The following is a 70,203-nucleotide window of genomic DNA, read 5'->3' as shown; positions in this document are numbered from 1 at the left end:
TTTAGTATAGAATAGAGTTTATTCAGGGCATGGGGAGGGGAGTTAAGAGGGTAGCAGAGGCAAAGAAAGGCAGAAAGTAGAGAAATAGAGGCCTGGCATGACCACATGGGGGGTGGGGAAGGGAATGGGAAGGGAGCAACTCAGTAGACTAGACCAGGCTGGGACTGTAGATTTCTGTTTTTTTTTTTTTTTCTTTTAGACTTTTTATTTATTTATGTAAGTACAATGTAGCTGTCTTCAGACACTCCAGAAGAGGGCGTCAGATCTCATTTCAGATGGTAGTGAGCCACCATGTGGTTGCTGGGATTTGAACTCAGGAACTTCGGAAGAGCAGTCAGCGCTCTTAACTGCTGAGCCATCTCCAGCTGTAGATTTCTTAAAGGCAGTCTCGTATCCCAGGTTGCTCTCTAGCTTACTAAGTAGCCAAGGACTACCTTGATTAATGATCCTTCTTCCTGAGTGCTGGGATTACAAGCATGTAGCATCACATCTGGTTTTGTGACTTGCAGGGAATGGAGCTCAGTGCTTATAATTGGGCAAGCATTCTTCCAGTTTAGCTACATCCTTAACCCTGTCACTTAAGTAGTTCATGGCTATCTTAGACATTACCACAGTTCCCAAAGGCCTGTAAGGTAAGAGTTTAGTTTTCACAGACATAGCAGAGGTGACAGAACTGAGACACCAAATGAGATTTAGGAAGAATGACATGGTTGATGGTGTTCAGTTATCTGCTTGTTTCTATTACAATATGCTCAAGAGGGTTTGGCCCTGTTTATACTACCAAAGAGCTCCATCTGTACAGTTTACCCATCTTACCCATCCTGGCCAGCTTATAGGTAAGCTTGTCAGTGCTGCGGTAGGAAGCATTGAAAGGGGCTCAGTGGTGAAGAGTGTACTTCAGAGGACCCAAGTTTGGTTACCAGTAGTACTCGTCAGGTGGCTTATGGCTTCTCACACCTCTGGACTGCTCAAGCTACCTGCCCTGTTATGTACACACATATACATAATTAAAAGTAAAAATCAAACTTTGTTTGAAACAGCAGGTTCAAAACCCACCATTGGGTTTGGAGAGGTATCTTGGTTAGGAGCAAGTACTGTTCTACCAGAGGATGCAAGTTTGGTTCCTAGCACCCATGCAGGGCAGCTCACAACTCTAACTAGTTCCAGAGGACCCAGGGTTTGCTTTTGTCCACTAACAAACCCTTCTCCCTAGTACACATGAAAAAAATAAATAGAATCTTTACGGATAGGAGAGATGGCTCCGCAGTTAAGAGCTCTCTCTGGCTGCGGGCCTGGGATTGTTTCCAAGCACCCAGGTGGTGGCTCATGAATTGTAATTCCTGTTTCATAGGCTCCAAAATGTACACACAAGGCACACAGACAGACAGACATACACATAGGCAAAACACCCATATATGCAAAATATTAAAAACCTGGGCTGTTTCTAGGACCTATAATTTCAGCTACTTGGGAGGCGTGGGTAGAGGGTCAGAAGTAAAGCCCATGCCCATGGAGTGAGGCTTTGTCTCAAAATTATTAATTTTTAAGTAGAGTTCTGGGGATACCACTGAAATGTAGATGCCTCTATGCATGATGCCCTAAATTAAAACTTTGCAATCACTACTATTCAATATTCTGATAGAAAAATCAATGCAATAGGGGAACGCTGAGAAGATTAGATTGCTCAGTGTTTTAGAACACTGCTCTTACAGAAGATCTGGGCTTCGGTCCCAGCACTCACAAGATGGCACAGAGCCATCCGTAACTCCAGCTCTAGAGTATCAAACATCCTCTGGTCTTAGGTACCAGGCACCCATGAAGTGCACTTACATGCATGTAGGCAAAACATTTATACACAAAAAGGTTTTAAAAAGAAAAATGAAAAGTGTGTGGGTGAGTTGAGGTGGATACATTGTATTCATGTGATGGTTTTTATGTGCTCCTGTCAAAGGAATAGCACTATTAGAAGGTGTGGCCCTGGTCGAGTAGGTGTGGCCTTTTTGGAGTAATGGCACTGTGGGTATGGGCTTTATCCTTGCTTCCACTAGCCAGTCTTCCACTAACAGCCTTCAGATGAAGATGTAGAACTCTCAGCTCCTCCTGCACCATGCCTGCCTGGATGCTGCCATGTTCCCGCTTTGGTGATAATAGACTGAACCTCTGAACCCGTGAGCCAGCCCAATTAAGTGTTGTCCTTATAAGTTGCCTTGGTCATGGTGTCTGTTCACAGCAGTAAAACCCTACTAAGACACGTGTGAAACTGAAAGTAAATGGAAAAAAAGGTAAATAAATGAAATAAAAAAGAAAAAAAAACCCACCAAAACTCCCAGCACTCAAGCTGAGGCTGGAGAAGTGCTGTAAGTTGAAGCCAGCTTGATCTACAGAGAGACGGTGAAGAGTGCTTGGCTGCTCTTTCAGAGTTCCTGAGTAACCACATGCAACCACATGGATGCTCACAAACATCTGTAATGGAATCTGATGGCTTCTGGTGTGCATGAAGACAGAGCACTCAGATACATCCAATACACAAATAAGTCTTGGAAAAAAGGGAAAAACTGAATAGGAAAAAGGAAGCTGGTAAATGGGACTAAAGAGCTAATGCAGAGCTTGCTTCAGCAGGCCACGCAATAAAGCCAGAAAAACAGCTCACCACATCCGCGCTAGGAAGGCTGGGAAGCATTCCTCCCTCACTTAATAGAATAAATGACAAGAAAGCAATCCTACGTAAAGAACAAACCTTAACTGCATACCTGCTTTTTTAATATTTCAAATATCGAGAAGTTATGAAAATTGGGACCTCGTGGAATCTGGCTCCTGTGTGTGGTTCTGGGAGCAAAGCCCGGCCTCAGCCTCACTTCCTAGCCCTCTGCCATGGGCAACCCCAGCCCCGTTACAGATTCTGATGTTCTTATGTGCCAGTTATAGCCAGCTAGAAGACAGAATAGAGCAAAGTCTAGAAACATTTAGAAGTAAATGTAACACAGACTCCCAAGACATTCAGGGAGAAAAGAAGCACATTATTGCCAGGAGGTATAAGCAGACCTGGACTAAAGGATACATCATACCTATATCTGAGTATTGTAAAGATGCACGCCACATCCAGACATGAGTCATGAATGCCACCTCAATAAAAGTCCCTAAAAAGGACAAGAGCAAGAAATGTAGGAAAATTAGCAGTAATTGAGAACTGTAATCCAGCACTTCAAGCCTGAGACGGGTATTCCTGGCTCTTGAGGACAAAACAACCCAAGGATGTTTGTGTGATACAGAGTGGCACACGAGAAATTGACCACATTTACAATATAAATAGCACAGAAGCTGGGTGTGCATGATTCATGCCTGGGACTCTAGTCATCCATACGGTGACCTCCATCACTGTTGGTACCATGCCTTGCTTGGTAAACGTGCTTGTGTGTGTACGTGCAGAGGTGTGTGTGTGTGTGTGTGTGTGTGTGTGTGTGTGTGTGATCATGTTCTGTTTCACCGGGACCTGGCCCGGTGCTGGCCAGTGAGCCCAGAGGCCCTCCTGTTTCTCGTTGCTGTGGTTACTGACATGCACCATCGCACGAGCCTTATCATGCTTGGCTTTATGTGTGTTCTGGAGGTTGAATGCAGGTCTTTATTTGTGTGGCAAGCACTCTATGGGCTCTGGCCATGAACCCCCCAACACTTAAATGTTTCCTTTCATTGAGTCAAGTAAGGCCATTTTATTCTGCAAGGCCGAAAGTGCTTTGGACGTACCCTCTTGTCCTCTCCACCCCCATAGTCTTTGTTCTACCAGTTTTGCTTCTGCACATACGTATATGATTTTGTGTGTCTATATATCACCCAGGGCCCACAAAGTCGAGAAAACCCATTTATTATGATTATTCCCAGTTGTACCTACCATCCTGCAAATGGTCTAAGATTTTTGTTGTTGTTGTTTTGTTTGTTAATGGCTGAAAAAAGTGGACACTGAAGTTGGTTTCATCACTCTGTCCCTGAGGACACTACTGTACTAAACACTGATGAGCAAGTACCTCTGCTACACCAACCTGTACTAAACACTGATGAGCAAGTACCTCTGCTACACCAACCTGTACTAAACACTGATGAGCAAGTACCTCTGCTACACCAACCTGTACTAAACACTGATGAGCAAGTACCTCTGCTACACCAACCTGTACTAAACACTGATGAGCAAGTACCTCTGCTACACCAACCTGTACTAAACACTGATGAGCAAGTACCTCTGCTACACCAACCTGTACTAAGCACTGATGAGCAAGTACCTCTGCTACACCAACCTGTACTAAGCACTGATGAGTAAGTACCTCTGACACGCAGACCTGGAGTCTTCCTCAGCGAACTAGTCAGTTCCCTCAAGCCACCACTGTCTGCCTCACCAGTTATCTTCCACTTACTGCTCTATGACCCCCGCTACCACCATAAAATCATGGCCTCCTGGCTGTCGTCACTGTCCAGTAGCCTGTATCTTTGTTACAGAGGACAGTGAACTCCCTAGGAGTAATATCTATACCATGACCTCTCCCCAAGTCTCCAAAGTGCTGAGCTGGCAGGTCAGAACCATTCTCCTTTGCAGGACATCCTTCTCACTTGTGACCCAAATGCATGGTCAGCATCCTCCCAAACTCCCCTGGGCTCTGTCCTGTTCTGTCCTCGTCTCTATCCTTATATATATGTGCCCTCTACCTCACATGCCTCCTCTCAAAACTGCTCCCATATGTGCCGCTTGCTAATCCCCAGGCCTTCTGGGAACTCTAGAACACAGCCCAAGGTTACTGTGTTCTCTCAGGCTGGGCACTGCCTTCCATCACAGTCACCTCCCCCTGTGCTGTGTTCTTCCCCCCCCCCCCCCCCCCCCCCCCCCCGTCAGGGTTTTTCTGTGTGGCCCTGGCTGTCCTGAAACTCACTCTGCAGAGCAGCCTGGCCTTGAACTCAGAAATCTGCCTGCCTCTGCCTCCCAAGTGCTGGGATTAAAGGTGTGCGCCACCACTGCCAGGCTGTGCTGTGTACTTGGTGGAGTCAATAGTCACCTTCCTAGAGCTAAGGAGCATCATGAGGAGAGCATGCATCCTCCCACCCCTCCTCCTCACACACCTTCATCCTCCCACCCCTCATCCTCCCAAACCTCAGATGCAGAGCTCTACCCACCTCCCATTCTCTCCTTATCCTCATCCCTGCCTTCTGAGGATTTCTTTCAAGCAACATTTGGGAGCAGCCAATACAAATATTTCTATTGGGGGAGGAGGTGTGAGGGTGGGACTGGGAGGAGGGAGGGGGCTGTGATCAGGTTGTAAAGTGAATAAATAAATCAATGAAAAAGAAATGCTCCTATTTAAAAAAGACTCTACTTTGGACTGGGTTATAGAAAGGTTTAAAAAATGCATCCAATTCTGTGTCTCAAGGAGAAAGAAAGTGACAAAGCAAAACAAAAATCCTTGTGGGTGGCTTGGAGGCAAAGCCACAGAGTTAAGTAGGAGGACACATACGTGTAGTCTGTGATCAGCGGCCTCCGTCCTTCTCTTTGGGTCCCAGTGCGAAGCAGAGGAAGCAGACATGGGCCGAACCTTGCCCACCGGCACACTCGCACCTGCCTCCACCACCAGATTTGTCCAGTAGACTTCTGCTGAGGGTAAGCTTTTAGGTTTGCTGGGGAAAGCTCTGTCAGTCTAGACAGCAGATTGGATAAAGTTGAAGGGCAGACCCAGACAGGAAGCTCCCAAGTACAAATCACTGTTTGTGTAAGAGACAGCCCTCCTCTCAAATCTGCTGTTTATGGCTGCATTTCACCCTCACAGACCCAATGCCAGGATACAAATGCTGGGAACAATTTTCTTCCTAGGAGCCTAAGCTAGTACATTCCTGGGGCCACATTCAACCCCAATCCAGTGCCAGACTCACCCATGTTCAGATGGTAAGGAGGCCTGCCTTTGTACATATTCCGCAGAAATGTACAAGTTTCTCAGATAGATCTGGCGCATGGAGTCATTTAGGACAAAGTGGGTCTGCTTCGGACATAGAGTATATCCCAGTTTAATGTGAGTCTTGGTTTCTTGAAAATTGGGTTTGTGAGTCTTAGACCAGTTGTATATAGTCCATTGTTTTAGAATTCTGCTGAAGTGTTTCAAGCAAAAACCTAAACTCATGTGTCTGTCTGGCTTTGTGTGTCTGTGTCTGTCTGCGGTCCTGTCTGTCTGTCTATCTATCATATCTCTCTATCTATCCATCCATCCATCCATCCATCCATCCATCCATCCATCCATCTATCCATCCATCCATCCATCCATCTATCTGTTTGAGGCAGTGTTTCTCTGTGTAGCCCTGGCTGTCCTGAAACTTGCTCTGTAGACCAGGCTGGCCTTAAAATCAGAGATCTGCCTGCCTCTGCCTCCTGAGTGCTGGTGTTTAAGGTGTGAGCTATGCCCTCCCAACCCCCTAGCTATGGCCTTTATTGTAATATGGATGGTTGTTAAACTAAACTATAGTAAGGCAGGTGCTTCAGAAACAACAGATTGATCCCCCATATGTCTGGAAGCCAGGAAGAGCAGAATAATATGTGGGTTAATTAGTTAATGTGGGTTAATTAACAGATTAATTAGTGAGGCACGGTCCCTGCTTCTGGATGGCCATCTTCTATCTACATTGTATGGCCGGAATCTGAGGTATTGATTGATTCTTGTATGACTCGGACTGCCCTTGGCCAGAGCAGGTCCCAGCAGTCTGCCTGCCTTTGCCTCCAGAGTGCTGGTAAAGCGGGCGCCATCACGCCAAGCTTCTGGGACTTCTTTTATAATGGCACCAATCTCATTCCTGAGGGCTTTGCCTAGTCATCCTCAAAGATTCTGTCACACGCTGCCACCATCATAGGGGGAGGTGGTAGCGCATGATTGACCTAAGAACTGCAGGAGGCGACAAACAGCAAGGCAGAGCTGGGCTGCCAGGTACAGTTTGGAAGGTAATAGGGGTGTTCCCAGCTGAGCTCTTTCCCACACTCCCCTCACCCTCTGCCTGCCGGCCTCTCAAGGCAGGAGTTACTGATAAGCTTCTATAGAGAGATTCCTGAAGGCAATGGATTAGCCGAACAACATTATCACTGCAGGAAATACCAATATTTCCTGCAGTAATAATCAGAAATACCATTTCTAAGAGGCCAAAAACCTCTCCAAAACCAGGAGGTTGCTGAAACCTTGTATAGGAGGAGCGAATGTTAAGTATCTGGAAGGAGCAGGGTCCTAAGGCTCCAAGAAGCACACTGTTCTTCTCGGTGGTGGTGCATGCCTGTAATCCCAGCACTCTGGGAGGCAGAGGCGGGCGGATCTCTGAGTTCGAGGACAGCCTGGTCTACAGGGTTCCAGGACAGCCAGGGCTATGCAGAGAAACCCTGTCTCGGGAAAAAAAAAAATCCAAAAAAAAAAAAAAAAAAAAAAAGACAGGGTTTCTCCTGGCTGTCCTGGAACTCACCATGTAGACCAGGCTAGCCTCGAACTCAGAGGTCTGCCTGCCTCTCTCTCCCATGCCTGAATCTAAGGTATGTGCCACCACACCCAATTAAGAGTTGCTAAAAAGTGGAGCTGGGGAAGAGGAGCTCAGAGGTAAGAGTGAGTGCTTCCTTAGCATGTGAAAGATGCTGAGTTTGATTTCAGCACATGATTTTTTTTAAAGAAGCGAGAAAGCCTGCCCTAAACTTTAAAACATTGGAGCATCCGAAGTGTTAGGACTTACTTATGGAGAGCAGAATGGAGGTCAGAGGTCACAGGTTAAATGCCTAAATGCCTTCCCTGTACACAACTGGATGGTGGCAGCAGAGTTGGCACTATCACGTGATTACGTCTATGTCTATACTCTTTTATTCTGCTCCCCAGTAATAAGGACTTTTCTTTCTATCACATTCTAAATTGAGGTATAATTACATTAAAAAAAAAAAAAAGATGCACAGAAAACTGTAGACCTTCATAGACTTCCACAAGACCTGTGACCCTCTATTTCATACCCTATGTAAAGCATGGACTGTTGGCCAGGCACGGCAGCACCGTCTGTAACAGCAGCTCTGCAAAACGAGGATGGGCACATCACGAGTTAGAGGCCGGCTGGGGCATCAGCCCAGAACGTCACCAACCAAACAAGGGGGCCACTGGTGTTTTTTTGTTTAGTTTTTTTCTAGTGTTGGAGATTGAAAGTACTGTATCCTACCCACTGTCCTCCAGTTTGAAGAAATAAATATTGATTTCAAAGGCTGCTTACAGCTCTGAAGTGTCTCTTAATTCCCCTCTATCCTTTGGGCTACAGGACCACCTGAAAATCATTTTGGATCTACTTGGACTGGCTTTACAGGGAAATGTGTTGGTCCAGTTACAGATGCAACTGCTTTTAGTTTCAGTTTTTTGGTTTTGCTTTCGTTTCTCAAGATAGAGGGTAGCCCTGGATGTCCTGGAGCTAGCTCTGTAGGCCAGGCTGGCCTTCAACTTTAATCAGCTGGGATTGAAGGCATGCTCCAACACTGACCAGCTTTCTTTCTTTCTTTCTTTCTGGTTTCATTTCTTTCTTTCTTTCTTTCTTTCTTTCCTTCTTTCTTTCTTTCTTTCTTTCTTTCTTTCCTTCTTTCTTTCTTTCTTTCTTTCTTTCTTTCTTTCTTTCTTTCTTTCTTTCTTTCTTTCTTTCTTTCTTCTCTTTCTTTCTTTCTTTCTTTCTTTCTTTCTTTCTTTCTTCTTTCCTCCCTCCCTCTCCCTCTCTCTCTCTCTCTCTCTCTTTCTTTCTTTCTTGGTTTTGGTTTTGGTTTTTCAAGGCAGGGTTTCTCTGCCCTGGCTGTCCTGGAACTCACTCTGTAGACCAGGCTGGGCTGCTGGCCTCGAACTCAGAAATCCACCTGCCTCTGCCTCCCAAGTGCTGAGATTAAAGGCATGTGCCTGGCCTGGCACTTTTTTTTTTTAAATAATTGTTTAAAAAAAGATTTACATGTATAGAACTCAAGGCAACTATGATTCAGCAAAATGAGGTGTAAGATGAACTATTCTGTTCAGAAAATAAAGACTTTCTCTCCAAGATATCTGCCTCCTTGGCTCTGAGCTCTGGCATATTCAGGAGGGTGTGGCTGTGCATATGGAGGCTGCCTGGCTCTTTCTGAATCTCACCACTGTAGGTACCTGAGCCCTGAAGCCTGCAAAGCTTGTGACGCCATACAAAGCAATGTATAGGTCTGTTGCCAAGGCAACGGCTGCCATTTACCCAGAATTCCATAGCCCACCTTTACCTGTAATTACATCACCCCCGGTATATAACTGAGCAGCACTCCTTTCCTCTCTCTCTTTCTTTCTCTTCCCCCTTTCCTTCGCGCCGGCTACCCCTTCCCCTTCTTAAATAAAGCCCATGTGGAGCTATGTAGTCTAGCGTGTCTCATTGCGGTTCACGGTTCCACCTCGGCCCAAGGCCCGGTGCCCGGGGTGTGCACGTGTGGGCCCGGTGAGCAGCAGTGGCAGCCACAACGCAGGGAGCAGACAGGACACATTTGAGCGAGCACAGAAATCAACGCAGGAACCAACAACCACTTCCTTTGGATAACCACCTTAGTTCCTTTGGGAAAACTTACTTGGAATCATGAACACACACATACACACATACACACATACACACACACACACACACACACACTGCCCACACGCACATGATGTACAAGTTCTGTTTTTATTTGGAGGCTGTTTCCTACGTCTGTGACCTTTGCACTGTGACCTTTGCTCCTGACACCTGTACCTTTCTCAGCAGCACTGGCGGCAAGTGGCACTTGCAAACTTAACTGGCCAAAGAGAGCTAGTGTTTAGAAACTGGAAAACTCTGGCTTTGAAACCTTGTCCTTAGGCCAAAATGCCAAGGTCTGGGTGGGGCAGCTTTCCAGTGGCCACAGACACAAGCAAATCAGACAGGGCCTACATTTCTCTAGCAAGGTGGCCAGGGCAGCCTGTTTTCTCCACAGCAACTTCATTTCCTCAGACAGTGATGTCACACTTGGCACTGGAGAAATCCATAAAACATGGCATTCCTCCATCCTGAAGGAAGAACTATGTGAACACACACGTATACACACATGACTGAGTCAAACTAAGTTCTAAAAATTCTGAGGAAAGAAAAACTTACACACACACACAGTCATAACATTAGAACCTATTTAGGAACGCAGGTGAATGAAATCTTCCCTCCAGAGCCAAATTTGGATGATGGTTTTTTTTTTTTTTAATTGAAGACACAATTTTGTGGAATTATGTGTAGAGCTGCTATTCCATTTCTGGTTTAGCTTCGCTTCTGAGGGGCTTCTAGTTTTTCTACAATTTAAAATACAAAATCCTTCCCACTCATTAAAAGAGAACCCTGGGTGGGGTTATAGCTGGTGGTAGAGCATTTGCCTAGCACACAGAAGGCCCTTCCTATTGGTTTCTGCGCTCAAAAGTCCTGTCTGCTCGCTGTGTCTGCTCGCCGCGCTCGCTCGTGCTTTCGGTGGAGCCGTGAGCTGCAATGAGACACGCTAGGCCAAATAATTCCACGTGGGATTTTATTTAAGATAGGGAAGGGGTAGCGGGCGGGAAGGAAGAAGAGAAAGAAGGGAAAAAGGGGAGAGGAAAGAGCGCTGCCCGGTTATATACTGGTGGTGATGTAATTACAGGTAAAAGTACACTATGGAATTCTGGGTAAACGGCAGCTGTTGCCTTGGCAACAGGCCTATACATTGCCAGCTTTGCAGGCCTCCGGGTACCTACACTTCCTAGTGTCTCTGATGATTAGGGCAAAGTGTCCTGTTGGTTGTCCTGTTCCTGGTGTTGGTCCATGGGCACCTGTGGGGTGGGTGCAGAGTAGGGACATGCATGAAGGTCCTCATATTCTCTGATTTTATCAAAGAAAACAGGTTTGCTGCAGCCAGAGCCAGGAAAGGACCACAGGAAGGACACAAGTCAAATGATAATCAGAACCACCTTGGCTGCTCTAGAGGTGTTCACAGGTTTGGCCTGAGGCTCAGACTGGATCATGTTGCAGGTAACAGCTTACCCTGGCAGACAGGGTGGTAAGAGGGAGAATTTATGAAGAGGACTGCTTTTGGGCTCAGGATTTTAGGAAGATAAGGAGTTCAAGGGCTGTCTGGGTTCCAGCACACAGTCTTGTAGCAGGCAAGCCCTTGCCAGTATTAGAGATGTGACTTGAAGGCATATGTACAATTCTAAACGTTTCTTTTGTGGGTTTTGTGAGTTGGTTTCTGTGTCTTTGACAGATAGCTTTGGCTGACCTGGAACTCCAAGTGCTGGGATTAAAGGCCTGCACCCCAACCACCCAAGGTGAACTTGGGTTGTAAGAGCACAAACTAGGAGGTCGGCTGCTGGATGTTTAAGTGCCACCCTTAGCTCCTGAGACGATAAGTGCAGCTCAAGGTGAAGCTGCCCTCAGTGCTTTCTACCCACATGCCAGTGTCAAGGTTTTTACGTTTTTTGGGGGTGTGTGTGTGTGAATAAATTTGACAAATTATAACTTTAGGAGTAAAAATATACTACTCTTTGAAACCCTTTCATTTTACTGGGCTGCCTTGTCTAGCCTTAATAGGAGAGGAGGTGCCTAGTCTTACTGCAACTTGACATGCCATGGTTGGTTGATACCCACTGGAGGCCTGCCCTTTTCTGAAGAGAAATGGAGGAGTGGGGAAAGGGAGGTGAGGAAGAAGGACTGGGAGGAGAGGAGGGAGGGGAAACTGCAGCCAGGATGTGAAATAAATAAATAGTTTAAAAAAGTGTTACTCCTTCACATTTTATTCAAGTCTTTATAATATAAAAATCTCATAAAAGACCCCTGCATGGTGGCACACACCTTTAATCTCAGCCTTCAGGAGGCAGAGACAGACAGATCTCTGCGTTTGAGGCCAGCCTGGTCTACAGAGTGAGTTTCAAGACAGCCACGGCTACACAGAGAAACCCTGTCTGGAAAAACAAACCAAAGCAAAACGAAACAAACTCCATAAAACACAGTGCCACTGAGTAACAAGCGGAGCTTCTATTTCCAGTCAGTTATTCACGGTGGGAGTTAAGCTGAGTGCTCTTTCTCAGGTGACAGCTAAACAGGGTTTGATGCTGGGTTTTTTGCTGATTTGCTGTAGGACATTAAGGCATTGGGAACTGAGTAAAAAGAAAACAATTTAATCCAAACAGTAGGGACCTGGTGAGATTGCTCAGCTGACCCAGGTCCTTACCACCACGCAGACACTATAGCAGGTGCGGCCCCTGCTATGAGTAAATAACTGGAGACAGTCAAGCCATGCGTGTGTCCCATGGCGTCTGGGTGCAGGCTGGGTCCCAGGGTGTTGGCTGTACTGGCTGTTTCCTCCTTTGCTGCCTTCATTCTCAGTTGGCTGTCTCTGTGTGGCAGAAAGATGGCGGCTACTGACAGTTACATGATTATACTGGCCCTTAGGACACTGGCCAGAAGAGAGTCCTGGAAGCAAAATATGGTGTGACTCTAGTAGGCAGAGGTGAGAAGATCAAGGACATCCTTGGCTGTGTGTTGAGTTCAAGGCCAGCCTGGGCAGTAGAGAAGGGATCCTATCTCAAGCAAAAGGTAGGAGGATGAGGAGAGAGAGAGAGAAGCGGGGGAGAGGATGGTAGCTTATGCCTATAATCTTGGCTTGGAAGGCTGAAGGGGGACTGAAACCAAGGACAGCATAGGCTACAAAGTGAGACTCTGTCTCAAAAACAAAACACAAATAAACCAACCAACCTTTCTTGGTAAGTCTGAGAACAGAGCTTTCCAAGGTTAGTCCTGTGCTGAGCCAAGGCTAGTCCAGTGCTGAACCTGACGGTAAAGCTAACTCCAACCATGTCAGGTTGCTGAGGCCTGCGAAATGATAGCTCGCAAAGGAAGGCTGGGAATATGAAATAAATTTTCATTAGTCCAGGAGAGGCTGTTTCCAACAATCTAAGATGATTTCAGTCCAATGCATACTTGCTGAATCGATGTAGGAAGTTATAAACCAGGGCTGCTGCAGATTACCTTAAGAGCATCTGACCTTGTATTGTAAAGAACCAATAAAACACGGCTGAAGGCAGAGACCAAGGTCAGTACTGAGAGACTATTTTAGCATGGAGGTGCTCCAGTCAAGTACAGACTGCTGAGGTTCTGGGTTCCATTTATGACACAGGAGAGGTGCAGCGCTCTGGGAGAAGTCACCTCTTTCTCCTTGGATTTAACCACCAGAAAAGCAGAGGTTTGTTCAGCATGAAGGAGAGGCAGCTCAATATGAAGGGGGCTGATACCAGCAGGAGTTCATTTAAATTGGTGGTAGTGGGGTGGGTTCCTGATCCAGGCTGCAAACGGTGGTGTCCTCCGGAGTGTGCCCCAGGCTTCCTGGTAGGCAGACGCGGCCTCCTTGTACTCCTGATAGGTATCCGGCTTCGGTACCCTAATGCACACATGCCATCAAGCACAGTTCAACTGCAGTGTTACTTAGAGCAACTGGGCAGATTCCAACAGCAGGAATGGGCAGGGCCGAGGGAGTAGTTGGCCCTCCACAGGGAATTCGTGTTAGGGCGACAAGCGCTTCAGCAGGTTAGAATCATAGAGCGCTGGGTGTGTATGACCCTGTTCAATCAGATAAAAGCTTTCTTTCCTCTGTGGTGCTGAGGCTGACAGAGTTCCATGTACACTGAACCATCCCCTTCCCCCATCACAGAGCTGTCTACCCCACCCTTCCACCAGAGGACCTAGACATGAGACCCTTCCTGGCTGTTTTTTATTATAAGAACATTAGGTAACATCTACATTCCTGCTCTGTGCTGCAGGTGGCATCCTTAGCCTCTCTGTTGAAAAGTGCCAGACACTCGGAGTAGATGTAATTCTTAGATTTTCTTTAGATAACGACCTGGACCAAAATGTGGGTGGGAGTCTGAGTCCTTGTCTTAGCCTTGAGTTCTGCCTGGCTTCCTAAGTTCGGTTTGGGCTGGAATTCTCCTGTCCGGTTAACAGCAGCTCTGGCTCTCACCCTTTCCTTCGTCCCCTTCGATACTGGAGCCAGCATTCACTCTGGGTGGGTGGGTAGCTCAGCGGTTAGAGTGCTTGCTGAGCAGCTTGGAGCCCTGGCTTTGATCCTCAGGACTGAGTAAGCCAGGTGTGGGCACATTCCGAAGGCAGAGGCAGGAGGACAGAACTGTCGGGGTCATCCTTGGCTATGTAGCTAGTTTGAGGCTAGTCTGCCTCATGAGACACTAACTCAACGGGGGGTGGGGGGGTGGGGGGGGGCTTGGTTGGTTGGTTGTTTTTTAACTTTCTAGCTTTTTTTTTTTTTTTTTGGTTTTTTGGAGACAGGGTTTCTCTATATAGCCTTGGCTGTCCTGGAACTCAACTCTATAGACCAGGCTGGCCTCGGACTCAGAAATCCGCCTGCCTCTGCCTCCCAGAGTGCTGGGATTACAGGCGTGCGCCACCACCACCCGGCAACTTTCTAGCTTATTATCCTGCCTGCCTTTAGCAAGAATCCTATTTAGTATAGGTTTACTAAGAATTACTCTAGCTAGCTTTGATCAGTTTAGCTTTTTTTCCCTACAGACCACCAAGTGGCTCAAAGCTCCACTTGTTCTTGTACTTGGGAGCTGAGCCCAGTTCTTTCCCCTCCATCTCCTCCAACGGTCTCCTTTCCCACCTTCCACAAATGTCTGAAGAAATCGTTCTTTAATACTTCTGCAGCACACACGTCTCATTCACAGGATATATTTTTTAACTAACTATTTTTATTTTATGCCTGAGTGTTTTCCTGTGTGTGTGTCTGTGCATGCTTGTGGCCCATGCTCATGGTGTCCAGAAGAGGGCGCTGGGTCCCCTAGAACTGGAGTCAGCCACCAGACAGGAGTCCTGGGACCTGGGCTCTGGAGGAGAAACAAAAGATCTTAACTACTGAGCCATCTCTTCAGCCAGACTCCTCACAGATTTTCATAAATAAAATCCGTTACTGGTTGTTAAAACCAAGTATTAACCATGTCTTGATTTACATGCAATATTTTTACTTATATTCTTCTCAGCGATCTTGTGACACGGCTAATATTACTGTTCTTACCATCGAATAATCAAGACTATGATAATCAATCTTCATCATCACCTAGGTTGGATTTGTAGTTAGAACCACCAAGGACACTAACGTCTGGGCGTGTCCATGAGGCCCCCCCCTGGCCTGGATGTGGGCAGTCACACACATGGGCTGGGCTCCCCGACAGAACAAAAAGGAGAAGCCGGGCGGACCACTATGCTCCCCTCTGCTTCCTAATTCTGACGCAGTGTAAGGAAGACACCACTTCACCTTCCTGCCTCTGTGGACTGTACCCTCCAACCAAAAAAAATTCTTCCTTAAGAGGTGCTTACCAGTTCTTTTTTTATTACAACAACAACAACAACAACAAAGATAACATACAGAGGCTTGCCTTACTAATGCAGTTTTATCCTGTTTCACTCCCCTTCTTTACTCTTATTATTTATTATTATTTTATGTGTAAGGTCGTTTATCTTGCCTGATTATCATGTGTATGCAGTGTCTGGGAGGCCAGAAAAGGGTGTCAGATTCTCTGGGATAGAGTTATAGATGGCTGTGAGTCACTATGTGGGTGCTGGGAGTTGAACCTGGGTCCTCTGCAAGAGTAGCCAGAGCTCTTCTTAGCCTCTGAGCCATCTCTCCAGCCCCTGTTTTATTATGTTAATTGTGTTTGTGTGTATGCATGTGTGTGCACACGCACATGATGGCACAGGAGTGAGGTGTGGGACAGTGGCCCCTGGGAAGGGGACCCCATGTGGGTGGACAGAGACTATGTTTCTTGCAGTAAATACTGATTTTAAGTTTTATTTTAATAATTTTTCTTGTTAGTGAAGGGGCGGATCCATGAATTTGGTAATTCTGTACTTGAGTCCCGTGCTCCTGTAGCTTACACCAGAGGCCCTGGGTCCCATCCCAGCATCACAAACTCAGCCAATCAGGCAAATGATAAAGTGAAAAATAATCAAGACCAGTGCTGCCAGCCTGGCATTTGGGATTTGGAAGCAGGTGAGCTGCTGCGGGCTGGGGCTTAAGCTGCTGTATACTGTGAGTTTCAGTTTTAGGCCACCCTGGGCAGTAAGATGCTATCTCAAATTAAGTAAATAAATGTGCAAGTAAGACTAAAACCGAGGGGCTGGAGAGATGGCTCAACGGTTGGGAGCACTGACTGCTCTTCTGAAGGTCCTGAGTTCAGGTCCCAGCAACCACATGGTGGCTCACAACCATCTGTAATGAGATCTGATGTCCTCTTCTGGAGTGTCTGAAGACAGCTACAGTGTACTTACGTATAATAAATAAATCTTAAAAAAAAAAAAAGACTAAAATGGAACGAACCTTCCTCTTACCCTTCTGTGCTTCCTGTAAGAACAGCCTCTCCTCTAACTTAGGGAAGACCCCGACACAAACCCACAGCTTCCCATCCTCTCTGGTAAGCAGTAAGTGCCCACTTGGGTAAGCCACTGAGCCTGGTGCCTTACCAGATACAAGCGAGAGCCAGAGCAGAAGTCTCTACAGACAGGAGAACAGAGGGAGGGCAACATCACCTGACGGAGTCCGGCTGCTCGTCTTCTGCAAGGCTGCTCAGCAGCTTCTGGAATGATCTAAAGAGTTCTACCTTGCTGATTCGGGATCTGTTTAGAAAAATTAAGTAAAGATCATTTCGAGCTGACTGCGTATCAGGACTCATCACAGTGCTCTGGTGTGACTGTGCCAGATGCCCCACCCCCACCCCTCTGTACCCCAGAAGAACTGTAGACTGACCTAAAATGTCTCATTGGTCTCCCCTGGCCAGACACAAAGTTGTGCTATCTTGCCCAGGCTGGTCTTAAATCATGAGCCTCGCCGGACGGTGGTGGCACACACCTGTAATCCCAGCACTCTTGGAGGCAGAGGCAGGCAGATTTCTGAGTTTGAAGCCAGACTGGTCTACAGAGTGAGTTCCAGGGCAGCCAGGGCTATACAGAGAAACCTTGTCTCCAAAAAACAAAACAAAACAAAACAAAAAACAAAACAAAACAAAAAGAATCATGAGCCTCCTGCCTCAGTTTCCCAAGTGTTAGTTAGGATCACAGGCATGAGTCTCCACAGCCTGCCTCTCTAGAGACATCTGTGTTGTGAGGAACAGCAGTGTCACTGCTGGCAAGTGACAATGCCCTGTTAGCCACACGACTGTGCATTTTCAGAACTAAATCCCACCAACCCCACTCAGGCTTTCGAGTGACTGCAACCCCAGACAACACAAGTGACCTCTTAAACCCCAAGGTACAGTCACCCATTAATAGTGAATTTTCACTACTTATTCCAAACCTGAAGAAACTATGACTACAGCCTATTAGTTTTTTGTTTCATTTTGTTTTGGAGTGGGGGGTGGTTGTTTTTTGAGACAGGGTCTCTCTGTGTAGCCCTGGCTGTCCTTTGTAGACCAGGCTGGACATGAGCTCAGAGATCTGCCTGCCCCTGCCCCCTGAGTGCTGTGATTAAAGCTCTTTTGCTGTTCTTGCAGAGGACCTGAGTTTGGTTCCCAGCACCCACACCCATCCGGTGGCTCACAACAGCCTTGTCACTCCAGCTCCAGGGAGCTGCCATCCTCGCCGGGCCTCTGCAGGCACCCGCACTTAAGTGCACATACAAAGAGAAACACACATGTATACAAATAACTAAAAGCCAAAAGTGTGTCTTCCATAGAACCTAGGAAACCTGCCCACGGTCCTGCTCTCAGGTCTCTCACCAAGTACAAAGGGCTGCAGGAAACAAAAGAAAAGAAAGCATCCATGTTTGTAACCCCTGAGTCCTTAGACAAGCAACCAAAAGGACAACCAAGCAAAGGAGAAAGTACATAAATCTGACCTCATTAAAATTTAAACTTTTGTTGGAGTTGGAGATGGCTCAGTGGTTAAGAGCACTGACTGCTCTTCAGAAGGTCCTGAGTTCAAATCCCAGCAACCACATGGTGGCTCACAACAATCCATTATGAGATCTGACACCCTCTCCTGGACTGTCTGAGGATAGCTACAGTGTACTTACCAGATAATAAATAAATAAATCTTTAAAAATAAAAAAAATAAAATTTAAAACTTTTGTGCTTTAGCCAGGCGGTGGTGGCGCATGCCTGTAATCCCAGCACTCTGGGAGGCAGAGGCAGGCGGATTTCTGAGTTCAAGGCCAGCCTGGTCTACCGAGTGAGTTCCAGGACAGCCAGGGATATACAGAGAAACCCTGTCTCGAAAAAAAAACCAAATCCAAAAAAACCAAAAAAAAAAAAAAAAAAAAAACCAACAACAACAAACTTTTGTGCTTTAAAGGGCGCTTATCAAAACAGGGAGCTGGGGAGATGGCTCAGTGGTTAAGAGCACCGGTTGCTCTTCCGAATCCTGGTTCCATTCCCGGAACTCTCAAGATGGCTCAAAACTGGCTCTAACTCCAGCTCTACTCTGACACCCTTTTCTGGCCTCTGTGAGCACTGCACACACATAGTGCCCAGACATATATGAAGGAAAAAGACTATACACATAAAGTAAAATGAATGAAATCCTTTTAAAAAAGGAAAGCGGGTTGGGTATGGTGGCACATAACTAGGTGGGAGGGTCTCTGTGAGTTCAAGGCCAGCCTGGTCCACAGAGACCTGAGTTTAGTCCTTGGGACCCACAAGGTGGAAGAGGAGAACTGAATCCCACAAAATGATCCCCCAAAATACATGAATATAACTTAAAAATTAAAAATAAGGACAAACCAATTACAAAAAGGAATTTTTGAGGGGCAAGGAATGAGAACAGATATTTTTCCAAAGAATTCTACAAACAGTTAGCAAGCACATAAAAGAGGCCTGTAGCATCAGTGATTGGGAGATGCAGGGTGAAACACGGAGCGGCCCTTCTGACGGTAATCTCAGGTGTTGGGCAGGATGTAAGGCGGCTGGAGCTCCTCTCCAGGGCCCGTGGCCATGGCAAAGCTGCTAGGAAAATGGTTCACTCATTCCTGAAAAGCTGCCCATGTGGTTACCCCATGACCCGGCTCCCCTCTCTCTCCCCAGCACCAGAAAGCTGTACCTGGCCCGAGGGCTTCCAATTTCTTTCTTTGTCATTCCTTGAGGGAAACCATTGGCTGTAACATCCAAAGGCTGCAGAGGGACAGCACTCCAGCTGATAGCTATGGAGAGAGGAATTCTGGGGTTAAAACATTCTCTACCCATAAGTCAGCGCTGCCCTCAGTCTTGGCCAGAATCTTCTCCCTGCAGTGGGCAGCAGTTACTACAGATCCAGAATGGGTCGCAGTGCTGAGTTAGCATCCACTCAGCGCTCGGCCAGGAGGGGACAACTGCACCACTCCACTCCAAGGCTGGGGCACATAGGAGAGGAAGGTCGAACGGCAGGGCTGGAACATGGGGAGACGCTGGGAAAGGTTGCTCTCTGGAGGTTTATGGCTGCCGCACAAGTGTAGCTATGGTTCCCTGCAAAAGATCCAGCTAGATGAGTCAACACTTCAACAGCAGCACTAACTGGAGTCGGGGGCTTACAAAAAGTGCAAGCAAACCCCAAACTGAAACCAAACCAATTAAACCGGGGGAGGGTGGGCGGTGGGGCGTGGATGCGGGAGAGTTCAGGTCAAAAGGAAAGATTACAAATATTTGATGAAAATAAAATATAAACGTCAAATATTTCACAAAAAATTTCTCCAATTCTCTACAGCTGCATGAAAGTTGGCTATGACATCAAAGTCAAGTTGGGTGTGATGCTTAGCTCTTCAGGCTTCCGGGACTTCATATAGGTTCACGATTATTATTATAGCTTACAATTAAATTTTTCAGTCTACTTATTTATTGGGGGAAAGGCACACACATGTCATGTGTATATGTGTCATGTGCATATGTGACGGTCAGAGGGCCAGCTAAGGGAGGTGGGCTCTGTGCTCCCACGGTGGATTCCAGGGATCAATCTGGAGTTACGAGGTTTGTTGGAAAGTGTGCCTTCACCCACTAAGCCATCTCACTGGCGCCTAGCTTACAATTTCATTGAGAATGTATTATATGTAAGGTACAGAATTATAAATTATATATAATATATATATTATATATATTTAAACAGAATCTCATAATAGCCATGATAAGCAAAATTCTAATCTGAAAATAAAGAAGGCCAAGACAGGGTACGTGACCTGTCAGGACCTCCTGGTCAGGGCACACACTGGTGGTTCCACAGTCATCCCAGGCTTCTTGATGCTGACCTGCCTAGAGCGGTCTGTGCTGCTCCAGGAAAGTCAACCTGGGTCCTTACCTGCCCCACAAGGGACAAGCCGGCCTGGACTGTCACCTCTTCTCCTGTGCACTGCACTGCGGCTGTGTTCAAACAGTAAACTCGACTGCTCTATTTTCAGTTCTTGAACTCCAAAGCCTCTGGGTAAAACCAAGGTCTCCTGACACCTAAGTATAAGGGAAAATGCATTCAGTTTAGATGTACCCAGGGGAAAAAAAAAGACTCTCAGATAGTAGCTCAGAGCCCCCAAGCCTTACAAGAGTCAAAAGCACTAGTAGCCGAGTGAGTTTGTTTACTTACTGAGGAGAGAGACAAGTAAACACGCCACAGTTTTCACAGTAAGAACTTTAAAAATAAGTCAGGTGGCATACACACTTAATCCCAGCACTCTGGAGGCTGAGGCAGGTGGAGTTCTGTGAGCTAGAGGCCAGCCTGATCTACAGAGCAAGTTCCAGGACAGCCAGGGCTACACAGAGACCTGGTCTCAAAAAAACCAAACCAAACCAAAACCAACAACACCAACAAAATAAGAAAAAAGGAAACTTTTAAATTGTATTATTTATTTATTTGAGACAGACTCCCAGGTAGCCTGAGATGGTCATGAACCTGAATTCCGGCAGAGGATGATGACCTTGGAATTCAGATCCTCCTGCCTCTCTCTGCCTCCCGAGTGCTGGGATTACAGGTGTGCACTCTGGCCTACCCTGTTCTCTGAGGTGCTGAGGATCAGACAGAGAGCCTTACCTATGCCTGCGAGCAAGCAACTTACCAATTGAACAACTGAGCAACAAACCCGCATCCCGGCAAGAATTTTATGGCTTAAAAAAGATCCCATCCTAGTCAGAAATCTAAAACTTCATTTTAGGCCTGGCGGTGGTGGCGCACGCCTATAATCCAGCACTCTGGAAGGCAGAGGCAGAGGGATTTCTGAGTTCGAGACCAGCCTGGTCAACAGAGTGAGTTCCACGACAGCCAGGGCTACACAGAGAAATCCTGTCTCAAAACAAAACAAAACAAAACACTTCATTTTGTTTTAAAAGAGTTATTTAGTATTATATGTAAGTACACTGTAGCTGTCCTCAGACACCCCATAAGAGGGGGTCAGATCTCATTATGTTTGTGAGCCACCATGTGGTTGCTGGGATCCCAACTCAGGACCATTGGAAGAGCAAGCAGTGCTCTTAACATTACTGAGCCATCTCCAAGTCCTGTTTATCTGTCTTTTTTTTTTTTTTTTTTTTTTTTTTTTTTTTTTTTGAGACAGGGTTTCTCTGTGTAGCCCTGGCTGTCCTGGAACTCACTCTGTAGACCAGGCTGGCCTCGAACTCAGAAATCCACCTGCCTCTGCCTCCCAAGAGCTGGGATTACAAGTGTGCACCACCACCGCCCGGCTTGTTTGTCTGATTTTTAAGACAGAGTCTCACATGTATCATGGCTGTCCTGGGACTCACTATGTAGACCAGGCTGGCTTTGAAGCTCACAAAGGTCCAACTACCTCTGCCTCCCTGAGTGCTGGGACTAAAGACATATGTCACCATGCCTAGAGATACACTATATTGTATTTATTTGTCTATTTATCCACTGATAAGCATTTGGGCTCCTTCTGTTGGGGGCTATTCCAAAATGCTTCTATACACAGATCTGTGTATGTTTTAATGGCAATATACATTTTCCCTTCTCTTGGGTGCTAGCCTACGAGAGCGCTAGGTTCTGTGTAGGGCCCTGCTTTTGGAGTCTGCTTCCTAGGCTGTGTCCCCAGGGTGCTTCTCTAAGTCTAATGTATTACAGCACATACCAGAGTGGCCAGGTGTATAGCCATCTCTATCCTTTTTTGAGACATGGTCTTTACTTTGCCAAAATTTAGAATCTTGCAGATGTAGCTTACATTGGCCTTGGATTCCCCTATTTTCTCTTCATGAGTACTGGGATTTGTAGCTGGTCTTGCAGCTTTGAGGTTTTTTTTTTTTTTTTTTTTTTTTTTTGTGTGTGTTTTGAGACAGGGTTTCTCTGTCCAGAGAACCAGGCTGGCCTCTAACTCAGAAATCTACCTACCTCTGCCTCCCAAGTGCTGGGATTAAAGGTGTGTGCCACCACTGCCCGGCAGAGGGTTCTTTTTCCCACCTTTTATTCCCCTGATTTCAATGCTATCACTAGAATGGAGGGAAAGAAGAACAGAGGGAGAGCGCTCTCTGAATCGAATTTCTGTCCTTTTGTTTCTTCTTTGAGCACAACTACTAGCAAACTGCAACCACCCCCTGGATGACCAATGCCCACCAACCTTGCCTGCTGCCAGGGCTCTAGCATTTATATACCCTCTGAGAAGTTCCTAGAATTCCAAATACCACATAACTGAAGAACCTATCTGCAGTTGGCAGAACCATGTCCCTGCTAGTGCGCGATTTGGACAGTCCTAAGCAGACCTGTATCCCACACCTGGGGTTAAGAGGAAAGCACATTCTTATAATGTGTTATTTCTGAGTTTTAGAAAGAAACCAAAGTCCCAAAATTGTCACTATAGGGATAAAAACTATTATTTAGTTTTTAAAAAAACTGTTTCATGTTTGCTTGCCTGCTTTTTTTCCCCCTTTCTTTTTGAGACTAGAGCTCATGTAGCCTAGGCTGGCCTCAAACTCCCTATATAGCTAAGGGTAACCTTGACCTTCTGATCTTCCTGTCTCTCCCCCCACCCCCACCAAATGCTAAGACTAGAAGTCTCTGTCTCTACTGTCATCATACAGTTTTATGTGGAGCTGATAGTTAACCTAGAGCTTCAATCAAATTCGGCAAGCACTCTTCCCACTGAGATGCATTCCCCAGCCCTGGCAATTGTTCTGCTTACTGCAGAAGAACATGGCAGAAAAATGATAATATACAGCCTTAACAAAGAGGAGAAACAGCCATGACTCAGAGGTAATTATTGACGAAGAGCCTCCTACAGCTTTCTGTGCACAGACATATTTTAAGACCAAGAAGGAGCTTACTTCATCTTCTAAACTGCTCTTTAGACATCACAAGCATCTTTCTACATTAAATATTTATCAATACTATTTTTAACCAAAAGAAGTGACTTAATTTCCAACTGTAGAGCACTTTTTTCTTTCCTTTTCTTTTAAAGTTACTGTGTATACAATGCAAACCTGAGACTTGCATGTTCTTAATTATTTCTTTAGAAAAAGTGACAAGATGTAAAACTAAAGAGTCAACGGTGTAGCCCTCTGGCTTCTTGCTCGCCTTAGGCTGCCCTCCCCCACGGCCCCTCACCTGCCAGTCAACGCTCTCCTCATGGCTTCCTGGCTGTATGGGCACTTCCCAATTACCACAGCTGACAGGTAGACGGGCTTCTCCAGGAAGTGCATTAGCAGTGCGCCCTGGCATCCGAGGACATTCCACCTTGCCATCTTGTCACTGCAGGACATGGAGCATGTCCTGTCTCCCCTGCCGGGCTTTACACGAAGTAGCCCTACCTGGTGGTAGGCGGCACCTGGCTCTCTCAAGTCTCCAGTCTCTCCAGGAACACACTTGGCTCCCGTTCTATGCACATCCACCACTTTGAAGCTACTTGAAGCTATTCCATTGGCAGCCTCCAGCTCCTCCTTGGCGAGCTCAGAACTGCTGACATCAGAACTGCTGACATCTGGTTTGACTGGACCACTTTCCTGTGTCCCATGGTGAGCTATGCAATTGGAGGGCAACCTGCCAGGTGTTCCCAGCCTCATCTTCTTGGCTGCAGGACTGTCAGGGTCTTCACAGTTCCTTTTACTTTTAAAATCCTCTAGACTCTCAGTCCCTTCTACAGGTGAGTTGTTGGCCCAATTTCTGATGACAGGACAGCAAGGTTGTTCTTCAAACTCAAGCATCGGAATGATGGAGGCATCCCCACCTGCACGAGAAGGAACCTGTGAACCAATAATTCTCAGGATGAGTCTCCCCGACCAGTGACATTAATGTCCCTTACGAGTTAGAAATGCAAATTGTGAAGCTGGAGAGATAGCTCAGCAGCCCAGTGATTACCTGGCATGCAGGAGATTCTGAATTCTGCATGCACGTGTGTACGTGTGTGTGTGTTGTCTTTGGTGTGTAGCAAATTATTGGGACCTAATATATACATGCTGAATTAGAAACTTTGAAGGTGAGACCCAGAAGTCTGTTTAATAAGCTGAGTAAGCCATTCTGATGCAAGCTTAAAGAATCATGGTCTTGGGGGCTGGAGAGATGGCTCAGCGGTTAAGAGCACTGACTACCTTTCCGAAGGTCCTGAGTTCAAATCCCAGCACCCACATGGTGGCTCACAACCATCCGTAATGAGATCTGACACCCTCTTCTGGGGTGTCTGAAGACAGCGACAGTGTACTTACATAATTAATTAATAAATCTTTAGAAAAAAAAAAAAGAATCATGGTCTTAAAACAAAGTCCTTTGCTTTCCCTGCTGAACCTAGATGAATTAAGCTTCAAAGTGGTGGATATGTATAGAACGAGAGCCAAGTGTGTTCCTGGAGAGACTGGAGACAGGTGACAAGCCTTGATAAAACAGAGGCCTAAGGGGCAGAAGGACTGGTCTTGATTGCAACCACCATTAAAAAAAGGAAAAAAATAAATACAAACCCCAAACCACATGCTTATACGTAGGTATGCACAAGGCCTGGCACATGTGTGGAGGTCAAAGGACAACTGCAGGTGCCAGTCCCCACCCTCCTCTTTGTCTGAAACAGGATCCTGTCCCTTGCTGCATACACCAGCAATCCACTTTGTCATAGGAGTGCTGGGATTCTAGGCATGACCTAATGTGTCTGGCTTTATGGGGGTTCTAGAGATTCAAACTCGGGCTGAATGGTTGGTGGCCAACATTTCACACGGAGACCTCCACGGACACTCTTCTTTCCTCAATAATAAATGAACCCTAGGGCTGGGGCTGGTGGGGGGGCGCGCTCAGTGGTTAAGAGTGCTTGCTGTTAGCCGATCAGTGGTGGCGCATGCCTGTAATCCCAGCACTCTGGGAGGCAGAGGTAGGCAGACTTCTGAGTTCCAGGCCAGCCTGGTCTACAAAGTGAGTTCCAGGACAGCCAGGGCTAAACAGAGAAACCCTGTCTCGAAAAAAAACCAAAATCCAAAAAAGAGTGCTTGCTGTTCTTTGGTGGACCCAGATTCAGTTCCCATCACCCATATCAGGTGGTTCATAATTTGTAACTCCGGTTCCAGGAGATCTGACAACCTGTGTCTGCTGGCACTTGTATGCAGGTGGTACAATATAAACACCCACATAATCACAATGTAAGTAACAATAAGTAAATACATCTTTAAAAATTAACAATATATACACATGTAAACAAACACATGTGGCAGGACAGCGAGGTGCATGTGCTCAAATCCGAATCAAAGTCTCTGAGGTCTTGATGAAGCTCTTTCCTAGACCCTGTGAGTTACAACTTCTCCATGAGAGAACTGTGGAAAAGGGAACATTTAAACAAACATTTCAAGGAATTTCTACCACAAGGAAGTTTTAGAAACACTGCTTCAGACCAGAGTTTCTCAGTTTCTATACCCATGAAATTTTTGTTCATTTTCTTTTCTGAGGTAAGGCCTTCTGTAACTTGGACTGGCCTCAAACTGGCAAGCACTTTACCACCCAGTTACAGTTCCCCACCTGACAACTACTGATTTACAATGAGCAAGATTTCCCAAGGGCATTTGTGGCCTGAGAGCCTGTAAGATGCCTTGGAAAATAGTAGTGGCTTATTTCACGGCTGAGTAAATTTGACAAACATTAATCATAAATCCTCATCTTGGGGACTTTATGCTGTATATTCTTACAGAAAAGACCCACAATAAACTGCAAAGTCCAGTCCACACCAGTGTTTCTAAAGGCTCTGGAGTTTCCCTGTGCTGGTTTAGAGTGCTCATCTATTTTCTGTGCCCAGGGGAACCAAAGGAAACCTGAGGTCAGGGGAAAGCGCAGCATTCCCTTGAGAGGGAAGCTCTTTCTTCAAACACCAGCCTTTCCAGTGTGCAAAGTACACTTGTAGTCTTTATAACCAGAGAGTGGCAAAGACAAGAGGGGCACGGAAGGAGAAATGTGGCAGGACGGGCTGCCTGGCTGACTTCCAGAGCCCTCACAAGGTGACAGCAACTCTGGAGAATCCACTAGGTTCCACCTCCTTCTCTGTAGGCTCAGAGATGTGATCTTGACAGAAGGCCTGCGTGCAAGACGCTGACTCACACCAATAAAACAGGGAGGCAAGAGTCTAAAGTCGCTACCCACGGCCCACATTGTTCGCTAGGAATGAGAAGTAAACCTCAGAGGAGCCAGAGTCACATCTGCCAGGCAGCGTGCTTGCTTCCTACAGATAAGCCACAGCTGCAGGGGGCGGGAGGAGCACCACAGTGTAAGATTATTTATGAACGAAGGGAGCTGTGCCAGTGGTTGAAAATGTTTTTCCAACAAAACAATTTCCAGAGACTTTAAGATCAACAGAGGACCTCCAACTTCTTATTTAAGATCTTAAAAAGCAAAATAAAATCCAATTTTCACAATTAACGAAAGGAAGAAAGAACCTAGCCCCCTAACCCCCCAGCTGTTCTTTCTCCCACTTTTCAGCAGAGTCACCATTCCAAAGCTCCGAGGATTACCCAGAAGTCATCTTTGCCTTCATCCTTCATAAGCAATCACAAAGTCAGTCACTGTCCTCTGAAGTTCTCTTACATTTATTCAATTGTCTACATCTTATTAATGACCTCTGCCCTCCCCAAATCACCACTCTCTCACTTAAAAAAAGATTCTAAGAACCTTTGCATCTGAATTACCTACCACACTACTACACAGTCTTGAGTTTTCTGGCTCTGCAAGACACTCACAGAGCAACATGCCCCTGCATCCCCTGGTCTGTAGTCCCTCAGCAGGCTGGCATCCTGGATATACCCTCCAGGTCTTAACTCTTGCTAAGCAAGCACTTTGTCACCGAGTCCTCTTCCTAGACCCTCATTTATTGCTTTATACTCAGTGTCCCTATTGTGTCCAGTATTAGAGAATACCCGTTCATGACAGGAATGGTGGCTCACTTCTGTAACCTCAGCGGGTCAAGCCTGGTCTAACAGCAGGACTGTGCCAAAAATACAAACAACCCCGGGGGGGGGTGTGGAGCATGCCTGCATTCCCTGCGCTTGGGAGACTGAGGCAGGAAGATGGCTGAAGTTTAAGATCAGCCAGGACAACTTAGCAAAACCCGTGTCAGGCCAGTAACAGGGCTCAGAACATACCGGTGCTTGCTGCCAAGGCTAATGACCTGAGTTCCATTTCCAGAACCCGTGGTGGGAGCAGAGAACTAATAACTACAAGTGGTCTTCCGACCTCCATGTGTATACAATGGCACATATACACAAACAGTCTTTCTAAATATATGTTTTTAAAAAGTCTGAAAAAAGAGAAATATATATATTTGTTCAAGATTAGTTACTGCTTTGGAGCTCCAATAACTATATTGTACTTTGCAGGGGTTAAGCTTACAGATGCCCAGTCTTGACTTTGAGAACTAACAGTATATATAAGACTCCACTTTTCCCCAGAAACAACGTGACTATGTATATAGATAGTCACCGCCATTAGTTTCTGCTGTTTTCAGCCAGAATTACCTTTGGAGAAACAGCTCTATGAGTGAGACAAGCACCGGGAAGCAGGCAACGCAACATTACTCCCAAGGCGTGACTATACTTACAGGGTGTGTGGCTAGAGAAAAACACAAAGGACAGGCCAGGTCTGATCCTCCACAGCCCTCTTTGAGTCCCTGGAACAAAGATGCTATCCTCTTTCAGGACGGCCGCCAAGTGGAGCTGATGGAGAAGGTATCTGAGGGGTACAAGATGCCAGAATGAACAGGTAGGCTGTGACGTAGCTCAGGGACCTGACTTGCTGAGGGCCTGGCATATGCGACAGACAGCCCCTGGCTTGATTCCCAGCACTAGAAAATTAGTTAAATGGAGAAAGAAAGAATTAACAGCACACTTCTGTGGTTAAGAGCTCTCTGTTGGGTAAACCGCAGGAGAGGGTTACAATAGAACGAGACTGGTCATGATCAGGCATTATGGGAATGATAGACAGGAGTCCTTTGTAGAGGCGAGGAAGATCTCAGGCTTCACCCTGATCTCCTGAGGTCAGAATCTCTGCGGGAGGCTAGTGATCCTCTCCACTCCCATCCCAGTGCTGGGTTTGAACCCAGAAGCCTGATGTGCCAGGCAAGCGCCCCATTACTAAGCTTATGCCCAGCCCCAGAAACCTGGGTTTTAGCAGAGGATTCTGAGGCATACCCAAGTTTGAGAACCACCAACCTGGACCCTGGTAGTTTTGTGAGACATGATCTGCATTAGCTTACTAGAAATGCAGACCCCACCCCTTGACATGGCCAACCAAGACTAGGGAGTGTGGCTTTACCTCTGGAAACTCCTTCTGGCTATGATCTCAGCGTGGCTGTCATTGAGGATGTCCCCTGTGGCAAAGACAGGACATATACTGTAAGTGAAGACATGGGACCTGGAGAGCCTGGAAGAAGAACATACAGCAGCATCCCCACGCCAGCACTCAGGACGACCATGTTACCTCTTCGAGGGCTCTGAGATTGAGTTTCTCAACATATGGGACCATAAAATCCTTTGTATAGGGGGAAAGCCTATAGAATATAGGATGAAGTGGGTGTGATAGTGCATGTCTTTAATCCTAGCGTTTGGGAGGCAGAGGCTGGTGGATCTCTATGAGTCTGAGGCCAGCCTGGTTTATACAGGGAGTTCTAGGCCTGCCAGAGCTACACAGAAAGACTTTGTCTCAAACAAACGAACAAATAAACCAATAAAAATATATAGGATCCTTTACCCACAAGATATCAAGAATACTTCTGCCCATGTGGTGATAACCAAAATACTTCTGGACAATGACAAAGATACCTTGGGTACAAAATTGCCACTGGTTGCTGGGTCCATGGTGGTATATATAATCCCTGGTTTAGACAGGAATACCATGAGTTCGAGACCAGTCTGAACAACATAGCAATTTAGAGGCCAGAGGACAATTCACAGCTTTCCTCTTCTACCAGGTGGACTCAGAATCAAACTTGCCTTGAGGCTTCGAGGAGGGCAGCAATTTCCCGTGAAGCTCTGGCTGGCCTCGGGCTCATTAGAACACCACAGGAATCCACCAGTCTTGGCTTCACCGGTGCTGGGCTTAAAACCATGTACCGCCAACCCTGACACTTGCTCTATTTTTTTTGACATGGGGTTTCACTAAGTTAGTTAAGTTCTTCTTTAACTCCACCTGTGGCCCAAACAGGCCTTGAAATTTAGATCCTCCTCCTCCTCTGCTTCCCAAGCCACTGAGATTGCAGGCTGTGCCACCTGGCTACAGAAATCTTCTATCTGTAAGTCAGGGATGGAGATTTCTTACACTATGGTATCATATTCACACTCATGGTGAGACATTTCCATGGTGGGTGTGACATAGTCCTCGAATACAGGAGACATGGCTAGGAGAACAGAAGGGACTTCAGCAGTCTTGCTGATGCCGAAGGTCTATTTAATTCAAGGTTGCTTTCTGGGCCTCAGAAGCCACCGAGGCTGCTCCTTCTCCCTGCTCTTAAGCCCGACTGCCTTCCAGATATAGTGTGGAATGACTAAACTCAGGAACCTTTGGTTCAAACATGAGAATGCTGACTGCCTTTTAGAAGTGGGCTCTTGGGGATTTTCACTCCGATTCCTTTCCTTTTTTTCTGAGGCAGAGAATTTACTATGCTGGTTTGGAACTTCTTGCCGCAGCATCTAGTGGGGGGTTTACAGGGATGCACCACCATGTTCAGCTCTGAATTCTCATGGTCAGCTGGGAGGTGGTGGTGCACACCTTTAGTCCCAGTGCTTGGGATGCAGAAGCAGGTGGGTGAGCTCTGTGAGTTCAAGGCCAGCCTGGTCTATGGAGTTCCAGGACTGCCAAGGCTACACAAAGAATCCCCGTCTTGAAAAACAACAACAAACTAAAGAACGGTCTTCTAATTCCGGGGACAATCAGTAGTAAATGAGGGGCCAGCCGCTCCAACCAGTATGGCCCCACTTCCTCGACAAGGTCAAAATAGACCTAGCACAGAGTCAACTGTTTAGAGCCCGGTCTTTGCTTACCGCTCTCTCTCATCTTGGACTGGCCTATGCATTTTGTTCCTGTTCCCATTGAAACGACTTCCTTTATCACTGAGAGGAAAAGAAAAAAAAAACAACAAAATCATTCATTGAGTAAGTGAACTCTCCGAGGCTGAAGGCTTCCTAGTGTTCGAGTTTAATAAGTTCACATTCCTCCATTCTCTGGAGGATTCCCACTGGTGGATTCAACCTGGGACTGTAGTTCCCTGGGGGTGGTTTGTCGCCACCAGAAGTACTGCGCCACCTGGTGGCCAAAATGGGAAAACACCTAACATTACAGTTCGCATCCCGCCCAGTTAAGTTCTGTGGTTGCTGAGGAGGAGAAAGGGTATCTCTCACCTTGCACTTCCTTATCAGGGGTGTCACAAGCTTGGTTGGATGGAGACTGTACCTTCACCACAGCTGCCAACAAAGTCCACTCCCGGTTTGGCTCAGGCTTCCCCTGCTTGGGCAGTCTGACATAGTGTGCATAGCACAGCTGAGCGATCTCATCGGCGGTCCACATGGTCGTAGAGCTGGAGCTGAGGCTATGATAGAAAGCCCAAACCATCAGAGCAGAAAGGAAAACTAGCATAGTACAATAGAGCCTCACTCCAGTGCTCACACCGTCTCTAACTAAGACTAAGGTTTTTTTCTTACTCAGACTAAGGTTTTTTTCTTGCTCAGACTAAGGTTTTTTTCTTACTAATCTCCCTCCTCTCCCACCTTTAATAAAGAAAAGAACGAGGCCCAGAAGACAAGCTATTTCTTCAAGATCAACACCAATTATAAGTTAATGTGACTTTACTATGTCTTACACTGTCCTCTTGGATTTCAGCTCGCTTTGGGCAGATCGGCACCCTACAAGGTTCCTTTTGGGACAAATATTCTTTTCCTCCTTTTCCAAACAGAAGAGTGAATCTACCTCCAGCAAGTTTCCAAAGTCTCTCATGGAAAGCTCTTACAACAGTTGTGTTTAAGGGTGTGGGCATGGAGTTATACTTTCTAGGTTTCAATTTCAGTTTTAACACATTAACTATGTGATTCCTGGGTAAATTAGTTTTCACATCTGTTAAAACATGACTAATTGTACTTAATGTTTTTATTTTTTCTAGACAGGGTTTTTCTGTGTAACAGCCCAGGCTGTCCTAGGACTTGCTCTGTAGACCTGGGTGCCCTGGAACTCACAGAGATCGCCTGCCTCTACCTCCTCAGTGCTAGGATTAAAGGCATGTGCCACCTGGCTAGTATCTAATGTATCTTATACTACTTATAAAAGCAAATGTCTGTAACAATGTCAACTGTGGTTAGCATTAAGAAAATGCAGCATCTGGTGATCTGGGAAATTGGAATTGGTGGGGGAGAGAAGCAATGTAATAATGGGGACATGAAGCCATTTACAATCCAATAGAACATTAAGCAGATCAGATCGGAAAGAGGCCTGCGAAGGTTGGCAGCGATTCTCCCACTCTTGGCTGTTAATGCTCACTGGATATATCTCGACTTCAATCGATTATATAAAAAGCTTTTGAGATGAGCTCATACGATGGCTAGACACAGCAGAGCATTTGTAGAATAAACAGAGTAGTTTTTACTGAGCTCTGATGCAATGTTTTGGCAAGGTATTTCAAAGATTTCTGCAAAATGCAGGCACATTTTGCAGTAAACGGTAATGATTATTCTGGCAGGGACTGACGAAGATTGTTACTTTAAAGTCTAACACAGAGTCTTGTGTTTCTAGGAGCACAAGAATGAGGAATCCCAGAATCCTGTTAGTTCCAGGCAGGCATCACAGAACAGTTTATTTATTTTATGAGGGTAGACACCCGCCAGTAAATTCGAGGTGCACCTTACAAACTACAAAACAAGGGGACGAAGCAGTCCAAACGACATCATACCATTCAGGTAGCTGACAAAAGGACCACGCAGTTGTTGAACGTTTCGATAATTTGGGTCCGCTGTAATTCATCTCTACAACCCCTATTTAAAGACCTTGAAGGACTCCTTCATACGAAACAGCTCAAACAGGCAGGTATTGCTTTGGCTAAAAATAACAGTCGCAATGGCTGGAAAACCCCACTTCTTTTCCCACCCTTCCTACCCCGGGTGGGACTCGGCAGGGCTGGAGCGCCAAGCAGGGCTAAGACCCCTCCCCGCGGGAGCAGTGGACACGAGTCCTCACAGTCCCCCCCTCCCCCCCCCCAACACACACACAAGGCCAACTGTGTAGACCTAACCCCGAGACGCCGATCCGGAGTCCCTCACACCCTATTAACCACGCGCTGCACCCTCCACCGCTTCCTCCACGCGACACCCCTCTAGCGCCACGCTCTTCGCAGAACCCGGTTGCACAGCGGAAGTGACGCCCTAAAGGAACGCTTCGGTCAAGCTCCGCCCGCAAAGCACGCTGGTCTTTGTAGTCTGTGGGAACGGAGCAAAGGCTGCTAGGTTCTTTTGACAAAAATACGAAGGGAGGAAGCTGCCTCCACAACCCAGAGCTATGAAACCGACTTAACTTGCAGCTCATCAAAAATTTGAACACAACTATAAACAGATCCTCTGACAGGTTCTCACCTCAGTCATATCATGTATGGCTATCAGGGGCTTGGATGTCCCGCTCCTCACTCATTTCTCTCAAGGGTAACAGACCCTGTTATTCTTTAGTCTTATGTGCATATATGCATACATATATTTTAAAAGATCAATGTGCATGTGCCTGTGTCAATTGTTAATTTATACACATATGTGCATGCAAATGCCCAAGGCAGCTAGAAAAGGACACTGGGAACTGGATCACGGGTTGCCTGTCATGGGTGCTGGGTACGGAACCCTGATCCTCTTTAAGAGCAGTAATCGTTTGCAGGCTGAGCCATGTCTCCCGCCCTTTCCGACTCTATGTTAAAACTTCACCGCAGTCCTCTTACCCTGCTTTGTGTTTGAGTGTGTCTCCACCAGAAAGGAACGTGCACTTGATCTGGTCTGCTTCTCCCTCAACTCCCTACTCAAGCCCTAAAGTAAATAAAAGTACATTTTATGGAAGAAGTGGTTTGATTTTTGTTCACTGGTATTTCCAGTATTTCAGAACAATGCCTCATATTGAACAGAAATTAATATACATTTGTTAAAGATTATAACTGCAGATGGGGTTGAACAGAAATTAATACACATTTGTTAAAGATTATAACTGCAGATGGGGCTGAAAAGTTGGCTTAGGAGTTGAGAGCACATCCTGTTCTCGTGGGCTCAACTTTGCTTCTCAGCATCCATGCTGGGCAGCTTACAAATGCCTGTAACTCTGGCTGTAAGGGACTCAACATCTCTGGCCTCGGAGGGCACCTGCACTCTAATGCACACACATAATTAATAATAAAAATAAATCTTAAAAAAAATACAATGACAGAGCTCTAATTAGACCACTCATTAGGCCAGCAGTCTGGGGAAAAAGTAAAGTAACACTGCATCGGTAACGAGAGAAATGGTTTATTTGGTAACAAGGAATAAAAAGAAATTCTTGTCTCTTGTGATGTGGACTGCTGTGGCCAGATGGATAGCGCCACACAGGAATCCCTCCCTCAGACCAGATCTGCTGAAATTCAGTCGCCACAGTGGCATGTGTCTTCTAGACAGAGGGGCTGGCCTCTGTGCCTTCTGGGGTTTCAGTGGCCGCTGCAGCTTCCTTCTTATCTTCAGGCTTCATGGCAGGAAAGAGCAGCACTTCCTAGAGAAGAGAAAAGCATCCTCTGAAGCTCAGAAGCGCAAGGAGCGGGCATGGGGAGCTCTCCTGTAATCACAGCATTCAGGAGCCAGGGGAGGACAGACCGAGGTGACCTGACTTCAAGGCCATCCTGGCTTACATATGGTTAAGTTCCAGAATAATCAGACTACGTAGTAAGACTCTGTCTTTCAATAATAGGGCACTATGGATTTTTTTCCCACTATCCTACTGCTACCTCTGTTGTTATAAAATCCAGAAATACGCACCCAGCCAAGGGCACAGAACCTGCTAGAGTCCCATGCCAAAAGAATGTATCAACAGGTTTTAGTAGAATTGAGTTTCCCGGGCTAGCGAGATGGCTCAGCAATTAAGAGCACTTGTTCTTGCAGAGGACCATGATGTGGTTCCCAGAAGATACATGGTGGCTCATAGCCACATGTAACTTGTTTTAGGGGATCTGACATCTCTTTTGGCCTCTGCAGGCACAAGGGATACTTGTGGTGTAAATAAGCCATATGTATAATTAAAATATATATATATTATTTTGTTTTACGAATGAACCCCAGCTGGGTGGTGATGGCATATATGCCTTTAATCCCAGCACTTAGAAGGCAGAAGCAGGGGGATCTCTCATTTCGAAGCCAGCCTGGTCTACAGAGTGAGTTCCAGGACAGCCAGGGCTATGAAAAGAAACCCTATGTGGAAAAACAAAACAAAACAAAACAAAACAAAACAAAACAAAACAAAAACAAAAACCCCAAACCAAAAAACCAAACCAAAGCAAACCCAAAGTGAACTTCCTCATAGGCATACACCAATATAATCTCTGTGTTCGGTATTTCTGTGTTCTGGAGGTAGAGGTGGGAATATCAAGGTCACTATAAACTACAGATGGATTCTAAGCAAGCCTAGGCTACATGAGAGATCCTGTCTCAAAAGAGCAGTAACACCAGCAAAAGCAGCCTTCACCTCACAGAACTGACTGATCTAAGGCAATGCATGTAGAAAGGGCTCAGCACTTCCCTGGCTACTGAAGAAAAGCAAACGACTAGCACCCCTCCTGCCAAAGCAGGAGAGACTACAATCCTGCAAGGTCACATGCTCTTCAGTCTTCTCCTGTAGATGGGAGGAGGGGACTCGCTGAGCCCCGCCCTCTATGCTCTGTCTCCAGTACAGAGGAGCTCCGGGGAAGCGAGTCCTGGGAGGTCTACACGCACATACCTTGATATTGTTGGAATCTGTGAGAAACATGGTGAGCCGATCGATGCCCATGCCCCAGCCGGCTGTTGGGGGCAGCCCGTATTCCAGGGCAGTGCAGAAGTTCTCATCTATGAACATGGCCTCATCGTCACCAGCAGCCTTGGCCTAGAGTAAATCAGAGGCAATCATTCAAAAGGATCCAAGTCTCCTAGTCAGCGGTTCTCAACCTTCCTAATGCTGTGACCTAACCATAAAATTATTTCATTGCTTCTTCATAACTGTTATTTTGCTACTGTTATGAATTGTAATGTAAATGTCTGATATGAGACCCCCAAAAGAGGCTCGAACAAGAGTTCTAGGACATCTCAGTGTCCATATGAACATATTCTCTCAAAAGGAGTACCAAAGATGCCCAAGACAATTTCTGATCAACTTGCTGGAAGCTGATTTCCAGAGACCTGGAGAATAGGAGTGACAAGTCTACCTCAGAGATGAAACCTATATTTTAAGTTGCATGTGACCGTACATATCTGTAGCTCCAATTACTTGGAAAGTTGAGACAGAGGATTGCCAAGAGTTGGAGGCTAGCCTGGCTTAAATAACTAATTCTAGGCCAGCCAGGCCTGAACAGAAAGATCTTGTCTCGACAGTTAAGAGAGGCAGGCAGCCCTCATTATTTTATACAAATAATATACAGTAATTTAAAAACAAAACAAAACAAAATTTGTCTTCTGCTTGGGGATTTTGGACTCCAAATAGACTACTTCTTAGCTACTACAGTATGATACTAAAGAATCTTTATTTCCTGAAACCACCCATCAGTGGCAGAGGTAGCCAGGACTACACAGAGAGATTCTGTGTTAAGAAACAAAGGGAAACAAAACAATACCCCCCTTCCAAAAAGAGGAGAGCAGTATAGTTTAAGAAAAGGTATGTCCTTGCCAAATGTATTTTTGAGGTAAGTGTCCAAATATAGGCGATCTTCAACTCATTTTATGTACCGTATAATCAAAGCCAGTGTTGGTGGGAGTGGTGTGCAGCCATGTAAGCCTCGGAGGCAGAGAGAAGGGGGTCAAGGATTCAAGGCAGCCTTGGCTACCAGAGACTGTTTTGAATAGGACTTCCTCCTATTCAAAGTCTCTTCATGGTGCTAAGAGATGCTCTTCCAAAGGGTCCAAGCTTGATTGCACGCGCACACACACCGGGGCTCACAACCATCTGTAACTCCGGTTCCAGAGGAGTTACACCCCCCCTTTCCTGCCCTCCTGAGCATTGTGTGCACATGACACACGGACACACTTGCAACAGATAAACACGAACACCCAAAACACCCAAAACACACACACACACACCCACACACCAATACAAAGTTGGAAAGCTTCCCTGGCTTTGGTTAAAACCACCAAGAAAGTGTCCAGCAACACAGGGTTAAGGGCGGTGGGGTGCTTCCTGGTGTGCACTCAGGGGAAAAAAGATGCTACTCCCACTCACTCAGTCACTCACTCACTCACTCACTCACTCACCTTGGCCTGTTCTTCGAACAGCTGTCGTTGCCGCATGGGATCATTCAGCTCAGTGTAGGCATTGCATACCTCCTTCTTCATGACGAACAGCTCGAAGCGCTCAGTTAGACCCTCTTTGGAGCGGTGCCTGGGGACATGAGACCGCAGAGGATGAATATTCAGAGCTCTCATACTGCAGTACCTGACCCAAAAGTGGAAACCTGAAGTCTTGTCATCTAACCTTCAGCACCGATCTCTGGTGCCGGAGTAAAGGTGAGAGACAGACCTAACTGCACTCCTCCAGGCAGGGGGCTGACTTGGACCAGGCCCTCTGCTTTGCTCTCATACTCTGGGCTGCCCACTTGTTTTGGTCAAGATGGTATTGGCAAAGGTATAGCACACATTTGCCTGTTGAGGCTTATTCTTTTGGGGTGTCTGCCTTGGGAACCCAACTACCCTGCTGACAACAGATGACTGCCAGAGAGATCACATGAAGAGGCCCCGGCAAGATTCTCATCTTAGATACTGTATCACTGCACGTCACAGAAAGACCACCAAGTCACCCAGGACATCAAAAAACCCTGTTGCTTTATACCATTAGCTTCTGGCTTTTGTTTTTGTTTTTTGGTTTTTTTTTTGAGACAGGGTTTCTCTGTATATGCCTGGCTGTCCTAGAACTCACTCTGTAGACCAGGCTGGCCTTGAACTCAGAAATTCCTCTGCCTCTGCCTCCCAGAGTGCTGGGATTACAAGCATGCACCACCACCGCCCGGCTAACTACCATTGTGCATTGGCCAGGTTTTTGCTTTTTAAAAGCACTACTGAAGGGCCATAGAAATGGCTCAGTGGTTAAGAGCACTGACTGCTTTTCCAGAGGTCCTGAGTTCAATTCCCAGCAACTACATGGTGGCTTATAACCATCTGTAATGGGGTCTGATGCCCTCTTCTGGTGTGTCTGAAGACAGTGACAGTGTACTCACATACATGAAATAAATAAATAAGTCTTTAAAGGGGGGGAGCAGTCCTGAAGATTGAACCTAGGCCTAGACTCATGTTAAGCAAATGTTCTACTGCACAGCTACAGCCACAGCAGCCCAAGCCCCACTTTAGGGTTTTTATGCAGTAACGAACTACATCTTACCATTTGGCCAAAGGACTCATGATCTGTGGGTGGTCACAGATGAACGTAGGATTGATGCATGTCACTTCGAGGAACTCTCCAACAAGCTAATGAGTAACCGTAGCAGAGTTAGACAAGGCTTCTGGACATCACTGACAGCCCAGCCCAATGGAGGTTTTAACTCCCATACAGCTGAGCTCACCTTGTACCTTTTTCAAAGGACAGAGTACTGAGTAAGATAATATACACTATTTGGCACTGGGCGTAATATTATATTTCAAAGTTCCTTTTTGCTTGTATTTCTTTTTCCCTCAATAATTTATTTTATTCCCTTTTCATCATGATCACTGTCTCCCTCCTCCTGGTCCCCCCCCCACAGTCCCTCCTCCCAGTGCCCCGCCCATTCTCCTGAGAGAATGGAGGTCCCCTGGGGACTGCCCCCACCCTAGCACAGCAAGTCTCTGCAGGGCTAGGGGCATCCTCTCCCACTGTGGCTGGAGAAGGCGGCCCAGCTAGGGGAACCCGAGGGATCTGGGGTTGTGGTCTGAACCACCCCTTCCCTGGCCTTAACTTGCTAAGTGAGTACTTTACCACTCAGCTACATTTCCTGATCCCAACTCAAAGTTTCAATTCTCCTGTTCCTCTGTAAGGTTTCCCTGGGAAGCTGAGGGAGGGCTTCTCCCAGCGGGACCCATTTCCTTGGGGATCAGGCACTGGTAAGCTGGATGAGCACAAGTGAGGTCTCTTGCCTTATCAAGGAGCCTGGCTGTGGTCCGAGGTGGTGGGCATTCAACGGCTTTCGCAACACAAATATCATCAAGAATTTTTCGAGTTTCTGTGACAGAAATGTATAAGTTAGGACTTTATACATCACTGTGTAAAATGCCTATAAATATAACACGTGGGACACTTTAGCTCTAACCCAAACAAATTTGGAGCTGAACAAGAAAGAAGATCACATGGTGGAGTGGAGTGCTTTACCTTCAGTTTCAAAGAGGCTAGTCTCTGGCAGCTTCACACCAAGGGCTTTCTCAAGCTCTTCTACCATGCTGATTCTTCGGAAGGGTGGGGTGAAGTCAATCTCATAGGCTTGGCCTTCTGGCCCGTCTGGGTGGTAGGTGATCTTGTAACTGCCTGTAATGCTTTTCACCATCCCTGGGAAAGCAAGCAGCCATCTCATGAACTGAAAACAGGAAGCTCTCCTCTAAGGCAGCACAGCAGTCTCCCCGACAAGTATGAGGTGCAGACAGCAGGACTCACCTGACAGCAACTTCTCTGTGATTTCCATGAGGTCATGATAGTCTGCATAGGCCATGTAGAACTCACAGGTGGTGAACTCAGGATTGTGAGTCAAATCAATCCCTTCGTTCCGGAACTGGCGCCCAATTTCATAAACCCGGTCAATGCCACCAACCACCAGCATCTACCAAAACCACATGGCCATAGTCATGTGTTAATAGCCCTGTAGGCTCCTATGAACTAACTGCTTTTCATAGCTTAGGTTCGCTCTCCATTCATGTCTTTAGACATCAATTTGCTTTTGTTTTTATTTGGTTGTGCAGGATTCCCAAGTCTCTTCCTGGGTCTTTGCTATTTCTTATTTGTTGGGTCTGAGTTTCCCCAAAGCCTCTTGTGGGGTTAGGCTTTGGGCAAGTGACCCATCTCCACCTGCCGGACACACAGTGACCATGTGCGGTCATGGCAGCGACCAAAGGAAGGAGCAGGTATTGCACGGAACTCACTATGATGAAGGGAAGCAGGCTGAGATCCCAGTGCAGTGACCTGTGACCGGCAGGTGACAGCGTGGCATGACCTAGGCGTGACTCCCTGCCCTTCAAGATTACTATGGCTCCCTTATACAGAAGAATAAATTTTGGCCTTGCTTTAACTTGTTACATATCTGCAGCTAAGAATCCTGGATGACAGTCTTTGGTCTTTATACTGATAATCTGAAGAGATTTATTTTTACTTTCCAGAAAGAATGTAAGACCATCAAAAGTTCTTTTATGAAAAACTAAACTCAAAAGGACTGGGATATAGCTCAGTGGTAGATTTTTTTTTTCCCTTTCACTGTGTAGCCTTGGCTGGCCTAGAACTTATTATGTAGACAAGAGTTTGGGGATCTGCTTGCCTCTGCCTCCTGAGTGCTGGCATTAAAGCTGTTTGCCACCATGCCAGTTGTAGTTTTTGAAGAAGGAAGGAAGGAAAGAAGGAAGAAAAGGAAAGAAATGGAAAGAAAAGATAAGCAGATAACAATGAGGAAGGAAGGAACGAAGGAAGAGGGAGAGGGAAAGGGAAAGGGAAAGGAAAAAGGAAAAGGGAAAGGGAAAGGGAAAGGGAAAGGGAAAGGGAAGGAAAGGAAAGGAAAGGGAGACAGACAGACAACAATGAGATCTAATCCAGGGAAGACTGAAGTTAAAGCTTTAGGTGCTAGGACAGGATGTGTACACTCTTGTACAACACGATGCCTACAATCAGCTGCTCACAAGGAAATCACACCCACACACTACAGCACTAGAACAGTCTCTATCTTCACTGCTCCTTGTTTCAGACTGTACTGGTCTAGCCAGTAATCTTCCCAGCCTCTGGCTACTGGAAGGACCCAGGGAGTGTGACCATCGACTACCTTATGGTAGAGCTCTGGAGCAATTCTCATATACAAGTTCATGTCCAGCTCATTGTGGTAGGTGATGAAAGGCCTGGCCACAGCTCCCCCAGGGATGATGTTCATCATGGGAGTTTCAATCTAAAACAGAGAGAAACAGTTCTTAGATAACCAGAGGCCTTGAGGACAGTTCGTTCTTTGCATGTAACATAGTCTAGGCCTGTCATATAACCAAGCAGACAAACAGACTGACTCACTAGCACCATATCTCCATTCCTATTGATAACACAGTACTGTGAATGCTGTGGAGCTGTAAGAGGAACTATAAATGAATGCTGCGGCTTTTAGGTTTAATTTACTATGGCGGTCTGAATGAGAATGGCCCCCATAGGTTTAAGTGTTTGGTCTCTAGTCGGTGAGACTGCTTGGGAAGGACGGGGAGAAGGTGTGGCCTTTTTGGAGGAGATGTGTCACTGGGGATGGGTTTTGAGGTTTCAAAAGCCTATGCCAGGCCCAATGTCTGTCTGTCTGACCATCTTCTTCTCTTTCTCAGTCTTCCTGCCTGCAATCTGTGGACAAGGATATAAGCTCTCAGCCCTGGGCCTGCCTGGTTGCCTGCTGGCATACTTCCTGCCATGATGATATTGGACCAACCCTCTGAAAATACGAGCAAGCCACCACCAATTAAATACTTTCTTTTATAAGAGTTGTCTTGGTCATAGAGTCTCTTGACAGCAACAGAACAGTAACTGAGACATTTATAATATTTACTATCTACATCAATTAAGAAGTATCAGAGGAGCTGGGTGTGGTGGCGCACACCTGTAATCCCAGCACTTGGGAGGCAGAGGCAGGTGGATTTCTGAGTTCGAGGCCAGCCTGGTCTACAGAGTAAAGTCCAGGACAGCCAGGACTACACAGAGAAACCCTGTCTCAAAAAACGGAAAAAAAAAAAAAAAAGTACCAGAGGGGGCTGGAGAGATGGCTCAGTGTTAAAGAGCACTGACTGTTCTTTCAAAGGTCCTGAGTTCAATTCCCAGCAACCACATGGTGGCTCACAACCATCTGTAAAGGGATCCGGTGCCCTCTTCTGGTATGTCTGGAAACAGCTACAATGTACTCATATAAATAAAATAAATCTTAAAAAAAAAAAAAGAAGAAGTATCAGAGGGTTGTAATGATGCTCAGTTGTTAGAAGCACATACTGCTCTTATAGAGGACCCAAGTTCTCGATCCTCGACAGGCACTGGCATTCACATGTACAAACCCACACATACATACATGGAGTCAAAAAGAAACAGGCTAAGAGTTACAGAGGGCACTGGGCACCCTCCCCCATCCCCTGCACCTATGCACATAGCTCCATGCACCAGCAGGCAAATGTACACACAGCAAAAACAGACTGGAATGGAGCCAGTCAAAAAAAAGAAAAGAAAAAGAAAAAAAAAAGAAAAAGAAAAAGAAAAAGAAAAAGAAACAACCCAGGCAGGTTTATTGATAAGAGTACACAGAGCATGCCTACAATTTGTGTTTAAACCAAAAATAAAACTTCTCCAAAACATTTACGTGTGTACTCCATATGTAGTGAGAATACATGTGTATTTAGTGTATTTGTGTGTGCATATATCTGCCTGCCTATACCTCCTAAGTGCTTGGACTAAAGGGTACCACGCTACCTGGCTTCTAAAGATACATCTGATGCTACAGCTCTTCAGGATTACTGAATGGCATCCTCAGCACAGGGATGGTGCGTTATTTTGGAAGCCTGCCTAATGAGCACCAAACAAGGTGGAGGAGACACTTGGCAAGGCGGAGTGCTACCCAGACACGGCGGAGCCTGGCAGGACACGCCACGTGAAAGAAAGATGGGCCAGTGAGAGACAAGCACAGAGGCCGGTGCCATTGCAGGTTAAGAGCCTTCACCCTTAGTCACCTCTAGGAATCCCAGCTCATCCAAGAAACTTCTGATATATGTGATGATCTTGGAGCGGACGATAAATTTCTGCCTCACAAAGTCGTTCAGTATCAAGTCCAAGTATCTCTGACGATATCGTGTTTCCTAAAGCAAAAGCAGCGGTGGTTAGAAACAGTGGTGGCTTTCTGTGGAGGCTGCAGCAGGAGGCGCGCCTCTGAGACCAGCTGCAGAGCCTACCTTGTCTTTGAGGCCGAAGTGAAGATGAGGCAGCATGTGCAGGCACGGGGACAGCAGCGTGATCTCCTGGGGGATGATGCTCAGTTCGCCCTTCTTGGTTTTCCCGGGATTGCCCTCAACTCCAATTATGTCTCCTCGGCGCAGTTTGTTATTGATATGAACAAATTCCTCCTCCGATTTATAATTCCTGGGTGAAAGGGAAAGTAACTTTTTGCACAATTCTACAAATTAATACAGACTCCTGCCTTACTCAGGAAACCTTCGCTCAGAGTCGCCGCTTCAGGGACAACTGCTGGAGGGATGCCTTTATGTTTACTGTCCTGGCATTCACTGCTAGGTCTTCTTACCTGCCACTCCACCGTACCCAACCATGTCCCCTGCTCACTACCCTAATGACAATGGGAGAATAGGACCACACTAGCCTGTGTCTTCACCTGTCTGTCCCTTACTCTGGGGTGTGACACAAATAATTTTTTAGTTAGTTAGTTTTTTTTTTTTGGGGGGGGGGGGGCGTGGTTCTCTGTAGCCCTGGCTGTCCGAGGGCTTGCTTTATTGAATAGGCTGGCCTCGAACTCCAAGAGATCCACCTGCCTCCTGAGCACTGAGATTAAAGGCCTATGCTTGATTTGCAACTGTGTGTTTCTCTGTACCTGGAGTTGGCCATGACTTGTAACTTGACCCCCTCTCCTCGAAGGTCATAGAAGATTAGCTTTCCCCCAGAGGCTCGCTTGGCATGGATGCGACCTAGAAAGAAAGCATGGAAGATAACTAAGAGAAGGAGAAGCCTTTTGAGTTCTCTGTGCAACACCGATCAAAATAATCTGAGTCTGTCCAGGGTCTGCAGCCTGCCTTCTTCTTCCTGTCAGTGATTTTCACCACACCAGTCAAGGCTGTACAGGAAGACTTCTCTTTAATGACGGTCAGTGAACTCTTGGATGATGGCAGTGGTACTGACAACACAGGTTTTGGGCCTTCCTGAATCTTTACATAAAAATTCAAAGTATCAGTAGATCAGGACTAGATAGGCTAAGCCAAACCCATTAATAAACTTCATGCCGGGAAAGGCCAGGCAGGCACAGTAGCACACTTCTTCCTCCCAACACGTGGGAGGCAAAGCAACTTCCAGCCAGGAGGTCCTTCAAGGAACATCCCTTCCCCAGAGGCATCCCATCATCTAGAAGTCCACCCATGCCTCAGGGCTGCTCCTTTCTCTGTGAGTAGATACAAAGGTACTGTCTCTAGTAAAGCAGCTTCATCACAAGCTGGGACAGGACAGCATGAGATCTCAGGTTTGAGGCCAGCCTAGGGTATACAGCAAGATCTGGACTCAAAAACACCAAAAGGGGCAGAGGCACGAGAGCAGCCCAGGCCTCCTTTGTGTTGGCACAGAAGCCTGCCTGGTGAGATGAGAGCAAGTGAACTGTCAGGGACCTTCCTACCTGCCACTTTGAGGGTGACATCAGTGAGGTGGTCCCCAGGCTGCAGGTGACTGTATTCCTGGATGAACTGAGTGAGTGAGATGTCCACGTGGAACTTGTGTGGGTACGGGTCCTCTCCACTCACCTTCAGCTGCTGGACGGCCTGACTGCGGATCTTGTAGTATTGCTGTTAAAAAGAAAAGCGCCAGGCCTTCAGAAGCGGAACCCTGTCAGGTGAGGCTTTATCAGCAGAGTATCCTATGGATTACTGCCTTGTCGCTGTGACAGTGCCTCACAGGATTATCCTAGTTTAAGGGAATACAGTTATGGCAGGGAAAGCACGACACGACAGCAGAGTGGCTTATCGGAGGTTTGGAGGTTTAAGGACAACTTTATCTCTGCAGATCAGGCAAGACACATACCCATGTCGGGAAGAATGTGGCCGAACCACAACCCATTAAGACTCACCAGCAGCAGGCCCAAAGCCTTGATCCCAGCACCTGGGAAGCAGAGGCAGGATGATTCTTGTGACTTTGAGTCCAGCCTGGTTTACAGAGTGAGTTCTAGGACAGCCAAGGCCATATAGAGAAACCCTGTCTCAAAACCACAAAAGACCCACCACCAGCAACCCACCAGCTCCACCTCCTAAAGCTTCTACAACCTTCCAAACAGCAGCACCATCCAGAGACATCAAGAGGACACATAAGTCTACAGGGGGCATAACCACAACACTAACTCCTGCATCTTTGAAACAAGACTATGGAATGAGATTTATATCAAAAATATGTGGATTTACGGAGCTGGTGAGATGGCTCAATGGGTAAGAGCACTGACTGTGCTGGGCAGTTGTGGCACATGCCTTTAATCCCAGCACTCGGGACTGACTGCTCTTCCAGAGGTTTTGAGTTCAACTCCCAGCAACCACATGATGGCTCACAACCATCTGTAACAGGATCAGATGCCCTCTTCTGGTGTGTCTGACAACAGCTACAGTGTACTCATATATATAAATCTTTAAAAAAAATGCAAATTCACAGAATGAACTTAAAATACAAGATTCAATAGAATAAAAAAATGGAGGTTCACCTAAAATAACAAAACTTAATCTCTTTTGTGGACTGCACTTGCGTGGTGGTCACTGTCTTAATTATTCTTCTGGCCATACATTAGACTCTTCCCCTGGGCATGCTCAGCGAACCTATACAGTGCAGATATGAAGTATTTTACCACAGGGGTTGTGTGATGGTTTCTATATGCTCAGGCCAGGTAGTGGCACTACTAGGAGGTGTGGCCTTGTTGGAGTAGGTGTGTCACTAGCCCACTAGTGGGTGTGGGCTATAAGACCCTCATCTTAGCTGCCTGGAAGCCAGTATTCTGCTAGCAGCCTTCAGATGAAGACATAGAACTCTGAGCTATGCCTGTGCCATGCCTGTCTGGACGCTGCCATGCTCCCACCTTGATGATGATGGACTGAACCTCTGAACCTGTGAGTCAGCCCCAATTAAATCTTGTCCTTATAAGAATTACATTGGTCACGGTGTCTGTTCACAGCAGTAAAATCCTAACTAAGACAGGTTGGTGATTTTTTCTTTTAAAAGATTTATTTTTAATCGTATGTATGTATGTATGTATGTATATATGTATACCGGAGTAGAGATGTGTGTACATGCATGTGGGTGCCTGTGGAGGCCAGAAGAGGATGCTGGAGTAATGAGTAGTTGTTAGCAACCTGACGTGGATATCCTCTGGAAGAGCAGTATACACGCTTAACCACTGAGGCATCTCTCCAGCCCGTTTCCTATCCTATACTTACTAGTGGGAAATTAGCCTTGGAGTGACACAAACAAATGGACACGGCTGTGTTTATGTACAAAACCAGGAGGAGAGGAGGGGTGGATTTGGCATGAGCAATCTATTTTGCCAACTAATAGAAGCTCTAGTCTGTCTTGAGGGAAGACACCCCTGCTGTCATTGCTACAGGCTCAGCTATTTCCACGGAAGTAGTTACTTAGGACGACTGGCCTCTCAAAACTGCCTACTTGGACTGATATTAAAAACTCAGGGCCTATGGCTTTAACAAACAAAAGGCAGACATTGCCCTCCCAAATCTTTTGCTGGTTTAAGTTCTTATTTATCTTGTTAGACTGGGTCTCTCCTGCTGTCAGCCACAAGCTCTCAGAAGCTCTCCTGTGTCCAGTCATCCCAGTGACCCAGGGGAACTCACATTTGGGTCCAGAGTCTCCTCCTCAGCACCCACGCCATTGTCAGCAGTGTGGTTGGTGGCAGCAGCAGTCTGGCTTAGCTGTTTCTCACTGAGCTCTTTCTGCTTGGCCTCTTTCTCTGCCAATTTCTTCTCAGCTTTCAGACGCCTCTTCAGCTCACTGTTGGGAAGAAGATGACAACACCCAGTGTGACAGCTGCCCGAAGAGCTCTGTCAGAAGTACCATTGCCACTTTCCAAACATATGAACAGCCTGCAGAAAACGTTCCCACTGCATCCCACAGCCCTAAGTGATTTTACTCCCCAGCTCTAACCTGCTAGTCACTAAGTTATTTATGGGAACAAGACAAAAAGAAAACCTAAGCTTTAAACAAAGATGCAACAGGTCACTTCCAGTCTCCACTTGGCATCAGAATTCAACTGGAATCAAGATACTCAAAGGGGAAGAAGCCTGCATTTACTAGTTTACGCAAGCACTGGAACAGAGGTTTCCCAGAAAATCTGCAGGATAAACTTTTAAGCTCCCTGACTCTAGAAACTGCATCCTGGTAATGTGGTATGCCTACAAGAAGATGAAGTCCCAACAGCACCACTTAAAGGTGTAACAAGTAATACCTCTGGCTCTCCTAGAGAAGTGGGTTAGGCTGTGGAGAACTGGTCTTCAGAGCTTGAAGACACAATCTCGTCAAGAGATAATTTCAGAACAACTGCCAAGACTGGTGTGGGGTTGGGGATATGTGCTTGCCCAGCATGCACAGAGCTCCGGGTTTGGTCTCTAGCACTGTAGATGTGATGCTGCATGTCTGTAAACCCAGTACATGGGAGGTGTAGGTAGGAGACGACAGGTTTAAGGGCATCTACAGCTACATGGTGAATCTGAGGCCAGCCTGAGACCCAACTCAGAATAAAAGTGATCTGACATTAACCAGAATGGACTACTTTACAAAGCAGCACAAAACTGGTAATATCATTGTTTGTAGTCAAACTGCCTAGCACTAAATTCTAAAACACTAAGCACTCAAATGGCATTGAGCAAATGACTTATCATCACCTAAAAAAAGGAAGTAAGACACACTCTCACCAGCTTTGAGGACTGAGATGTTAAGAAGAAATGATTGGGTCCCAGAGTGTAGTTAGGGCTCAAAAGTGGGTTCTAGGTCTCTCACTACTTAACTCTTCACACTCTGCCTCCAGGACAAAGCCCAGACAAATCTGGATCCATTTCTAAACAAGTCTCTCACCATCTAAACTTCAAACATGTTACCTTAAACTTAAAACAATGGGGGTAACTTTGTGATCCTATGACCTGAACTTGCTATCCGAATCCAGGAAAAATTAACTGACTTACACAAGAATATCTTTGTTATTCAAAGAGAATTTATGGATGGATTGTTCTTAACACCCGATAAGTCTTCAATAGTGAATTAGGGCAAAAGATCCTAAGGCATGCTTACAAACCGTATGGCTTTAGAACACACCCTTTAGAAGACAACCTTCTCATTCTTTTCGTTTGTTCTGAACTACTGGAGCTTGAACCAGGAGTGCAAATGTGCAAGTGGTCTAACTCCTCTCCCCCACCCCCATCCCAACATTTAGATAAATCTCTTTTTTGCCTCATTCAGGATTTGCTCTTGTAGATTTTAAGGATTGTCTAAAAGGTAGCATCAAAACTAGGACAAAGCTGATAAACTCCAGAAAGACAAAACAGGGGAGAATAACTAGCATCAGAAATCCCTTATTTCAGGCAGGGTGGTATAGCACATGCTGTAATCCTAGCGTGGGAAGGTAAAGCACAGCGACCTTTAGTTTAGGGCCAGGCTACAGTGCATAGTAAGTTTGAGGACAGCCTGGTCTCTATAGCAAGATCCTGTCTCAATAAACAAAAATCAGTTAAAGAGGGAAAAAGAAAGAGAACAGAGAAGGGACTACTGGGAGAAGGACCCTGAACTCATAAGGTAAGAAGGGAGACTTGGCTTGGGCAATAGCTCTGTTTCCTTAATACATCTAAAGACTTAGCCGGCTAACAGACACTGAAGCAAAGATTCTGCTCCCAGAGCAATAAAGAAGGTAACGGGCACCAACCTTCTTCTATCAGAAAGTGGCTTGTCCTTGTGGAGCGTGGTGAAAGGAGCAAGTTGGCCCAGTCGAAGTTCCCTCCGACCCCATTGTGCCCATGAGGCTTGGCGCAGGGGCCCCCTAACAAGTCTGACAGCAGTCTGCATCAACATGGCACAATGCCCTGGAACTAATGATTACCACCACCTAGCGGGAGACAGAGACGTGTAGTCAGAGGGGACCGACAGTACACACGCACTCATCCTGCACTCCTGAGGAAGGGAGCCATGACTTGTACTAACATGCAATGCCCCTCTCAACTTCAGTCCCTCCTGACTAACATCTGTCATGTTCTTAGTCCTATTACAGAAAGAACACTTCATATCTGGGATTTGGAACTCAAATGAAAGTCAATCAACAGCTTATATGCAGAAATGAACTTCCTAAAGTATGGGAGGCAAAATATGGGGCTCTGAAGTGTGGTTTCTCTCCCGAAGATGGAATCCTGGCAACAGGATGACAATGAAAATATCAACTGCAAATTTTAGACAGCCCCAGCTACTGGGGGACAGAAGGAGGGACTACTGGGAGAAGGATCCCAGGACTACTTGGGAAGGATCATTTGGGACTAGGAGTTTGAGAACAACCTGATGAACACAGTGAAACCCCATCCCAGAAAATAAATAAATAAGCACAGAAGCCAGCCACAGGAAAGGCTCTGAGTCAAAGAAAGGACCGGCATGGAGGAAAGGACAGGTCCTCAGACGACACCATGTTTACGTGTTATAAACACGAGGACCTCAGAGCTACCAGGATCACACTCTACTGTGTTTAAGTAATTTGAGGAGCAATCTTTCATTTGAGAATAAGTGATTTGAGCAGATAGCCCATCAAGTTTTTAACTTTGGGGACTTTCAGGAATAAAATGGTCCTCAGAAAAAACTTCAAGAAATTCCAAGAACAATTAGGAAAAAGAAGAGGATATCTATTATTCACATGCACAAAAAATTATTTTAGCCAGGAACGTACATCAAAACTGGTTTAAAGCTAGCTCGAAGCCGGGCGGTGGTGGCGCCCGCCTGTAATCCCAGCACTCTGGGAGGCAGAGGCAGGTGGATTTCTGAGTTCGAGGCCAGCCTGGTCTACAGAGTGAGTTCCAGGACAGCCAGGGCTACACAGAGAAACCCTGTCTCGAAAAACCAAATCCAAAAAAAAAAAAAAAAAAAAAGCTAGCTCGTGGTGGTGCAAACACTTGGGAAGCAGGTAGATCTAGATCTCTCAGTTTGAAGGTAGCCTGGTCTACAGAGTGAGTGCTAGAAACCCTGTCTTGTAAAAACAAAACCACCTGATTTAATTAGACAACTGAGGATTACAGTCGTCCCTTAGATTTCAGTTCCAGTGCTTCAGAGCAGTGCTGGAAGGCTCGACAGGAACAGACGCTTTTTATTATTAGTATCCTGGAAATAAAGAGCCTAGTGCAAGGATGCAGCCACTAAGCCACACTCACAACGGCCGGGAACTCCCATTTCCCATAAAATTCACCACCCAGGGCCATAACTTGTGACTTTGAAAAGTGGACATTAACATTTTCCTTCCAAGATTACTACTGAGATTAGACAAAGTCTAGAGGCAGCACGGTGTTTAATAGGTAAAATGTTACTTAAAAAAAAAAAAGAAAGAAAAGCGAATGGGCTATTTAAGAAAAGTGACTTGAAAGTAAGGCTTCCTTAATTTACCTGAAAACTGAGGTACTTTCGCTTGTGACTCAAAATTCCAACTACCGAGTTAATAAACCCACTCAGTCTCCTCTAAGGAATCCACCAAATCGCTCACACAAAGGACAACCAATTAGGGAGCTAGCAACCCATACATTTAAACATCTTCTTTAAAATCCTTCTAAAATACACAAAGCAGAAGCATGGATAAGCATCGGAAAGCCAATTCTTATTTGGTATTTCCAATTCATAAGCCAATTCATCTCTGGTATTTCCCTCGGGGAGCAACAGAGGATTTAGTTATTGCTAGGGTACTAACTAAAGCAGCCATGGTATGTAACAGTTATGGTAATAAACTAGTTATTTCCTACGGCTCAGGAAGGTACTTTGTAGTTCCAGGCATCAAGAAAACATCCAAGTCATTGCTAGTGTTCTGGGGGTCAAGTGGGGAACCCTGGACTACAGTATACTACTGAAAACAACCAGTTAAAGGGAGGTTAATTTTTGTTTTTTGAGACAGGGTTTCTTTGTATAGCTCTCTAGCCTCTGTATACTTCTGGCTGTCCTGGAACTCACTCTGTAGACCAGGCTGGCCACGAACTCTGAAATCCGCCTGCCTCAGCCTCCCAAGTGCTGGGACTAAAGACGTGTGTCACCACTGCACTACTGTCCGGCAGAGAGGTTAATCTTACCTATCTCTGTCTACTCAATTCTCGGATTTGGAGTGTTTTACCAAGACACACCCAGCAATGCAAAAGGAACTGGTGTATCCCCCTAAATAAGGCCATTTGCTCCCAAGTCACAGATCCCTTTTGAGTGACGCATATGGCTAAGTGCACTACAGTTTCAGAGCGTCCCCCCTTTTAACATCTAAGGTGCAGAATAACCTTGGATAGGCCAAGAATAATTTAAAGGTTCTTCTTTGAAGAACAAAGATATTTAACCATTTCCCAATCTATCCGTTGGGGGTGTGGCTCAATTGGAAAAAAAAAAAAGCATTTCTTAGAAGGTAGGGGAAAGTTTCACTTTTCTTTGCTGCCATTCCCAGTTTCTCTGTTGGCTTTCCCTACGTATGCTCGTCCCCACAGCTAGGACAAGGGAACCCATCAGACACGCAGTTGATCCTGGGGCATCCCGGAGGCTGTTGGTTCTAGAGCACTGCATCTCTCGGTCCCAGCATGTGCTCACCCACCGGAAAAGACAGAGGGACCCCAGGCACAGTCTCCATGGCGGGAAAACTCCAGGTACTTCCCATCGGAACACTGCGAAAAGAGACACTTAAAGACCTTCAGCGACACTTACTTCTTGCTTAGTTTCGGTTCGCCATCCACTTTGACTTCACTCTCCTGTAGCGTGGCCATCTTCCCCACTGCTCCAAACCAAGAAAAAATTATGACTAGCGTAGAACTAGAACTTCCAGGTCATGGCCTTAAGTCCCGCCTCTTCCGGGAAAGAGGGCGGGCGCTGGGCTGGGCTTGGCTGGGCTCTCTCTGCGCAGGCGCAGTGGTGGCCTCCTCCGGTGGTAAGGTGGTAAATCAATCTCCGCGGCGTTGTTCCTGCGCTTTTCTTGGACAGCGGAGCGACAGGTATGGCGGAGGCAATGGATCTGGGTAAAGACCCCAATGGGCCCACTCACTCCTCCACTCTGTTCGTGAGAGAAGACGGCAGCGCCATGTCGTTTTACGTGCGGCCCAGCTCGGCCAAGCGCCGGCTGTCGACGCTCATCCTGCACGGCGGCGGCACCGTGTGTCGGGTGCAGGAGCCCGGGGCCGTGCTGCTAGCCCAGCCCGGGGAGGCGCTGGCCGAGGCTTCGGGCGACTTCATCTCCACGCAGTACATTCTAGACTGCGTGGAGCGCAACGAGAAGCTGGAACTGGAGGCCTATCGGCTGGGCCTGACGGAGCAGGCGTCCGACCCCAAGCCCGGGGCTTCGGCCGAGGGCTCCACGGAACCGGAGCCGGAGCTCCTGACCGGGCGTATTGCCTACACTGACGCGGACGATGTGGCCATCCTGACCTACGTGAAGGAAAACGCCCGTTCGCCCAGCTCGGTCACAGGCAACGCCTTGTGGAAAGCGATGGAGAAGAGCTCGCTCACGCAGCACTCCTGGCAGTCGCTCAAGGACCGCTACCTCAAGCACCTACGGGGCCAGGAGCACAAGTACCTGCTCGGGGACGCTCCCGTTAGCCCGTCCTCCCAAAAGCTCAAACGCAAGGCAGAGCAGGACCCCGAGGCCGCGGATAGCGGAGGTGAGGCTGGGGGGCGGGGCTGCCTGCCTGCCCATCAGCGTCCTTTTTGGCGCTGCCTGTGTCAAAGCTCTGCCCTTCTCTGTTGAAGCCAAAGTGCACAGTTTCCTCTTATCCCTTCTCTCTTGTTTTAATTTATCTTCTTATTAACTTTTGCTTGCCATTGACTGGATGTTAGTTCATTGATTGGTTTGGGAGGCCGGGCAACTTGGGTCAGATCTCTCTGTGTCGCCCAGGCTGTCATCCCCCAAACTCTGTAGCTGAAATGTTCTCCTGCCTCAGCCTCTGGGACTACGGCTCAGGAACTAGTTTACAAAAACGGCTCTGTGTTCAAAAGGAACACAGTACAGTATATATGAAAATCTTGCACCCTTCCTACCCACCAACTACCTAGTTTTTCTCCAGAAGGTAACAGGGTAACCTGTTTCTGTTTTCAGAGATTTTCAAAGATGGTTTTCCCTTTCTTCTCTCTCTCCTCTCCCTCTCTTTTCCTTCCTTTTTCCTCTTCTTTTCTCCTTCCCAACTCTTCTTCCTCTCCTTCTCCTCCTCCTCCTCCTCCTTCTTCCCCCCGACCCCCTTAGAAAAAGCCCCTGGCTGTTCTTTTTAAGATGCTGCCTATATTCTGGTCTTATTCAATATAAACTATGTGAATGGCATGGCAGATGAGTTTATTTCTGTATTTTGGTTTAATAGAATGTACTTCCATATAGAATTCCATATAGAAAGGAAGGTTGCTTTGTGCTCGTCCTCAGGTGAGGTGAATTTCTAAGCACTTGAGATAGAAATCTGGTTATAGTTAGTATATTAGTACAAAAGTGTTGCTTTTCTATTTAAGTCGTGTTGTAAGTTTGTTTTTGAGGCAGCCAGTCTGCCTCCCAAGTCTAGGCAATCCTCTTACCTCAGTCTCTAGAGTGCTGGAATTACACAGTTGAGCCACCATGCCTGCCAAAGATAGCTGCCTTATCTGTAACCAGTATTGACAGCTTAAATGACAGACATTTTTGATTAAAAGGCATGTTTTCTCCCTCTATTTGGTGGGGGGTGGGGAATGGGAGGGGAAGTGTCTGGGGAGGTAAAATCTATTTCACTAGTTCAGCATGCTTAAAAATTTTGGTTTTGGGGGCTGGAGAGGTGGCTCAGAGGTTAAGAGCATTAATTGCTCTTCCAAAGGTCCTGAGTTCAAGTCCTAGCTCACAACCATTTTTTGTTTGTTTGTTTTTGGTTTTTTCGAGACAGGGTTTCTCTGTATAGCCCTGGCTGTCCTGGAACTCACTCTGTAGATCAGGCTGGCCTCGAACTCAGAAATCCTCCTGCCTCTGCCTCCCAGAGTGCTGGGATTACAGGCGTTCACCACCACCGCTCGACTGCTCACAGCCATCCTTAATGGGATCTGACGCCCTCTCCTGGTGTGTCTGAAAATAGCAACAGTGTACTCTTTTGCCTATGCCAGGCTCTTGCTCTCCAGGTTCCCAGGTTCTCTCTTTGCTCCCCATCCTTTCCCTCCTCCCTCTTCTTTTCCCTCTCCCTTCTTCCCTCTCTCCCTGCCTCTCTCCTCTCATTGCCCAGTTTATTCTGGACCCTTCAAAATGCCTCTCCCTCATATCTACAATAAATCTCCACCATGCCTAAAATCATCATGTCCTGCTGGGCGGTGGTGCTGCACGCCTGTAATCTGTGAGGCAGAGGCAGGCGGATTTCTGAGTTTAAGGCCAGCCTGGTCTACAGAGTGAGTTCCGGGACAGCCAGGGCTACACAGAGAAACCCTGTCTCAAAAAAAATAAATAAATAAAAATCATCGTGTCCTCATTGATTATTTCATTTGGCCTAGAACTCATTTAGAGTCCCAGACTAGCCTCTTAAAATTTTCCTGCGTCGCGCTCCTGGGATTACTGGTTATTTTTGGAAACAAGTGTGAGAATTATTGAGTATGTGTATCATGTGTTCTTCATACACTTCTGCATAATAAGGAGGAATTTTCTAAAAGAAGAAAATCTGCATGCACAGACCTGATGCAGATGGTCTATGCAATGAGCTCTGTTGATCTGCTGTTCTTTTCTTTAACAGAGCCACAGAACAAGAGGACGCCAGACTTGCCTGAGGAGGAGTGCGTGAAGGGAGAGACCAAGGAGAATGGAGAGGCCGTCAGCAAGCTGTTTGAGGAAGCCACGCGGGAGTTCGGAGAGGCCGTGGTATCTTAGCTCAGTCTGCTCTCTTCCTCCCCTGCCTCCGTTCTGTTTGCTTATTAAACGGTGCTTTCGGTCCTCCCACAAGAGAGAAGAGGAGAGGAATATATGGGATCTGGCTTTAGGCTTTACAAAGCCTTTAGTATTTGGCAGGATAGTATAAGTAGTTGAGGGAGAAAAATAATAACACTGAATAGGGACAATTTTATTTTATTTTATTTTTTGCTTTGAGACAGAGTCCCACTATGTAGCCATGGGCAGCTTGGAATCTATATGTAGATCAGACTGACCTCAAACTGACAGATCTGCCTGCCTCAGCCTTCTGAGTGCTGAAATTAAAGATGTGTGGCACAGAACAGTTAATTTTTAACAGTTTAAAGTATCTTGCTTTGAACACGTACGTGCTTTCACAAAACTGTTTTTATTTGGTTGTTTTAGAATGTGCTTATGCTTCTTACGAGCATAAACCCACCTCCACCCGCTCCGGCCTATTTATTATATATAAGTACACTGTCGTTGTCTTCAGAAACCCCAGAAGAGGGAGTCAGATCTCATTACAGATGGTTGTGAGCCACCATGTGGTTGTTGGGATTTAAACTCAGAACCTCTAGAAGAGTAGTCAGTGCTCTTAACCTCTGAGTCATCTCTCCAGCCCATAAATCTAACTTTTATAGTTTCTCTGTGCTTAGAACTTAGGAGATATTCTTGTTCTTTTATATTTAATCTGTCTTTGAATATGTTGCTGGAATCCTACAATAATAGCTTTTGATAAAGGCCATTGCTACAAAATGATGATGATGACTTATTTTTTTATCCAAATTATATTAATGTATCTTCTCTAAGACTAAAGATCTTATGAATTAAATTTTTTAAAAAATTTAAGATTTTTATTACAATTTTATTTATTGGATAGTAACTCCGTCCTCTTCTTCTACCATGTAGAGCCCAGAAAATAAACTAAATAAAACCAGAGAATAAAGTATCAGGCCTGGTGGCAGGTGCCTTTACCTGCCCAGCCATCTTGCTGGCCCTGAATTAACACAAAAGAAAGTGGCATATACAGTGGCATGTGCATTTATCCTAGTGTTTGGGAGAGACACAGGTGGATCTCTGAGTTCCAAGCTAGCCTGGTCTACATAAGTGAGTTCCAGGACAGCCAGAGCTACACAGTGATATCCTGTCTTGGAAAAAAACAAAACAGAAAAAAAAAAATAAAAAGAGGTTATGATTCAGTTTTTTGTTCCCTCCTGCCTTCCTTACTTCCTTCCCTTCCAGGCTGGCCTTCACGCCCTGCCTAAATGCATTTTCCCCTAGAACTGAGGCCTCAATCCAGAGCTGCACATGCTCTGAGACTGAACTACACTCCAAGTCACATTCCGCCCTTTCTTCTTAAAGATTCTGGCCAGCCTGCCAAGGTGGTGTTGGTCTGTGACCCCAGCACTTAAGAGAAGAAAGCAGGAGTTCAGGGTGGTCCTTGGCTGTATCATCTCTGAAGCTTCCCTGAGCTACTTTGTCTAAAATTAAAACAAAACAAAACAAAACAAAAAACCTACCTCAGTGATTGTGGTGGTCCATGCCTATAAATAGAGCACAAAAGAAAGGACTCAGAAGTTACAGGTAAGGGCGGGAAAGTGGCCTTAGAGGGTTAGAGCACTGTTGCTCCTGCAGAGGACCCAGGTTTGATTCCCAACACCCATATCTCCAGATTCAGGTACCTATTGCCCTCTTATGACTTTTGTGGGCATCAGGCATGTACATGGTACACATACAGATGTGCAGGCAAAATACTCATACACATAAAATAATAATTCTAAAAAAATTAATTCAAAAAGGGGGAAAAGTTAAAGATCATTCTTTGCTACAAAGCAAATTCAAGGCCATCTAGGCTACATGAAACATTGTCTCCCTGTACAGCCTAAACTGCCCTGAAGTTTTGGGTGATCTTTCTTAGCCAGGAATGCTGGGATTACAGGGATGTATCACCACACCCATCTAGTATTTAGTATAAAAGCAGAAAATTAAGTTTGTATAGATAGTGACTGAATGACTATTGTTGACCGCCAGAACTAATGGTTTATTGTGTTTTGTAGTTTGCATGTTGTTATTTGATGAGTTGTTGATTTCCTATCAACTGTCAAATTCAGTAGTTCTTAGACTCAGCTCTCATATAACGTGCTTTATGGTATGCCTAAATGTCGATAGCTTGGAAACCCTAATAGACCCATACAGCAATGGAGGACTTAGTTCCAGGCTTCGGGGATGAGCACAGCACGCCTGGTTCCTGTTTTTATGGAATTTCACATCTGCAAGTGAAGTCAGGCATTTAATAAGTGATCCAATGTCATACAGGTTACACATGTTCTCTCTCACACACATGCATACATTCCATAGTTTAATCAGTTAAGTATATATGTGTAGGTGTGCACACCATTCTGCCCTTCCATGTACCATCCACATGCATATCTGTACACGTGTCAGCATGGATAAATACACATGAGAGGAACTGAGGGAGCCCGGGTGGGTGACGGTGTGTGAAGAGCAGGGAGTGCAGTTGGGGGATCCATGTTGCAAGAGTTCAAAGCTTACTAAAACAAAACTGCGCTCTCCTTCCCGATTCTTTATAGGTGGATGAGAGCCCTGACTTTGAAATACATATAACGATGTGTGATGGTGATCCACCCACACCTGAGGAAGATTCAGAAACACAGCCAGACGAGGAGGAAGAGGAACCAAAAGTATCTACACAAGAGGTGGGAGCTGCCATTAAGATCATCCGGCAGCTAATGGAAAAGTTTAACTTGGATCTCTCAACAGTTACACAGGCCTTGCTGAAAAACAGTGGTGAGCTGGAGGCCACTTCCTCTTTCTTAGAGTCGGGACGGAGACCTGATGGTTATCCAATTTGGTGCCGACAAGATGACTTAGATTTGCAGAAGGACGATGATGACACGAGAAATGCACTGGTCAAAAAGTTTGGAGCTCAGAATGTTGCTCGGAGAATAGATTTCCGAAAGAAATAAGATGATGGAAAAGATGTGGCAGGTTATGGTGTGGCATCTGTGACAACTGACACCGACCCATGCTGCTGCTCTGTGACCCCAGGTTCAATAGCCAAGCAGTGTAATGTAGCAGGATAAAAACAAAAGAAACTGTAATTAGAGCCGTCTGTGGCAAGTATCCCATGTTTATGGTAGGCAAACCTAAGCCAGAGAGGTTGGTCTGTGTAGTAGTCATCCTTGGTTGGAATGTGTCCCCTGCTATACAAGTGACAGGAAACAAGTGACAAAGTCACGGTTGGAAATGAAAGGGCATTTGACTTGGTGAGTGAGTAGCCTCTGGTCTTTTGGCAGAAGTTGCTTTAGATGGAGGGTCCCAAGCCAAGATTCTAGAAATAAGAATTAACTGCAGAGCTTGTACATGGACTGTCCCAAACTCTCCCATTCCCAGGGAAGCTCTGTGTTTACTGTTGAAAAACCCCTCAGTCATCTTGCTAACAGTCTGTGTAATCTCTTCTCCTTCCTTGACTGTTGCTTTTTGAGTTCTGAGTTAAGACTCTATAGCATGGATTTGTTGACCTAGCATTCACTCTGTGTGAACGGAGGCCTGGGCTTGTAGGAGCTTGCACCCTTTCAGCATTATAAAAGATATCTTATACAGACTTCCCAGTCAAGACTCAAAGTTACACACACACACACACATACACACACACACACAATTATTAAAACTCTGTGCTATAAGTTTGTGTTTTACCCTTGTAGCTATTCTGAGACAGTGTTGGTTAGATACCATTAATTGTGATATGTTGTTTAAAATTTTATGGAACATAAGTTTTCTGCTGAAAATTATGCCAAACTTAAAATTTAGTGGATTGGTCCACTTTGCTGTGTTGTTTTTGTCATTGAAAATAAATATAATTTAGTGTTTGAATCTTGCCAACAAGTGTTTTCTTTGATTTTATATAGGAAACAATTTAGGTAAATTTTCATTTTAGAATTAATAAGCCAGACAGTGGTGGCACACACCTTTAATCCCATCAAACTTCTTTAAAACTACTTGGTAGGTAGTTTCCTGAGTTCGAGGCCAGCCTGGTCTACACAGTGAGTTCCAGGACAGCCAAGGCTACACAGAGAAACCCTATCTCTAAAAACCAAAACCCAAACAAATAAACAAAAAAATTGCTGTCTTAAATATATCATTTATTATGTTTAGACCTTAGCAAATTTGCCATCTACTGGTTTTACAGAGCTAAAATCCTAGTTTTGTCAAGTACTGTGCAGAGATCTTAAAAGGCATATAAACCAAAACACAAAGCAGTTTACAACTTACTATGTATTATATATCATGACACCTTAATCTGGATCGTCAACTTCATTGCCTCTGGAATCAACCCAGAGCCATACGTGGGTTGGTTTGCGAGGTCATTTCTGGGAAGGATTAACCAAAGAGAAAAGGCCCTCACTCAGTGTGGAGAACACCTTCCCCTGTAGTGGTCCAGGATATGCATAGGCTTGGGGAATGGCAAACTGCTGCTTCATTTGCCTGCCTTGGTTTCTCGCTGACCAACGCATGTACGCCAGCCATTGTTGCTCTTGCTGTTGCCATGAGAACGCTGCTTATTCAGCCTCCCACAGTGGACTGAAGTCTGTGGGCTCTCCAAGGAGTCCTCCGGGCCTACAGCTTCAGATGAAGACTGCTGAGACCCAGGTGTATGGATTGAGCAGCCAGCCACAGGGTGGGTTCTGGGCACTGTTGGACCAGCCTGCCCTCATTGTCTAAGTCAGTCTACTAAAGGGCCTGGTATGATCCATATTCATCTTATTGGTTCTGTTCCTCTGGAAAACCCTGATTAAAAATAGCACTGTTTTTCTACTTGTGTCTCTAGGGATGAGTTTTTACTCTCTCACCAGTAATAAGTCCCCAGACCCAGTCTTCTCTCCTAACCTCGCAGTCTGTCTTGTGATGCCCACCACTGCCTCTTCTCTTAGTTTGCTGGTGTCGACTAAACATACTACAGATTAGATGGATTAAACAACAGAAATATGCTGGGCACATTTCTGGCGCCTACTTTTAGTCCCAGCACTTGGGAGGCAAAGGCAGGTGGATCTCCAAGCTCCAGGCTAGATCTACAGAGGGAGTTCTAGGACAACCAGTGCTAAATAGAGAAACCCTTTCTTATAAAAAAAAAAAAAAGACCATCCAAAAAAGAAACCCCAACAACAGAAATTTGATTTGTTTCTCAGTTCTGGAGGCTTCAAGCCCAGGATCACAGGATCAAGCTGTGGAAAGGTTTGGTTCCTTTTCTCAACTGTCAGATGCCCTCTGACTGTGTCTCTTAGTTTCTTTTTAAAAGACAGCCTATTAGATTGGAATAAGGCCTATCTTTTTTTTTTTGGTTTTTCAAGACAGGGTTCCCCTGTGTAGTCCTGGCTGTCCTGGAACTCACTCTGTAGACCAGGCTGGCCTTGAACTCATAAATCCGCCTGCCTCTGCCTCCCAAGTGCTGGGATTACAGGCGTGCGCCACCACACCCGGCTCAAATAGGGCCTATCTTAATGGCTTCATTTTACATTAGTTACCATCTTTTTTTTAATTTTATTTTATTTACTTATTTAATGTATGAGTGCTCTGTTACATATACATCCGCAGGCCTGAAGAGGGCGCCAGATCCCATTACAGATGGTTGTGAGCCACCATGTGGTTGTAGGATTTGAACTCATGACCTCTGGAAGAGCAGCCAGTGCTCTTAGCCGCTGAGCCATCTCACCAGCCCAGTTACCATCTTAAATACACAGTACAGCGACTTTTGAAGTTCTAAGGGTTTTCAACATAGGAATTGGGAATAGGGGCATAATCAGAGGCCATAACATTTCTCCAAGGGTGAACTCCTGATTTGATCTCCTGAGGTTTAAGTCCCCTTGACTGCCATCAATGTCACTCCACAACCCCATATGACCAGAACTGGAACTAGCCTGCCAGATTATGGACTGCATCCCTGACCCTTAAAGTCTGTGCCTTCCAGGTACCAGAGGTCTGAAGAAACAGCGGCAAAGATTTGTTAGGTTTCCCGGTGTGCTGGATGCTTTTTGTCAAACTGACACAAACCCAGAGCTATATGTGAAGAGGGAGCCTTGACAGAATGCCTCCATCAGATTGGCACGTAGGCCAGCCTGTAGGACGTGTTCTTGATTAATGATTGGTGTGGGAGGCTCCAGCCCTCTGGGAGTGGTACCATCACTGGGCAGGTGGTCTAGGATGGTTTAAGAAAGCAGGCTGAGGAAACCAGTAAGCAGCACTCCTTGACGATCTCCACGTCAGTTCCTGCCCTGCCCTCCATGGATGATGAACTGCAAACTGTAAACTAAAGTAAACCCTGCTCTTCACCAAGCTGTTTTGTTCATGGTGTTTTAACAGCAATGGAAACCCTAGAGCTCTTGGGTTTTCTACTGAGTGGTTGTGCAGATGAATCAGATGAATCTGAATCCTATCACTACCCTGCCCCCCAATATTCACACACACAAAGTAAGGACTGTCAGTCAGGAACATGCCTGACAGAAATCTAAGAAAACCCAAATGGCACCCACGGTGTATTAGCTTTCTGCTTTGGCGGGCTCTTCACTAAACACTTACTCCCCAGAGGTGTGTTCTACAGCTTGGGGACCTGCAGGTGTAGTGACAAGACATCCTTATCAGAGCACACGCTGATGACTCTTCTAGAGGACCTTGGTGGAAGGAGACTGGGTATCTGCTGCTTGGTGCCTGTGATGGTTTGGATATGTTTGGCTCAGAGAGCGGCACTAGTAGGAGGTGTGGCCTTGGTGGAGTAAGTGTGGCCTTGTTGAAGCAGGTATGTCACTGTGGGCGTGGGCTTTAACCCCGCTACCTCCCCACCCCCATCCTAGCTGCCTTCAGATGAAAATGTAGAACTCTCAGCTCCTCCTGCACCATGCCTGCCTGGATGCTGCCATGCTCCCACCTTGATGATAATAAACTGAACCTCTGCACCTGTAAGCCAGCCCCAATTAAGTGTTGTCCTTATAAGAGTTGCCTTGGCCATGGTGTCTGTTCTCAGTAGTAAAACCTTAAGACAGTGCCTGAGGACCAAGTCTCTTCTGTGTTGCCCTAGTACTCCACCCTAAAAGAGTCCCCGGATTTCAGCTTCTCCCATCTCCCAGGAAGTCCTGGGCATATACCCAGAAGATTCCCCAGAATATGATAAGGATACATCCTCAAGGCTGCCAGTTAGAAATCAGCAGACCTGAGGCTGGCGAGATGGCTCAGTGGATGAAGACAGTACTTGCCAAGTCTGATGACCTGCATTTGATTCCTGGATCCCATATGGTGGAAGAAGAGAACCGAGTCCCTACACTTGTCTTCTGACAGTGACACACACATTCCCACCCTAAAGTTTTATTTTAGTTTTGGTCTCACCATAAAGGCTTGGTTGGCCTGGAACTCACTATAACCCTGACTGGCCTCTAACTCATAGAGATCCACCACCGAGCCCTCACCACCACCACCACCAATGGTTTGTTTTGTTTTTGAAAAGTAAATTATTTGGCTTGAAGTTTGATGAGGATGAACTTTTCCCTCTTGACCGGCACCTTATGAATGAGGGAACAAAACAGCAGGACTTTGCTTGTTGGTTAAAATAACGGGATCTGAATTGTATTTCTGGATGGATGGAAACACAGTTTTCTGAACTGCTAGGAAGACTAAGGGTATCATCTAGCAGGAAGCCTGATTGTAAGGAACAGAAGCATACCACCATCCATTCCCTTAAGAGTTAACACAGGGCTGGGCAGTGGTGGCGCATGCCGTTAATCCCAGCACTTGGGAAGCAGAGGCAGGCAGATTTCTGAGTTTGAGGCCAGCCTGGTCTACAGAGTGAATTCCAGGACAGCCAGGGCTATACAGAGAAACCCTGTCTCAAAAAACCCCTGCTATACCACTCCTGGGCATATACCCAGAAGATTCCCCAGAATATGATAAGGATACATGCTCCACTATGTTCATAGCCGCCCTATTTATAATAGCCAGAAGCTGGAAAGAACCCAGATGTCCCTCAACGGAGGAATGGATACAGAAAATGTGGTATATATACACAATGGAGTACTAATCAGCCATTAGAACAATGAATTCATGAAATTCTTAGACAAATGGATGGAACTGGAGAACATCATCCTAAGTGAGGTAACCCAGTCTCAAAAGAACACTCATGGTATGCACTCACTGGTAAATGGATATTAGCCTAGAAGCTTGGAATACCCAAGACACAATGCACATATCAAATGAGGTCCAAGAAGAAGGAAGGAGTGGCCCCTGGTCCTGGAAAGGGTCAGTGCAGCAGTGTAGGGAAGTACTAGGACAGGGAATTGGGAAGGGGTGATTTGGGGAACAGGGGGAGGGAAGAGGGCTTATGGAACTTTGGGGGAGTAGGGATCCAGGAAAGGGAAAATCACTTGAAATGTAAATAAAGAATATATCGGGGCTGGAGAGATGGCTCAGTGGTTAAGAGCACTGACTGCTCTCCCGAAGGTGCTGAGTTCAAATCCCAACAACCACTTGGAGGCTCACAACCATCCGTAATGAGATCTGATGCCCTCTTCTGGGGAATATGAAGACAGCTACAGTGTACCTACATATAATAAAAAAATCTTTAAAAAAAAAAAAGAATATATCGAATAAAAAAAGAGCCAGGCGGTGGTGGCACACACCTTTAATCCCAGCACTTGGAAGGCAGAGGCAGGCGGATTTCTGAGTTCGAGGCCAGCCTGGTCTACAGAGTGAGTTCCAGGACAGCCAGGGCTACACAGAGAAATGAGATTCTGGGTTCAGTCCTCAGCACCAAATAAACCTGGTGTGATTGGTGCTAAGCCTGCAATCTCAATAGAAGTAGAGTCCCAGGAGGTGGCGGCAGACGGAATCAGTTAGGTCATTACTCTTAAAGGAACAAGGGCTCTATCAGAAACTGGGTTAGAGGGCCATGGTGTGATGCTTTGGCCAAGAAACTGGTTGCATTCTGCCCTTGTCCTGAAAAGCTGACTAAAGGTGAACTGAAAGATGATAGACTAGGTTGGCTGGCGTTCAGGCCAGTAGAGAGAGAAGCACCACTGAAGTAGTGTCCAGTGCTACACTGGGACAACAGAAAGGCTATTCTGAAGTCAAGGATCTCTGACCTCTTCGGAGGCATCGCCTTGTGGAGATCCCAACTACATAGTCACGTGTTTCCTTCAGGTCAGCTCACAGAATCTGATACAGCTGTGGCTTGGCTACACTGACAGCTGGCAGCACAGTCCGGCAATGCCACAAGCATTGTCCAGGTACCATTGTTCAGATCTTAAAAGCACAAAGGATGTAAGCCTGAGAATGTCATGGAGAACTGCTGAGACCAGGTGCCATGTGGCTGTCCACTAAAGCTGTCCACTAAAGCCGCGAAAGGGAAACCTCAGTTGCATTAAGATCCTAGGACCATGGGGACATCTGACCACCAAGAGCTGCAGGTGTGGGACTACCAACCTCTGCCTGAATGAGAAGTTGGCAGTCATGGGAGCGGCCAACTTAGGTGTAATCTAAGGTCCAGATGCTGGACACAGATGCTTTGATGTGATCATTTTAGTATTAGCATTCTGTTTTTCCATTTTGAAATGAGAATGTTTATTCTGTGCTATTGAATTTTGGAAATACATAACTTGTATTTTTTTTGTCTTCCTTTCCCCCCCCCTTTTTTTTTTATATAGGAGTGGGCTCACAGTTAAAAGACTAGATTTTTAAAAATGTAATTGTTTAAAACCATGGATATAGCCAGGTGGTGGTTGCACTCGCCTATAATCCCAGCACTCGGGGAGGTAGAGGCAGGTGGATTTCTGAGTTCGAGGCAGGCCTAGTCTTCAGAGTGAGTTCCAGGACAGCCAGGGCTACACAGAGAAACCCTGTCTCAGAAAAAAAACAAACAAACAAACAAACAAATCCAAACAACAACAAAAACTATGGTTTTTTTTTTTTTTAAAGATTTACTTCTTTTTATTTATATCAGTACACTGTAGCTATCTTCAGACACACACCAGAAGAGGGCATCGGACCTCATTACAAATGGTTGTGAGCCGCCATGTAGTTGCTGGGATCTGAACTCAGGACCTCTGGAAGAGCAATCAGTGCTCTTAACCACTGAGCCATCTCTCCAGCCCAACTATGGATATGTTTAAAGTTGGACTGTGTTTTACATTATGAGACAAGCATGAACCTTTTGGGGACAGAAAGGGTGAAACTGAATTGTCATTAGTTTTAACTGTCAACATGATAATGCAAGTTAGATTCTTTTGGGAAGAGGCTCAGTAAAGAATTGTTTAGATCTGGTTGGCTTCTGGGCATGTTTGTAGGGAATTTGCCCATTATAGGTGGCGCCTTCCCCTAGGCTTGGGTCCTGGACTACATGAAGTGGAGAGAGACAGACTGAGCATGAGTAAGCATGCATTCTCTCTAATCTTATTTTGTTTTATTTTTCAAGACAGGGTTTCTCTGTGTAGCCCTGGCTGTCCTGGAATTCATTCTGTAGACCAGGCTGGCCTCGAACTCAGAAATTCACCTGCCTCTGCCTCCCAAGTGCTGGAATCAAAGGTGTGTGCCACCCCTGCCTGGACTATTTTATGGGGTACCTGTACCTCCCTTCCAATCCCAGATACTAGGTAGGAGAGAAAGGTTAGAGGGGAAGGTGCCCATTGCCCAGCTCTTTTTTGGGGGTGGTGGTGGTGGAAGGAGATTTATTATTATATGTAAGTATATTGTAGCTGTCTTCAGACACTCCAGAAGAGGGCGTCAGATCTCACTATAGATGGTTGTGAGCCACCATATTGTTGCTGGGATTTGAATGCAGGACCTGTGGAAGAACAGTCAGCGTCCATAACTGCTGAGCCATCTCTCCAAACATTCTCTCTATTCTTTTTTTTTTGGGGGGGGGGAGTTGGATTTGGTTTTTTTGAGACAGGGTTTCTCTGTGTAGCCCTGGCTGTCCTGGAACTCACTCTGTAGACCAGGCTGGCCTCGAACTCAGAAATCCACCTGCCTCTGCCTCCCGGAGTGCTGGGATTGCAGGCGTGCGCCATCACCGCCCGGCTCTCTCTATTCTTGACCATGGATATGACCAGCTGCTTAAAGTTCCTATTTGGACTTCCCCGCAGAGCTGGACTAGAACTTGGAATTTTAAGTCGAATATATCCTTTCTTCCTTAAAATTGCCTTGACTGGAGTGTTTTACCATGGCAACAGAAATGCAACCAAAGCATTATCTAAGTGCATTATTCTTTACCTTTTTTTAGGGTTTGGTTGAGACAGGGTTTCATGTATCCAATGCTGATCTTGAACTTGCTATGCAGCTGAAGTTGACCTTGAAGTTCTGATCCTCCTACCTCCACCTCCAGAATACTGACACTGTAGGTGAATGCTACCACACTGGATTGCAATGGGACAGGGTCTTTCATCCCAGGTGCCTTTGAACTGTGTAGCCAAATATTCCTGCTTCAACCTCCAGAATGCTTAGATACAGGTCTGCCCTGCCAACACCCAGCTAGGAAAGCTTTCTATTATTATTCTTTAAAAAAAAAAGAATTAACATTATTAAAAATAATTTGTGGGGGCTGGAGAGATGGCTCAGTGGTTAAGAGCACTGACTGCTCTTCCAAAGGTCTTGAGTTCAAATCCCAGCAACCACATGGTGGCTCACAAGCATCCGTAATGAGATCTGATGCCCTCTTCTGGAGTGTCTGAAGACAGCTACAGTGTACCTACATATAATAAATAAATAAATAAATAAATAAATAAATAAATAAATAAATAAATATATTTTTTAAAAAAGTTGTTATTGCAGGGGAGTGGGGATTGGACTTAATCAACTTATATGCACACATGAAATTCTTAAACAGTAGAAGATTAAGAGTAGAATATAGTGATAGAGTCTAGATCCAGCCCCCAGTAACACATACTAAATTATCACATGACCCACCACTTATACTCTGGTTGCATGTATTCAATAATAATAATAATAATAATAATAATAATAATAATAATAAATGTCCACACAAACACACGTGCACAAATGTTTATAGTAATAATCATAACCTTATTGTGGAACTAATACACATGTTCATTGGATGCTGAGGAGAGGATACACATAAGACGAGGAACATCAGGGGCTTTTAAGGCTTTGGTGAACCTCATGGGGTGACAGAACAAACTATGTCTCTTTCTGAGGGTTCCATCTTGCAATCAGATCCAGGCGGCCCTTGTCCCACCATTGCATAATATAAGATATGTCGACGTCATTGAGGTCCTCAGAGTGTCGGTTCTCATGCTGCGCATCAGGCTGAGGATAGAAAGGAGCCTGGGCACCTGGGAAACCCTGTCCTGCAATTGGCTGTTGCGGTGAGTGATTCATATAAGTCAGAGGGGCATCAGGGTTCTGTCTTTGCTGCACGGCTTCTGGGGTCTGCATGTTCCCTGAGCTTGGTACATGGCTCCCGAAGACCCCAAAGGGATCACAAGGAACAAATGCCTGGAATCTGAGTGGGGCAGGTAGAGATGTGCGGTCATCCCAGCAGGGATTAGAGAAAGGCAGACAACTAGCTCCGGGAGGGACTAGGCTGAGGTACTGCCACTGAGCAGCTGGGGGTGGCCCCTCATTTGTGCCAGCTCCTAATAAACTCATAGGCTCTTGTCTGCGCTCAGGATTTAGGGTCCTTTGCTTCTCAATCCATGTCTGAGGAAAACAAGAGATAAACATCATTAAACAAGTGATAGGAGCTGTTGCAAAATTCTATTTATCTCGTGAGCTTGGAAGTTGCCATCCTCAGGGATGGAGAAGGCCTTATGTAAACACAGCAGTACCGACACACATATGGAGTCACAGAGACTGTGGCAGCATGCACAGGGCCTGCACAGGTCTGTGCTACATGGGGTCCCAGCTCTGACAGGTGAAGTGGACACAAGGCCTCCATCCCTAACACAGAAGCTATCTCCAACTGATTACCCCTTGAAAAGGAAAACTTGCTTTTCTCCAACCTGAGTATCATTGGGAATATAAACCACTTTTGAGGGCAGTTCCCATGCCCAGCAGTAAGTAGGTGGACAGCACAGATCAAACTCAGTGGTTATCGTTGGAGGTTCTTTGTCTCATAAGACTTTGTTAGGGCAATGTTTTTAACCTTAAAAATACTTGGTGGGGCTGGGGAGATGGCTCAACAGTTAAGAGCACTGACTGCTCTTCCAGCCAGAGGTCCTGAGTCCAATTCATAGCAACTACATGGTGGCTCACAACCATCTATAATGGAATTTGATGCCCTCTTCTGGTATGTCTGAAGACAGCAACAGTATTTATAAACAAATATCTATCTATCTATCTATCTATCTATCTATCTATAAATAAAAAAAGATTTATTTATTTATTATATGTAAGTACACTGTAGCAACAGTATATATATACTATTACATATATAATATATTACAACAGTATATATTATTATTATATAATAGTATATATTATATATACTATTATATACTAATTATATAATTATAATTATATATACAATTATATCTATACTAATAATATAATTAGTATTATATGTACTGATTATATTATTATTATATAATAATATATATTATATATACTATTATATATATTACAACAGTATATATATATATTTATTTATGTATTTATTTATTATATGTGAGTACACTGTAGCTGTCTTCAGGCACCCTAGAAGAGGGCGTCAGATCTCATTATGGATGGTTGTGAGCCACCATATGGTTGCTGGGATTTGAACTCAGGACCTTCAGAAGAGCAGTCAGTGCTCTTAACTGAATCATCTCTCCAGGAAATAATAAATCTTTTTTTTTTAAAAAAAAAAACCAAAACAAAACAAAGCAAAACAAAAAACAAAAAACTACTTTGTGAGCAGGGTGGTGGCGAACAGCTTTAATCTTAATGCTTGGGAGGCAGAGGCAAGCGAATCCTTTGTGTATATATTATAGCTTCCAGTTTTGTGTTTTCATGGGATTCCTGTGTGAGGCTCTGCACCTATCAATATGTTTCTTGTACTTTTTCTTTGGCTCTTCTGTTGGTTTGTGGATTCAGATGGGAGGGGGAGCGGAGAGGAAGAAGTCAAGCGACTTCCTTCTTCGTTAGAGCAGCTGTGACTAATTTAGGAGAGCCACAAGAGCCTTCGGACTACTGACACTCACAGGAGTGGGAAAGAAGGGTCCGGGGACCCTCACCTGAGACCCCAGCCACTCTCACCTGCACTTCCAACCAGCTGTGTATAATTCTGCTGTAACTGCCCATGGCTTCAGGCAGTGATAGGATTGATAACTTTTGGAAGGTTTCGCTATGGTGAACTTGTCTATTCCAGGCCAGTTCCCAGGGATGCAATTGCTTTGAGGTCACCCACACTCTCTGCAAGTAAGCCCACGAAACCCACTGGCTCCCCAGATCTAACTTTGGTCTGTTGTTAGTGTAAACAGACATTTACCGAAGGACAGTTCAGAGGACACTAGCTCAGCTTCTCATATTCCGTAAGCAGTCAGGTTATTGGCAGAAGTCTGGATCAAGAGGTAAACACATACAAATGGATACTCAACAACAAATAAAAAGACTATATATTACTTTATGTGCACGTGTGTTATGGGCATGTTGGATGTATGGTAAGTCGGATATTGATGTTCATTGTTTCTACCACTGTTTGCTTTCTTGTTTTTTTTCTTTTCTTTTTTGAGATAGGGTCTCTAGATAGCCCTGGTTGCCCTTGAACTTACAGATCTGCCTGCCTCTGCCTTCCTGAGATTAAAGGCATATGCTACACCATGCTTAATGTGGACAGTTTTGATTGTAAATGTCTTGGTTGTCACTAAGGGGCGAGAGGATGCGGACGTGACCGTGGAGCACACTGGCATATATCTGGTAGAGGACAGTTCTGCTGAAAACTATGCTTTTATGCACAGGAACCCTCAAAAGAAAGTGATCTGGGGCTGGAGCAATGGCAGCTAAGAATGTTCTTCTGAGGTCCTGAGTTCAAATCCCAGCACCCACATAGTGGCTCACAACCATCCGTAATGGGATCGGATGCCCTCTTCTGGTGTGTCTTAAGACAGCAACAGTGCACTCACATACATATGTAAAATAAATACATCTTTCAAACAGAACAAAACAAAAAGTTATCTGGCCAGAGAGAGGGGAGTAGGGTAGGGTAGAGAAATATTAATTACACATTTTCCAGCTTCCCTGCTTGTGACTATGTATGGATGCATGCCAATTTTGAAAGTCTTCCTTTGCTGCAATGTGACATTTATTGTTGCATGTTTACCATCCAGTCCTTTGCCCTCTCTAGGTCCAGTCTTGTCCCTGGGGACAGTGTCACATACAACAAAGATTCAATACTTCAGACATCCAGCTTACTTGAGTTCTTGGTTCCTCAAGGCCTGTCCTCATAGCCATTTCTTTCTTGGCAGTGAGTCAGGGAGTTGGTTCTTCTCAAAGGCTTGACTTAGGAAGACCACTTGACGTCTTTTGAAGGGCACTTGGTGTGGTCTAGCTTAAGATCACAGAAACAAAAGGGGATTTTTCAGTCAGTTTCATGTTTATGCCAGAAAATAATGCTCATA

The 70,203-nt window shown here is 45.8% G+C and overlaps 3 protein-coding genes across 9 annotated transcripts; 1 reads left to right on the top strand and 2 right to left on the bottom strand.

Annotated features, from left to right (window-relative positions):
* Positions 1-11,752: 11,752 nt before the first annotated feature.
* On the bottom strand, positions 11,753-32,782 carry Adat1 (adenosine deaminase tRNA specific 1). 6 transcript variants are annotated; one of them, XM_052166838.1, is made up of 10 exons: positions 32,666-32,782; positions 30,789-30,976; positions 30,432-30,500; positions 28,708-28,762; positions 27,995-28,125; positions 23,548-24,166; positions 20,308-20,453; positions 19,084-19,183; positions 16,582-16,668; positions 11,753-13,423 (listed from the first exon to the last, which is right to left on the bottom strand). In XM_052166838.1, the coding sequence occupies exons 2-10, from the start codon at positions 30,952-30,954 to the stop codon at positions 13,288-13,290; spliced, it is 1,509 nt and encodes a 502-aa protein (XP_052022798.1). In that variant the 5' UTR covers positions 30,955-30,976; positions 32,666-32,782; the 3' UTR covers positions 11,753-13,287. The 6 variants fall into 6 exon arrangements, with proteins under 6 accessions (XP_052022798.1, XP_052022801.1, XP_052022802.1 ...); XM_052166841.1 differs by lacking the exon at positions 32,666-32,782 and having other exon boundaries at positions 30,841-30,929; XM_052166840.1 differs by lacking the exons at positions 11,753-13,423; positions 16,582-16,668 and adding an exon at positions 18,848-18,986.
* A 1,110-nt stretch (positions 32,783-33,892) lies between these two features.
* Kars1 (lysyl-tRNA synthetase 1) lies at positions 33,893-51,538 on the bottom strand. 2 transcript variants are annotated; one of them, XM_052166318.1, is made up of 15 exons: positions 51,433-51,521; positions 48,443-48,622; positions 46,365-46,521; positions 44,162-44,327; positions 43,373-43,466; positions 42,723-42,909; positions 42,504-42,629; positions 40,592-40,711; positions 39,226-39,388; positions 38,947-39,120; positions 38,715-38,800; positions 37,987-38,072; positions 36,867-36,993; positions 35,365-35,508; positions 33,893-34,146 (listed from the first exon to the last, which is right to left on the bottom strand). In XM_052166318.1, exons 2-15 carry the CDS (start codon positions 48,586-48,588, stop codon positions 34,048-34,050), a joined length of 1,875 nt encoding a protein of 624 aa, XP_052022278.1. In that variant the 5' UTR covers positions 48,589-48,622; positions 51,433-51,521; the 3' UTR covers positions 33,893-34,047. The 2 variants fall into 2 exon arrangements, with proteins under 2 accessions (XP_052022278.1, XP_052022279.1); XM_052166319.1 differs by lacking the exon at positions 48,443-48,622 and having other exon boundaries at positions 51,433-51,538.
* A 123-nt stretch (positions 51,539-51,661) lies between these two features.
* On the top strand, positions 51,662-58,486 carry Terf2ip (TERF2 interacting protein). Its single transcript, XM_052166320.1, has 3 exons — positions 51,662-52,379; positions 54,441-54,565; positions 57,184-58,486. The coding sequence occupies exons 1-3, from the start codon at positions 51,719-51,721 to the stop codon at positions 57,577-57,579; spliced, it is 1,182 nt and encodes a 393-aa protein (XP_052022280.1). The 5' UTR covers positions 51,662-51,718; the 3' UTR covers positions 57,580-58,486.
* The last annotated feature ends 11,717 nt before the right edge of the window (positions 58,487-70,203 follow it).

This window comes from Apodemus sylvaticus, chromosome 21 (assembly GCF_947179515.1).
Source record: "Apodemus sylvaticus chromosome 21, mApoSyl1.1, whole genome shotgun sequence".
NCBI lineage: Eukaryota > Metazoa > Chordata > Mammalia > Rodentia > Muridae > Apodemus > Apodemus sylvaticus.
This window is presented reverse-complemented; position numbering and strand designations above follow the sequence as displayed.

Excerpts from the sequence above, each read along its gene's own strand:
- Adat1 (XM_052166838.1), bottom strand. The coding sequence starts at position 30,954 with ATGTGGACCGCCGATGAGATCGCTCAGCTGTGCTATGCACACTATGTC. Across the intron at positions 30,501-30,788 it reads CCCTGATAAGGAAGTGCAAG|TGATAAAGGAAGTCGTTTCA; the intron begins GTGAGAGATACC and ends TTTTCCTCTCAG. Across the intron at positions 20,454-23,547 it reads AGGAGAGCGTTGACTGGCAG|GTGTCAGGAGACCTTGGTTT; the intron begins GTGAGGGGCCGT and ends CCTTATACTTAG.
- Kars1 (XM_052166318.1), bottom strand. The coding sequence starts at position 48,588 with ATGTTGATGCAGACTGCTGTCAGACTTGTTAGGGGGCCCCTGCGCCAA. Across the intron at positions 43,467-44,161 it reads TGTCACCCTCAAAGTGGCAG|GTCGCATCCATGCCAAGCGA; the intron begins GTAGGAAGGTCC and ends CTTTCTTTCTAG. Across the intron at positions 35,509-36,866 it reads TGTTCGAAGAACAGGCCAAG|GCCAAGGCTGCTGGTGACGA; the intron begins GTGAGTGAGTGA and ends GATTTACTCTAG.
- Terf2ip (XM_052166320.1), top strand. The coding sequence starts at position 51,719 with ATGGCGGAGGCAATGGATCTGGGTAAAGACCCCAATGGGCCCACTCAC. Across the intron at positions 52,380-54,440 it reads CGAGGCCGCGGATAGCGGAG|AGCCACAGAACAAGAGGACG; the intron begins GTGAGGCTGGGG and ends TTTCTTTAACAG. Across the intron at positions 54,566-57,183 it reads GGGAGTTCGGAGAGGCCGTG|GTGGATGAGAGCCCTGACTT; the intron begins GTATCTTAGCTC and ends GATTCTTTATAG.